The sequence below is a fragment of the Lytechinus pictus genome, chromosome 3 (assembly GCF_037042905.1).
Source record: "Lytechinus pictus isolate F3 Inbred chromosome 3, Lp3.0, whole genome shotgun sequence".
NCBI classification, from domain to species: Eukaryota; Metazoa; Echinodermata; class Echinoidea; order Temnopleuroida; family Toxopneustidae; genus Lytechinus; species Lytechinus pictus.
In genome coordinates this window covers 32,198,025-32,270,113 of record NC_087247.1, presented here as the reverse complement: position 1 = coordinate 32,270,113, position 72,089 = coordinate 32,198,025, and the positions used below count along the sequence as shown (strand labels likewise).

The window sequence follows — 72,089 nt, the reverse complement described above, 5'->3', positions numbered from 1 at the left end:
TTTATTTATTTTATGTTCAGAAAAATTGTTTATGAAAGAACAAACAGTTGCCATCAATTCAATCATGAATGGCAATTATAAAAAAAAGACTGCTGTTCATATTTTTGTAATATATTTCCGGTGGAAAAGCTCATTATCGACCCATCGTCCATTTTGTTTAATGTGTAATTAAGGATTGATTGTAGTGTATAGTGGCTTGTACTTGTGACGTGGCTGCGTAGGAAGGTTGTGATGAAATACGAAGCAAACAATCCAGACAGTCCATAAAACTTGATTAATTCATTGCATAATGTCCATAGCAGCAGAGTAGATCAAGGACATCCATTATCAGGGCCCGGTTACATAAAGCTTACCGATTGATCGTTGGGCTAATCTTTACGAGCGATCGTATGCAATAATCATTGCAATCAATCGTAGAAGACAGCCCCTCGATCAATCGCTAAGCTTTATGTTACGAGGCCTCAGATAGTCATATTTGAATATTTTTTAGACATATCAGTTGCAACCATATATATATATATATATATATATATATATATATTTCTCACACATACACATGTATATATATTCCAATATGCAACAAATAACTGGAAATTGAACAGCCAACAGTCAATATTTATATGTGTTAAAAAACAATAAAGGGCTATAATGTATAATTTATGGTCATTTTAGCCGTCTTGGGGCACTTTTCAACCTGTCATGTCAGTCAAAATTATCGGGTAAGGCAAATAATCCGAAATGACATAATACGAAATCTTCCTAAGCTAGAATGCTCAAAGGGTAGGTGTGCGATGACATTGCAGAATGTTAACACAAGTAAATTAATTCGCCATAAAAGTATGAGCTTCCGCTGAATCACATTATAATTCATGTACTGAAAAGCCAAGACAAATTGTTCTCCTCCATTGGTATTGCACTCGATCGTATAGATGCATTCCAGACTGTGCTTTATATGCATGAATTCACCCTCATACATTCGAATTATTACATTGGGCTGAAACATATAGAAATATACTTCTTCCACGAAGTTCATCAACCTTCGTTTCTCGTACCCCTTGCCATCTCTACTTATTCTACAACTTCACTTTTATGTCGGTGGGATAATATTGAATCGAATATGCATGTTGTTCCCAGGCCACTATCAAGAGAAACCTTTTGCTCAGGTATTTCAAATGGTCCCTCCAATCAATATTGACATCAATATGCTTGAGACCGCGCTGCTGCATGTATGCGATGCACGTAAGATGCCGAGAGATTTCAAATCATCTTTATGCTAAGAGAGAGGGGGTGGATAACTGAACCAGTGGAAATGAAATCAATACATTTGTTTCCATGCTTGATATTTTTTGTTATTAGCATGATGAGAGAAACGTGATCAGAATTTTTTTCTTGGAACGGGAACTCCCCTTTTTGTTTTTCATCGCATCTTATCTTTGCTTTTTACCGTTGATTGCGAATCATCAAGACGACCTTAATTTAGCGTTGATGATCATTAAAGTAAAAATTATATGAAAGGGGTACATTAAAGGCAGTTATTGACATTGTTCATTTTTCTGGCAATAGTGAAAGACAGGAGTGACAAGGATTTGTTAAGCCAAGTGGTCAATTATTCAACTAAGATTTTTTTTTAAGTTAATTGATTTCCTCTCGTCAAATAAGGTAGGGAAGAGACATTATATGCATCTGGCAAACTGTTCTACTTTCAGTTCAATCCTTTTGAAAACTATGTTGACAAAAATAGAAATACATTCTGCCTATGCATTCGTGGATGTAAAAACTCAACCAAAATGCCTTTAATTTCAGATTTACTTATGAATTCATTACTCGGATCGATTTATAATGTCTGTTTTTAAAAAAAAAAATTTCCCTAGTAACAGATGTTAAAAAAGGCTATAAAAATCATACAAATATTTCACTAACACCCTCTCTTAATAATGGATAATGAAACAAAACAAGATTAAATAGTTATATATTAGAAAATACAGATTATAGCTTCCTAAGTCTTAAGTATATAAAGATAGATGATTGCTTGAATTTGTTATATTGTAAATGGCAATTTGGCGATGATATAACAATGATAAAAAATAATAATAATAAATAATAATAATAAAAATAATCATAATAGCCAAATAATAAAGTTCGGATTTATGTCATTGTGTCAAGAACTGATATTAGAAAAGGTAAGGCTTAGTTTAGAACAAATTTATTAAAGCCAAATTATTTCAATGAAAAGACACTGCGGCAGAAATAGCCCGTTCACCATTATCTACTCGTGTTTTGGGGAGCTTAAAAAATGTTGGTGCGATGATCTCAGGGTACGAGCTGGTGTACACTATTATAGGCATGACGAGGTCTTGTACATATTTTGGCGCCAAACATCTAAAACTTTCCCTTTACGAAGAATAATTATTTTGAACCCCATTCGGTTGCAAAGCAGCAACTAATGTAACCTTTGGTTATATGCAAACTCGCTCGGGAATCATATTAAGTGATTTTTAAAGACGATGGCGATGTAGTTTCCCTAATAGGTTACGCTGGAGAGGGAAATAAAAACCCGGAGTATAACATCAAATCCAGACAAGTCCAACATAAGGAGAAATACGATAATGTACCCGCGTCTTTTAAAAGACACCTTAATGTTCATGGAAGTTAGAATTAATGCAAATGGCGGTGGAATGATGCTCTGGAATGTCAATTACGATTGGACCTTTGAAGCATTTCTTGAAACAAATAGTGAGTTTCACTGACTATTTTGCTCTGGGCCAATCAGATGGATGGATTTCAGTAGCTTATAACATCTGTCGGTGAAAATCTCTATTGATGAAAATGCTCACCAGGGCTTTCAAAATTCTTAAAACGAAATGTGCTTAAACTTTTTTTTTTCCCGTGGTAATTTTGTTGAATATTTTGTTGTTTTGAGAATTCATTTTTCACAATATATTTCTTAATACCTAAATGTATATTGAGGAAAATCTTCTTATCTCTCTGTATATTTGATATTTTGTCAAGTTATTCTTTAAATCCTTTTGTGAAAATTACTGTTCTTATATTTTTTGGTTTCATTGTGATGTGTCCATAAGTATGTCATAATTCACTTAGAATTTGTCAGCCATATTTTCGTCTAGAATTTTGGCCTTTAATTTTCATTTTGACCTCTCCAATATTTTGTAACAAAACTGCTTACTATATAACAGTTTATACACCTTATACTGGTAAGCGTCACTTTAATGAAATGGTCTGTGCGATAGGAAATTACTTCTTTTATCATTACCAAAGAAGGTCGTGTAATATTGGGGCAAGGATGTCGACATTAGTCTGCCGTGTTCTTTTAAGAGAGATGTGAGAATAAAAAGAATGTACGACAAACCAATATCAAGTATCAGTAAGAGCAGTATTGCAATGAGACCAGTCGTTGAGAGTGGACACAAAATGGCGGATGAGGCAAATTTGTCATTCAAAAAGTCATAAATGAGCGAAAATTTTTGACCTACCAATTCGTTTTTTATGCGACAATACAATCCATGACTCCAATATAGGGTTAATATGTCCCTATACGATACATTACATCAACAAACCATTACTAGTACTACGGAAAATAATTTATACTATTGAATGCGTACACAAACTGGATATGTTGCTTTCAAATTAAAGTCCCTCGTGTTTTAATGTGAGTCGATAACTTGTTTCATGTACAAGATTTCCCCCTGAACACGTTCCTGCAGGCATGCATACCGAGCGAGTCCTCACATTGTTTAAGCATTTATTGAATTTCGTGGAAGTCTCATCGGCAACAGGAATGATCGCCACGCCGGCGGTGGATATTAAAGCATGGCAGTGCGGCATATACTTCTGCCTCAGTCAACAATGTCATATAGATTCGTCGGCAAGATTACATTCAGGAATTATTTAGAAGCAATCAGGACAAGCAAATGCATGCAGCCGGTAGCAAAAAGATCATCAGGACATCGGAGATGACAAACATTATTGAACCTCTAGGCGATAGCAGATCTAAATATAATTGGAGGTGTAAAGCATGCATGGTCGTTCGCGTTGTGATGAATTGCGACGCATGATTGAATGACGATCGCGATGATTTTGAACGTGTAAAATCTTATCAATGTTCTTTAAAACAATATTTCAACAACTACTCCTGGTGTTGTGGTTGGGAAAGGGTAGGGGGCAGAGGGATCTTCAGGAGAAAAAGTCTGTCACTATGATTTTTTTTGTTTTGGTGATAGGCCTTTACCATTTTGTATTAAGATATCAAATAAAGGAATTTAACAGCCTATACCAAATAGCAAAATTAATAATTGTTTTTAAAGTGTCGATTGTGGGCTCACTCTTTTCCCTCGCTCGTAAATATCACGCAGTGTGTGCCGTATCAAAAACATGACCTCATCAAGCTCATTGCGCAATTATTGTCATACATCTAAATAAAAGGGGGAATAGTCATTGGCGTATACCTCTTCAGGAGGGAAAGAATATTTAGACACCCCCCCCCCCCGACATAAAAGGGGGAGGGGAAAGGAAAAAGGTCATCGCAGTTTCCTGGTGCATTTTTTCTGATAACAAAAGTACAAAGATGATCAAAATTCTATCGGAGGGGTACATTACCTCCCCCCTCTCAGGTACGCTTATTAAAATAGTTTAATCATGAAAGTACGTCCATGCTTTCATGCTTCAATGCCGTTCGGAAATAAAATCAAAAGTTTACCAACCAAGTGATTCAACCTTCTAAAAAGTTCAAGCTTCGGAAATACCACCATGATAGTAATTTCATCATTCTCTAAATCATTTTTCTCAAAGTCTACCTTGAGTTGTCATGGTTTTGGTAATGGGATCATTTCTAAATCACAGGTTTTTTCTTTCGCAATTCTGTTTGATAAGCCACAAATAAAGTGCTTAATAAGAAGATTCGAATGAATAATATTGTAATCCTGCTAATGGTGAATATATTACACTCTTAACAATTTGGGCAACATACTGTCCACACAACAATTGGTTTGAAAATTTATCCAACTCTGGGTAGTTTTCAACCAATACTGTGTAGTTTTCACTCAAAGCACACATTATTGGTTTAAAACTACCCAGAATTGGATAAAATGTTAACCAATTGTTGTGTGGACAGTATGTTGTCCAAAATTTGTAAGTGTACTCGAGGAGATTAGTGGTGAAAAAGAAATACTAAAAGTGACGCCATAATAGTACAAAAAGGTCAAATATATGTTAATGTATGCCAAGTTGACGTAAGAGAAAGGAAAATATGCAACAAAAACATTTTTAGTTCTTTAAGTTTTAGATTATTTTCAATTACATGTAACATTCAGAGGCTGTGTACAGGTTATTTGGTTCAACGGATTAACTCCACAAAAAAAGTTACACAATCAACCCGTCCTTTCTTCATATTCTTCTTTTCTTTCTCCCCTTCGTTCTACATTTTCCTCTTTTAACCTTTCCCTTTCATAACTTAAAAATTAATGGAGATTTGCTCCATCTTAACCCTGTAGCCCTTCTTCTATAATTTAGATTATTAAAACATGAAAAGTGTCTAATCTAATTTCATCAATCAATCAGTGACGTCAGTCTTTTGCTCCGTAATGACGTCACGTTTATGTATATTTTATGCAGTGAAAATTAGTTTAATGAATTAATATTATTTTGTTATTTTTTCCCCTCCACATGGATTTTATAAATTGTATCAATATTGATATATCAATAGTCATATGCGCTGTATGAGAACAGTTTATTTATTTTTTTATTTATTGTTATTATAAATTTATGTTATATAATTGTATGATTTTCGTGTTTTCCATGTTGACGATTTTTTTAACTAAATGTTCATACATGATTAATGAAGTTATTACATTGACGCATTAATTTCCTTCATTAACAGGCATTCACGATATTCTGTGGTCTGGGTATCAATAATACTATCATGTTCAACGAGGTGACCAAGGCAATGGCAAAGCAACAGGTTGCATTAGAGGTTCTCTCATATCACGCCTGTACCACGAAGCAAGAGGTCAGAGCTTTAAAGGTACGACCAAAATTGTAATAATTGTGTAAAGGGTTGTTAATGCGATACAGTCCCACCAACGAAACCAACTCCCAACTGACCGATAGTATATACCGTTGAAAGTAATGTAGTAGCTTTGATCGGTCTGGAGTCAGTTTCGTTGGTGTAACTGGGACAATAGGGAGTTTACGCTCCGCGACGTACGAATGGTTTAAGAACAAAGAAAACATATTGTCAAATGTCCTTAATGGCAGTGAACAACCAAGAAGTCTTTGTCGAATATTGGTGAATCAAAACAACAGTTTAGTCATGAACTCCAGACAAACGACGTGCTATTTTGCAATTTTTCGTCAGCTCCGAAACTTAGGACGAAATTCCTATTCCGGTTCACCAGTGTTCGACAAAGACCTCCCAGCTGTTCATTGTCATTTGACGGATATTTTCAATATATTTACTGTGTTCTTGAATAATGTTTGGATTACATATTCATTACCTCTCTCTCTCTATTTTTATTATTATTATTATCATTATTATTATTATTATTATTATTATCATCATTATTATTATTACTTTTATTACTTTTATTATTATTATTATCATTTATCATTGCTATTATTATTTTCATTATTCTGCCTTTTCTCAGAATTCTCCATCTTTCCTATCCTCTTGCTCCTCTAAATTCCATTCATCTTATATTATACATGTATTTCACAATTGATAAATTTTGATGGTTTAATGTCGTATCAGGAAAATGATGTAAAACGGCTGTTGCTCACCATGTTTTTATCCTGTATAAATGTGTTCAAAATATATTTAAATAAACAAAACATATCTCTTGCAGGATGCACGTCTTCCAGATATCAAGAAGCTTAAGCTGGTTCGGTTTGATTTCGATGACTTCTCATTAGAGGCAGACGAGATGTTAAAAGCATCTCTCAAGATGTACATCCAGACAGGCTTTCTCGATAAATTCAAGATTAGTCAAGATGTGAGTATCCTGAGAATGGCAATCCCTCTGACGCACCACGTCGGAGAGAATGAATGTTTCATATTACTTTTGTGACATAGTCATAGTTGAAACTTCACACTGTTAAAATGCTCAAATCTTCAGTGTGAATGATCACCGTGTGTTCACATAGTGGCGTGTGTTAGTACAGTGTGTGTACACATAATGGACTATGTGGAGATGTGATCCACATTGTGACCACCTCTACATTGCATATGTTCACAGTGTTTTCACATAGTTGACTATGTGAATATGCGACACACACTGTTAAATGTTCAAATTTAACAGTGCGAATACCTTTGTTCTTACTGTGAACAACTTGACAGTGTGAGTGTTCACAGTGTGTTCACATAGTGGACTATATGAACACACTGTGAACACACAATGTTAAATGTTCAAATTTAACATATGTTCAAATTTAATAGTGTGAATAACATTTTTCTTACTGTGGACAACTTGATGGTGTGAGTGTTCACAGTGTGTTCACACAGTGGACTATTTGAAATTGCGATTCACACTGTAAGAATGCTTGAATATAAAAGTGTGAAAGTGATTCCACGTTATAAACATGTAAAACACTCTGTGCTCTACACTTTGAACACACTGTGACACACACTGGGGCACTGTGTTCTCTCTAGCAGTATTTTAAATGCTTGAAAAGAAATACTCTTTTTGCTATCCTTTTTCATTATTAAAAAACATCAACATAATGGGACTTTTTAAGCATTCAGCGTATGCAAGCAACACAGGAAGCCAATGCATATAGACCTCACATGACATACCCGTGCAGTCATTTCATATCTAACGTAGACTATATGCCATTCATTTAATAACGTATCAAATTAACGTCGTATTTGATTAGCGTTTTATTGAGATTTTCATTAGATATGACCCTCACTGGCTGATACTATCATAATTTGACCTTTCATTTTACGCAGTCATCAATCTCCCGCGATTTAGCAGTTTAGGCGGTCGCAAATCCACCGCCCACTATATGTCACTGTCTCTCAATACATAATAATAATGCAGTTCTTATATAGCGCATTTCAGACCTGAAAGGACTCTCAATGCACTTTACAAAAATACAAATTATACAACATAAGGAATTACTTAGAATAACAATTAACAACATCAACATTAATAAGTTACATACATGTATGACATAAGTATTGGGAATGGCCAAGTTGAATGCTTCATTAAAGGGAAATGTTTAAAGTTGTGATTTGAAAAGTCCAGGATCCTTTCGCCCTCCCCTCGCCCTTTCTGATGCTGTTAAACTCTCTCTTCTGCGTATCATTTCCCACTCTTTTTAATCTTTTCGCTATCCGTCTTTGTTTACTCTCATACTATAAATCTTACAGTTCTCATTATTTCACTATTGTAATCAGGGGCGGCGCCATAGGGGGCATGGGTGACCGCCCTCCCTATGATTTTTCAAGTTGCAGAATAAAAGTGTGAAAAGGGAAGGAAATGGTAGGAGGGAGGAATAAGAGTAAATAATGAGATTTCTAGGCTATGTAGCTCTATAATACTCCTAATGTTAAATGAAGGGGGAAGATTGTCACCTTTGGGTCGTCTCCCCTGCCCCCCCCCCCCCCTCCTATCAAAACACTCTGGCATTGCTCTTGGTTTAGTTTTGCGTTCATGATTGCATAAGGAATAACTTTTGATAAGGTGATGACATAGAGGAATACAAAAGAATGGTGTATTAAAATGAAACAACACTTTCATCTGTTTAACTTTATTTAACTCCATTTTCTTGTAACTGAAGCTTTAACTTTGATTATCCTATACATTCAACTTCAGGTCTTAAGTCGGTGGTTGCTGACGGTGCGGAAGAACTACAGGCCTGTTGCATACCACAACTTCAGACATGCCTTCAACGTTCAACAGGTCATGTTCGCCATATTGCAGGTATGTAGACAAGGATTTCAATTTCCACTTTAATATAGATATAAGTGATAAGTTAAAGTATGCCTTGTATGCCTTGAATTTGTGATTTCATCAAGGATCCATCGTTGCTATATATTCGAATCTAACTCAAAGTGCGATTGATCTAAATTTGCGTACTTACGACATGTGACTTTAGATCAATTTCAATTAGAGTTTGATTTTAATCGCAATAACCCTTTGTAGTATTTTATCCTCATTCCGCTTTCACGTCAGTCATCCACAGTACTGCAAGATATTAGTATAAGTGACTGAACAAATTTGATTTCAAAGTGACATTTGCACAGCAATGTTTGAGCAGTACTCACTGTTTTTATCCCTAATCATCTACTGATTTCACGTGCTTCCTGCAGTGCCCCAGAAAATTTATTGACAATATGTCAACAAAGCTCGTCCACCCTCAAAAGATGACATTGTGTGTATTCAACTGCGCTGTTGTTCTAATTCCTCCCAATTAGGCTTTAAAAAATCGATGTATTTCTGGTGGTGTCAAGCGCGTAAAACATTCCCCAGACTTGTGTGTTAAATGGCACTTGTGACAAATTTATAAAAAATAAATGTGAAATTAGAGGGTCGAATGTTTATTACCATTTGATAGGATACATATCTGACATTCCATATCTGACCAGAAAAGGGTATCGTAGCCAGCTCATTTTATAAATAAATCGCCATTTATGAAGATAACTATGATGGGATCAAATTCATCACCTGAAACAGTAAAATAGTCCTAATTCTTCCGTCAGTCAAAAAATAGTTCCAAAGTCATTGATTATCTTTCCAATTTCGGGCAAAGGAAGTTCAGTAGTTACCATTTCTAGAATCAGTGTTAGATTTTAATCATATTCCTACACTTTTGTCAATCAGCAATATCAAATTGAAAAAAAAATTGAATGGGTTGGGTCGAACGAATATCTTTTGCCTTCCTGTTGTAATTAGGCTCATGGCACCTAGTCATGTTTGTCGTGAATTGCGATTACAGAATCGAACTAGGAAACAATATTCCTACGGAATATAAAATAAAAAATTCAATTTTTTTTCCTTGACTACATTCTTCAATCTTCAAGAATTGGCTTTCAGTTGTAATGAGAGCTGTTTTTTATATATTGATTTTTTTCCCCAGTAAAGTATGATTAATTTTTTTTTTTAAACTTGAATTATTTCATATCTAGCGCCCTCTCTTGGTGATGCCTTTATGTTCATTAAAAAAATGGAATTAGAGCAAAAATGGCCTTTTAGCACTTCCCTTAAAAATTTGAAAATTGACCTATAGCAAGCTAAAAAGAAAGATTATATCCTGAAATTTCAGGCCAATCAAGGCTCGGAAAGTGGTTTTATATGGAAAAAAGTAAAAATACGCAGATGTTTTATTTAGACTTAAAATTACAACATTTAATACACAAAACATATTTTACACTCTATATCCTTCAAATCATTACTGTTTTAGGGCAGTATACATATAACATAGAAACACATCGAAATTGTGACGTGCACATTGGTTTTGATTGTTAAACCAATCGACAATTTACCATTATGTGACTGCCACTTAAGCTGTTTGTTCATGTTACTATATTTAGACTATTTTTTCTTTGCATTTACAGAACACAGGAGTAGCGAAGTACCTGACTGATATCGAACAGTTAACACTCCTCGTGGGTTGTCTGTGCCACGACCTGGACCATAGAGGGACGAATAATGCTTACCAAGAAAAGTAAGAGATCCTCTTTTATGTAACGTATATAACTCAGTAAACATAGTTGCACCGGCAAAATCGTCTTCTGGGTCCCGTAACACAAAGGTTAGCGATTCATCGTATACTCAATTTTCACGATTGATTGTATAATTATTATAATCAATGGAATCAATCGTAGAAAAATGTTCTACGATCATTGCTAAGCTATGTGTTACAGGCACCAGGGCTCTGTCTTACAAAGGTTGGCGATCAATCGCTAATATGAGAGAGCAATTCTGATTGGTTCCAAGTAAGTCTACTGAGCAAAATGCGCATGAAACTATGAACTTGATAGGCCATTTCATTAATCGCTAATAACCTTTGTGTTACGGGGCCCGACCGACAAAAACTATTGCGTTAATTATTACAAATGACATATGATCAGTCGGTTTTAGGTTGATCTCGGTGGTGTGAGTGTAGTACATCATTGAACCCATTTGAAATTACCAAATAAGTGCACACAATAATTGGGAACTTACATATTCTATTCATTGTTTTTTGTTTTTTTGTAGTTTGGACTGTTATTATTGTAAACGCTGATAATTTTTAGGATTTATGATGTGTCATTGCTCTTTACCGTTAGCATTGTTCTTTGTATATTGCCGTCCGGATACACCTTTAAGCGCTCGCCAAGTTTTTTTTTATTAGTCCAAACCTGGGCCCCGTTTTACAAAGAGTTACGATTGATCCGATCAATCGCAACTATGGACGGCCAGCAACGTCAACATCTATTATGCATGTTTGTTCAAAGTATTTTATAGCTATGATGTATATTTATGCATTCATTGTTTTCGTAAGAATTTACTGTGCTTCTCGTTGCATACAAAGGACATTGTGCAAATTTTTCGTAGAAAAAATTATGACATAGATGGATTTCCATAGAGTTACGATTGATCAGATCAATCGTTACTGTTTGTAAGACGGGGCCCAGGATTCTGGGAAAGATTTTTTTCAGTAAGGGTGTAGTTTTCACTACAAAAAGAATGTGATGTTGGTTGTGTTCCTACTTTTGAGCATACCTACTTGATTTCCAGGGGTATTGCCTCTGGTGAAGAACACACGCAGCACCCCCACGCAAATCTTGGCGGTGCTGAAGCACCCCCGTTTCCCAGGGTCATTGTCGAAATATAAATATAATGATGTAAATTCTACTCTCCCTGTGGGGTTTTCCCGCGCGCTTGCAGATCATTAAATTCCGACGGAAATCAATAAAAAAATATTGATGAATCTTTCATCCTAGCGGATATAATTGTATTTGGGTGAAGAGTGGAAATATCTTGCCAAAGATAAACTGTATACTAATATACGGTGGCGGGATTAAACCTCATTATTTCTAATGCAGTTAGGGTATTTATCCATCGATATAAATCAAATCCAGGGCATGGCCCTGGGAAGCAGAAATGCTGGTCAATATTTTCTTCTTAACCAGCAACCTTATATTAGAAATCGTTCCTAGGGCCCTGATCCAGGGGGTGTGTCATGAAAGCTTTCATTACTGACTATAATGATTGTCAGCTCTGAACATTTCAGCGAAATCTTTGATTTTGCTGAGAAGCACCGGTTTTCATTGTTACTATGGTAACATGCTTTATGAAATCATGTCCAGAAGTGCATGTCTTAATATATATTTGTTCACGCCATATAAAATTGATTTATTTATTCGCTCTAAAATGCACGAAGATCACCCTTACAATATTACAATTCCATCGGTTATGACTTGTGTATCCCTTTGAATAAAGTTCTTTGGTACACGTCCTACTTCGATGATCAGAGCCCAGTAACATAGAGATTAACGATTGATCATAAGGCTGATTTCTACGATTGATTGCATTGACTTTCGTGTATGATCTATCATAAACATCCGCTCCGCGATCAATCTTTAGGTTTTATGCTACATGGTCCGATGAGGCTTGCCGCCATGCCTTCATCGAATTTCATTGAACGGAAAACAAAAGCGTTAGGTCTTCTAATTTTCAAGGCATTCACGAAGTATTTCGGAAATGTTAAGGTCACTGCTAAAGCGAGTCCCGCGGTTATACATGTAAGAAAAGAAGCTCTACAACTAGACCCGGCAACCAGATAGCTAAATATACTTTGGAAGCGGACATCTTTGGTTTTTCGATCAAAATGGAAACAGGCCTTTCTAGAGCATTGATGCAGTCACACCAATGTAACCGACTCCTAACCGATCAATGTTATGGCATTGGAAATGAGTCGGTTTGCCGACCTTATTGTATTTAATGCTACGTTCATCATATCTGTACAGAGGAGAAAGTATTAAATGTGGTAATATATATGTTTTAGATGAATCAAGGGTAATCAGTTTCATTGATAATGCCCCCCATCGAAAGAGGCTTCGTGAATGTGAAATGATTTGGAAGCTGCTTTTTCTTTTTACAAAGAGACAACGTTTTATTTTTTATTAGCGTTTTCATGACTAACAAGTGGAAAATGTGTTACATGTTGTTATCAATAATGCACAATGTACATTGATGCATACAATAACAGAGAGATGTAATCAAACGCCTTGTTCAAGGGCATAGTAGAGTACGTGCGGTGTCGGGAATCGAATCCCGAACTTTTCATTTTCAGATGCTATTAGTCGATAATTATCCTAAAGAATTAAGACGAGAATGGTACTCTTGCATTATTCCTATGCTTAAGAGTGTTTGTGCTATTCTTCTGTACTTTCTATTATCTGTACTGTTGACATGTTTGTTGTTGTTAGTGGTGGTAGTGGTTTTCTCTTAACTCAGTGGACAGTACTTCGATAACCAAATTTAGCCCAAACTCATATAGAATGGCACTGGTTTGATCTTGCTTTTCAGTATTCATGACAAAAATAATGTACCAAAACGATTAATTGAAAGTTATTTTCTGCTTATATTACCCTAATCATCTAACAGGATAAATTATTCACACTTTTTCACCGGATGAATAAAGTGATTTTTTTTTTCATGAATGAGTTGGCAATTAACGCCCCATTATTAAAGCGTGGTTTAAGTTTAACCGAGAGAGAGAGAGAGAATAGCATCATGCTATGAGCAGTAGAGTAATGAGCTAATATTTTGTGGTGGTCGGACAAGCCAAATGGGGCAAAATTTCTTAATAAGCCGCGAGCGAGCGAAGCGAGAAAGGAAAACAGTTACCTTTTTCATATAAAATCTATTTTTGTGATAAATTTTGACATGATTTATCACATTTCACAATTTTCCTTTCCCTTTCATGTATTGTTCTCTCCTTTTTGGTGAAAATTTTGGGGGTCCATGGACCCAGGCCAGGGCCTCGTTTCATAAACGACTTGCAACTGTTGTAACTTTGCCATTATGGCAACTACCATGGAAACCTTGATTATGATTGACTGCTGAGCCCTGTTACCATGATAGTTACCATTGTGGCAAAGTTACAACAGTTGAAAGTCCTTTATGAAACGGGCCCCAGGTCCCCCATCTGTACGCTAGTGGCGTAGAGAATACCACTTATTAGCGCGTTTTCGCCCAGCGTCGTACGACGCTATCTACGACGTAGAACGATCTCTTGGTTCGTGCGTCCGTCGCGCTCAACTCTCGCTTGTAAGCAGTTTCGCAAATCGCTGAACGCGGCCGGATCTTTATGTTACAGGCAATGCATGGCTGGCATGTAATGTTGACACGCCAACATATGCATTGTATATGTTCCTACTATGTGCACACAACTGGCAGTGCCATGTGTCTTGCAGTCGCGTCGTCGACCGAGCCATGCAACGGCTTTTCAATCATATTTCAATAATCATACTCGTTTAAACTTCTACTGTAACATTTTGAAATTATACTTAGCTTGATTTTAGTATAATTGAAATGGTACTCACCGAAAAACTCGCATTCGAGTCCATGTTTTGAAGCTTTCAGCTATCAGTGTAGTCAGAGTAGAGTACAACATGTGCATGCACGCGATGGGCGAATGTGTTTACATCGGCTCAGCTTGCTCGCTCTACAAGCGATCTGATTGGCTGTTGACGGCTGTTGACAAATCCTACGTTCTAATGCGGACGCCCGCTAATTTGCGGAAGAACCGTCCGTGATTTGAGCTCAAGAACGCTCGGGCCTCTGTTTCCATGGAAGTTGGCGATTTTTGCACACGACCCTTACGTTCTACGTCGTACGACGCTGGGCGAAAACGCGCTAATATCTCACTTGATACACACTTATCATTCACACGCTCTGGCTGTCTCATATTGCTTATAAGAATATTTTATCCATCATCCTTGCCATTAATTAATATCCATCCATTTAATGTGCTATTTTGCTTTCCTGACGAGAACATTAAAACATTACGGGTGCTACCTCTCTGCATGGCGATAAAAGCACAGACCTTCGTTCTCTATGTTAAGCGATATGAGATTGTCCTTGTCAAGCTTTTGACTGTCTGCGGAAGCTGCAACGAATTTTCGTCATTTTATTCCATTTCTTATAATGCCTGCATAATGGCAGGGCCGTCAACACAAGGGGACAGGGGTAACCGCCCCTATGAGTTTTCAAGTATTTGAAGAAAAAAAGAGGAGAAGAAAGAGGGGTAGATGGGAAGGAAGAAGCAGGGGCGGATCCAGGGTTTTCCAAAAGGAGGGGGCGCATTTTCCCTAGGAAAATTTGACAGGCAAAAACACATAAAAAAGGTCCTCACTTGTGTATGAACGACATATTCCCATTAAAAATATTTGCTGTGACTCTCAAAAGGGGGGCACACTTGTGCATGAATGACATATCTAAATTGAAATTATTGTCTATGACTCTCAAAAGGGGAGGGGGCACGGGCCGTGTGTGCCCACCCCCTCCCGATCCGCCACTAGTAGAAGGAAGAAGAGTATATAAGGTCTGAGCCGTTAACTATGTGATACCACTGGAATTGAACTGAAGAAAAATGTGACGTCATCCTTAGTTCATCGTGCCCCCCTCCCCCACCCCCATCAAAATATCCCGGCACTACCCCCCCCCCCTTCCCCGCATCATGGATTTATTAAATGAAGACAAGGTTACCCTGTCATCAGAGGAGTATCGTCAAGGACCTACTGGACTTTTCTTGTATAAGATACGTGGTAATGGAATCACGAGTGTTGTTATATATATGCAAGCCCCGGGCTCTCTTTTTATTTGGGCCGTGACAGTGAGCGACGGCTTGTTTCACGAGGAGGGAACGTTCAGTCAGCTTTGTGAGTAAACAAGAAAGACATGATGATAGGAAAGACATATATCTACACAGTAGCGTACGCAGGATTTTTGTAATGAATAGTTGACCAGCAAAAAAAGGGGGATCATCACCAAAAATTTGAGGTCGTTTCGTACCAAAAAAAAATATTAGGTGTGACCAACTCCCTGCGTACAGAATGGATTTTAAAAAAATTGAAGGGGTTTGAACCCCTGTAACCCCCCCCCCCCCCCTCCGTACGCCATTGTATCTGCAGGCATATTCAGCCACGGGCTTTTGCTTTTAGGGACTTACTCCTTCTTATGTACTTTATATTTTGTAATATATGTATAATCATATACATATTCTTAATGAAAAAAATTGGTTCTTGTATGAATTTATGCTTACAAAGATGAAAAAAATATTTATAGGAATGAGAATGGGCTACTTATTAGAAAAAAGGCGTAGAAATTAAGCTAAGCTGTGGAGGTAGGAATTGTATCATTATGGAAGTGATATGATGGTATCAATTCAATCCATTCCTGGATAAAATCAAGTTCGTAGCGATTTAAAAAAGAATGAGCAGATGCCAGAAAACACGGGGGTTGAGCAAGAGTAGAGAGAGAGGGGGGGGCAGAAATAATGGATGTGGAATGGTTTTGAAAGTGGGGACAGGGGCTGTACACACAAAAAACACACAATAAGGTTCTCATTTTTTCTGCTTTTGTATACGCTTACTTAAAAGAGTGGGTGGCGAAACACAAACATGACAAAGAAGAGAAGAGAACGAGAGACGAGATGAGAGACGGTGCAGTAGAGATAAGAGAGGAAGGTAGAGGGGGGGGGGTAATGGTGGCGGGAGTGGAGGCGCGCAGGGTACATCTTCAAGGCTGGTGTGGCGCCAGTATGCAGTGCAAACTGTATTTCGTTTTAAATATTTCGTAGCAGGTGTCATTAAAAGGGAAAGCAAACTTGCTTTTTCTCACTTCGACCGCATATTCCATCCAGCCTCCTAACCTTTCGGTAAGCAATGGTAAGGCGTTCCACCACCATTACCGCACATTAGTATCCATCTGGAGATGCCTTGCGTAATACGAGTCTTTGTCAACAAGTTGTCTTATCATCTCAGCCCGGAGACCTTTCTTGCGCCCATTAAAATATGTTTACCCAGGAAATCGAACGCCCTTTAATTGAAAACAGGAACGAGGAGAAGGCGATGCCACGTTCCTCAACCACTGGCGTATTGGTGGGTGTTTGGAGGGGGCAGGGGCGGGGGGCAGGGTCGCGGGATTTAGACATTTTATTGTATGAACGTTTGATCGGTTTAACTGTGTGACATTCCTGATCTAGGTCAGAAGCTTCGCGTCATTTTCTTGAATTTTTTTACGAAATAGTGCTTTCTATATCAAAATAAATCCTTAGCACCCTTACAGTGATTGCTTTGTTACGACATCATACATTCTTAGAAGAATAGGGTCCTTATAGGGGGTTCTATGCTTGTCTCATATTTGGAACCTTTAAAGGTTCGCTAAAAGATTAGAGATTACCTTAAACAGCCATTTTGTAACATTTTTTTTTTGTTCTTTATAAAACCATTTAAGGTTCTTTAGCACGTAAAGAACCTTTCGGAACTTTTTTTTCGTGGAGGGTTCCCAATTTGGGACAAAAATTTCCCAATTCGCACTTTGTTTTAAGAGTGTAGGTGTGTCATGCATGGCCACTGACTTGTCAATAGCATTACAGTTACTTTCCGTCATGCAGTTCCAATCAGAGATTTGCATATTCATTTCGTTGAATAGTTCCCTCCCCGAAATCAAAGGTGATTTGAAAATTGTAATTGAGTTAGGTGAGAAAAACTTGAAAAGTCTTATTGAAAGCAAAAAAATGTACCAAGTTAGAGAATTCATGCAGGGCTTTTGCCTAGATTTTACCTAGACTGTTGCCCATCAATGATAATAATATTATGTAATGAATGATCCGATGATATCACGTCCCCTTTCTCCTTTTGTTTGTTAACATTATTGTAATGACTAATACTTATTTTACTTTTTTTCATGAAGCGGTTGTCACGTGGTCTTTTATTTTGACTGAACATAAAACTTTAACCATGCTGGTAACAAACATAATATCGACAAAACAGTACAAAGAGCAGTAAGAAATGATGAATAAAAAACATGCTCTCATCCCATTTTGATTAAACTTTCAGCGTCTCGTTTCTTCGATTTTATAAATTCAATTTAGTTTTGAGGCCAGAGTACCATTTTAATGTATGAATGTGAGTTCATAGGCGTAATTAAAAAAATATATCAAACCCTACCAAAATAATAACAGCCATGATTTTCGTTTTCATTTCATTTATTTATTTCACCACGGTTAAAAGCCCATTCAGCATAGCTGTATTTCAAAGGGGCCGTGATACAATATACAATATTCAATACACAAAAATGATAATAGTTTTTTTAAGCAAACAAACTAATTCATAAAAAAAATATATTACACGGATACAAACAACTAAAGTGGATAAATTAACATTACAGAGTGCAAGTGGGATATAGATCAAATCAAATTCAGTTATCATGCACTTAGGTATACAACTAAAAATATACAAATCGTTATTCCTTATTCCCCCTTGTTTCCCCGCCCTTCCCAAGTGAAATCATTATATAAATCTCAATCAATATGTCTGATTAATGCTTAAATCAAAGCACATTCGTAATGGTAGCTTCATTTAAATGGAGTCTTAGTTGTGATCTGAAGCTGAAGGTGGACCTTATTCCTTTCAAGTCATTTGTAAGATTATTCCAGGCAATTGCACCTCTATATTCTAATCGCCTTTTCCCATATTTTTTTTAAACAAGCTGTGTGATCGATAAGGTAATTTGAGATTAGACATACCTAAGATGAGCAAAGTGTCAAAAGATTCGTTTGAAATGTTATAAGCCATAAAAGGAATAATGATATGCTGGTTAGATGAAGCAATCCATCTACGAAATTACCTTATCGATCACACAGCTTGTTTTTCAACACTTGAAAAGGATATGATATAATTTTCATTTTGCGTGCTTAATTGAGTTGTAAGACACATTACGAATGCATGGAGTGAATGAAATCGGTATACCGTGGCTACGAAATTGTTGCGGATCAGAAGTAATGTTCATATTGCCATATATTTCAAGAAAGGTTTTCTTTTTTGTTAAGTGGGTTGACCAAGCAGCTAGTGATCTTTTATTTTTAAAGAATGAGAAAATGAAACATCGAAAAAGAAGAATAAGAGGGGCAAAGAAGCAAGAAAAATGAAAGAAAGAACAGTGTGAAACTGAGAAGTAGAAGAAGACCAAGACGAAAAATAAAAAGGGGGAAAAGAAGATGCTAATACTCATAATGGTACTTATATAGATAAGAAAAAGAAGTGGAGAAAGAAATCGATTTTGTAAATAAATGTAGATGAGACATAAATTGCTCCGCTATTCATCGTATTTCTTTCTTTGGAATGTTAAAAACTAGCAATTGTGACTTTCATTTTAAATTACATGGTTTAAGGACAAGTCTACCGCAACAAAAAGTTGATTTGAATAAAAAGAGAAAAATCCAACAAGCATAACACTGAAAATTTCATCAAAATCGGATGTAAAATAAGAAAGTTATGACATTTCAAAGTTTCGCTTAATTTCACAAAACAGTTATATGCACATCCTGGCTGGTATGCAAATGAGGAGACTATGACGTCATCCACTCACTATTTCTTTTGTATTTTATTATATGAAATATGAAATATTCTAATTATGTCCTCATTGTCAAGTGAAAAACGATTAATTCCACCCTGAACATGTGGAATTAGCATTGTTTAACACTATATGGTTCAGTCAAGTCGGTACTTATTGTCAAATCTATAAAAAATGAAATATTGTATAATTCAAACAATAAAAAACAAAAGAAATAGTGAGTGATGGACATCATCAACTGACTCAACTAGTTGTGCATATCACTGTTTTGTGAAAAATAAGCGAAACTTTAAAATGTCATAACTTTCTAATTTTACATCCGATTTTGATGAAATTTTCAGCACTATGCTAGTTTGATTTTTCTCTTTTTATTCAAGTCAGCATTTTCCTGGGGTGGACTTGACCTTTAAATTATATATTGAGGAATGAAATATGGTCGTAGCCTCGTTACCGCACGTACATAAATGAAAAATATATTTTACATTTTGTGCAAATGCCAAGCATATAGAGTATGAGTGCTTTCTTTAATCATTTTCCATTTATTTTCTTTATTCGTTTATTATTCGTGTTTTCAAAATCATTGATTACTTTATTCATAATTTTTTTTTTTTATATCTTTCTGTGTTTTAGAAAAGGTCAGGTTTTTTAGAGCAAAACTATTGACGTAAAGCTAAAAGAATAAACAACAGGTTGGTATTTCAATACCAATCTCTTGTGTGTAGTATTAAGAGATTATTGGTTAAATTTGTTGACACTTCCGACCTGCATTTTGAATACTTTATTTTCTAGTGCGGGTATCCTTGTCAACTTCTGTATACAGGCCTATACTTCGCTAAGAACGCATCTTATAGTGTTTTTTTTTACCGACGGACGAACCTACTTAAATATTGCGCGCTCTAAATCACGATTAATCATTACGGAAACTCCGAGGAGTTTGCGGGAAGGAGAGTAGACCGTTTTCTCCCCCCCCCCCGTATTTTTTTTTCTTTTTCCTAAATCTGCAAAAACACTCTTGTGCACGAGCCCTGTGGTGGAAAGTGTATTGAAAGGGCGAATCTTGAAAGGGCGATCGTGTATGCGGGCGATACGTGCCCGGGCGGTCGGGATTCGTTCAAAATGAACGGATAGATGAGTGGATCAGATGGAGTCGGATTTCGCGCCGCCCGAGGGGCTGATATTCGGCAGGTAAATGTCACGCATTGCCGACTCGTCTACTGCTCCATAGTCGTCATTTGGTAACATGTTAAAGGAGAATCTCGGATATCCATCGCAAAACTCCCGTCGAAACGAAAGGTTTGATACGGGTTCAATTTGACACATATGCCATTTCATATTGACAAAAAGCAATAATAATAGCTAATTTTTATAAAGCGCTTTTCCCAGAATGGCTCAAAGCACGTTACAGCATATTATTACCCCGGTCATTGGATTCATTTCAATCCCGCACGAAAAATTCATTGCATTCATCGCAGCCTCATTATGGCGCTGGCAAAATCAAACATACAATATCTTTCGCATCCTACCGGGTATCCATTTGATATAAGGAAACATAACAAAATATAGGCCTACATTCACATCTAATGAAGAAAGCTGTATGTGTACATGGATGTCATGTGCTCATGAATTAAGTTAATTGCTCGGGTTGCTTTTTGTCTCCCCCCCCCCCCCGATTTCTATTCAGCATGTATGCTTGTAAATAACTTTTATTCGATTTTTGTCGACCACGGAACCCTGTTTTAACATCATATCCGAGGTACGCAGAGTAAATATTTACAAAGATTTCGAGCATGAATATATCATTATTTGGGTGTATTTCGATTTCATTTTTATTCATATCTCAATGAAAAAGGAAGATTAGAGAGTATGCGCGTCCACATCCCATCAAGTCTTTTTTTTTTAATACCATTCTTTATCATTTTGCGTTATTCTCCTTTTCCATTTTTTGGTTCCTTTCCATCGCATGAATGTACCGTAGGGGCATCCCTTCCCATTGACCACCGCCCCTTGATTTGGGAATCACGAATTCAATGTGGGGGAATATGATGATTGTATTTTACTTTAAATAAACAATGATTTTACACCATTCACTGCCTGGCATATAGGCTATATAGGGTTTATAGTGGACATGAAGTCACGGAACTCCCCCCCCCCTCCCGCGCCAAAAAAGTTCGACATCCAAGAAAATCAGAAAAGAAAGAGAAGGAGAAAAGGGAACAAAGAAAACCGTGGGAAAGGGTGAAATATATTATTTTTCTATAATCATGTCAATATCTTGAAACGCTCGCGTCTTGTTTTTAGAAAATTTGTGCCATACGCAATTTCGTGCCCTCTAATTATTAATTTTTTGTGCCTTATTTCACCACTGACAACAGTGAAGCCTTGGAACCAAATTTATGTCATATTATCCTATGAATAGGATGAGTTCGTTGGCTCCTAGCGAAAAGCCTAATATACTGCATAAATACACGTTACATGAGGCTCTTCTCGGCTTGGGTTACTCATTAACTGCAGCGTACGGGTGAGAAAAAGAAATACGAGTAGACATCAGTGTCAGGTGAAAATCGATGGTTTTCTTTGGACATGGTGAAAAGGGCGGGAAATGAAACAGGCGGGTAACAAAGTAGCCTAGTGTTGTAGGTGCATGGTTAGTCGTAGGGTGCTACATTTCATGAAGCTGTTTGTAAGTTACATACAACTGCCGACCCTTTCTTGATAAATGATGATGTGTAACATTACGATCAGATTTATGAAACACCTAATGTATATCAGAGGCACTTACTTGGGATGCAACTGACATAAAGGCGGGGGGGGGGGGAGGGGGGACTGCGAAGAACTAGAGAAAAAATGCCCGGGAGAGAAACAAAACACGTTGTTTACGATTTAGAAGTAGTATGTTGACATTTTTCTTTCAAGGACAGATCAGCGAAAGCACGAACAAATAAAATTCGTTGAAAGACATCACATTGCAGTGTTGCACTAGATTTTTATCATCTTAAAATTATGAATACATTGCAGGGATAAGCGCCTGCATTTTGTATAAGGGGCAAGTCTTTCATATAATTTATTTAACTTATATATATATTATTATCACGGTCCAAAATCTCTCCTTTATACACCCACCCTTCTTTCTTACATCTTTTTCTTTACCCCCCCCCCCCCCCATTTAATACTTTAATAAAAAAATCTTGTGGCGGTCTCCCCCTGCCCAAATGCCCCGTTGAGGTGCCACCTTGATACGGTTCACCATTCGAATTTTAAGAAAAAACAACAACTCATTATTGGCCAAGATTGAATAGATCAATGGTCAGACTTTTGGGGTCCAGTGTCCCCACGCCCCCATCTATAGGTCATCTATGTAGATTTTCATTTACCAGGCATTCCAATAGCAAAGACGACGGCAGTATACGCCACGGTTGTGATGGTGAAATCATTCACATTTTAACTGATTTTTCTCTTTTGGTTTGTAGGTCACAATCACCCCTAGCACAGTTGTATGGTTCAAAGGCTACCATGGAATATCATCACTTTAATCATGCAGTCATGATCCTTAGTAGCCAGGTAAAAATTCTTTCTATGTAATCATCAAGTGGTATATCACCTGAATTTGAGGTTTCATTTTAATCATGACCCCATAAAATGTTACTATCGGATTTGTATTTCATCCGAAACGGTTGGGGCGAGAATTTTTTATTTACGTAATGTTTATTTATTCATCATATATATTTGATTATATATTTATTTTTATATTTATTGATCTATCTGTTTATTCATTGTTTACTTATCCATTTTATGTGTTTTGCTTGGAAAGGTATTACCTAGATCAGTAGAATAATCATTGACGTAAACTGCAAACAGTAGCGGTCTTATTGTCATGAATGTTAAGCCTTGCGGAACTCTGTATAGTCATGGAGAATATTTCTATCCATGGAATCAACTGAAACGAAAAGGAAAAAAAAAAAAAAAGAGAAACACTGTAGATGCTTATTTAATGGATATGATCAGATGGGAAGGAATAACTTATAAAAAAATATGTCCTATTATGTTAAAGGTATGATCATCATAGCCGGATGCAGAATTTGATACGGGGGGGGGGGGTTGAACACACAAAGCGAGTGGATGAAGCGACCGAATTAACCAACAAGATCGTTTGTTGGGCTTTTGCATTTGAAAGTTTGAAAAGAAGGCCTTAGTGGACATTTTACGTGTACTTTTGTTACAATTTTCAGATAGATTTTTAAAATTTGAGAGAAGTGTCAGTACAGCGTCAATAGAAAATACTAACCCACATATTCACAACCGTGGTGTTAAATAATTGTATACATTGGTGCTTTGCAACCCAGTTGCACAAAAAGTTAATATTATGATAACTTTGCCATCCAATGGTATACTTCCATGAAAACCCTGGTTTCGATTGTCTATTGAGCATTGCTACCATGGCAGTTACCATTGGATTACAAAGTAACAATGCAATAGTAATTTTTATCCACCGGGATAAAATTGAAAACCCTATTAAAACTCAAAGGTTTCACGTTCCTCTTTCATCTTCAGGGTCATAACATCTTCGGGAACCTGTCATCTGAGCAATACAGCGAGGCAATGAATATTCTCAAGCATTCAATAATCTCAACTGACCTCGCTCTTCACTTCAAGTAAGTCTTTCTCTTATCTACTCCAACATGCTCAAGGGTCGCCAAATTAAAACAAAACAACCTCGTGTATCTTCTCTCATTTCGCCCATAGTGCCTTGTTTCTTGAAAGGGTATATAGGTTTGGAGGCGTGGTATATATAGGCGAAGTTGCGCCATGTAGTACATTAGGTTTTTCAGACCGACTCGATCACTAAAATATCCGTAAATTTATGAGAACTTGTACAGGGAACAAAATATAATCATTGATTATAAATAGTATATATATATACATTATATACATATATATATATAATTATTTTCTACATTCCTATCCACCTGTCCACTATCCGTTTGTTCTCATCCAACGTGCTCTAATAAATTAATCCTAAGTTTGTCTACTAACCATTTGATATTAGACATTTGACATTTAGCCAAATTACCAAATACATTTTGTCTAATTTATGGGTAGTATATACTCATTTTGCCTGTGTTCTTTTACCCCACTCAATCTATATGATTAAATGAACTTTTAATCTTACCAGTATTTGTATGACAAAATGCAACTGAAGGAAAAGTAGACGAAATGGTCATGAGACCATCGGGGCATTAGACTAAATGACAGTTCGACCAACTGAGTATTAGACCAAAATGATACTTGGACCAAACTGTTATCTGGTAATTATACCAAATTGATATCAGACCAAGAGGGTTTAGCGGCCATATATTAAAGGTGTTAGATGATCAGGGGCCCGTTGCATAAAACATTTGCCATAAAAAAAACTTTTTTGCCAGAGCTTTTTAATGTGTAATTTTTAATGGCATAATTTTGTTTGCCAGAGTTTTTTAATGGCAAAAGTTTATGGAACGGGACCCTGAATTTGACAATCTGCTACACTGTAAAAAATGAAGTGCTAATGTAGCACTTCCAGTGATTATATAGTGACTGCACTACCAGTGCTGATGTTCTAGTTCAAATTTAAACTAGAAAATCAGTACTCGAAGTGCAGACACTATACAAGCACTGTAAGTGCTAAATTAGCACTTCATTTTTTACAGTGTAGCAACCAAGTTTAGATACAAAGCAATTTTGAATCAGTCTGAAATAGACAGTGGACTCGTTCTTAAATCATGTGAGTGAGTGAAGAGAGCGAAAAACGGAATAGACCTTTTCACATGGATAATTGTGTATAAATTTGACCAAATAATTCATTTAGTGATACTTCAGTTGAAAGTGTGTGTTGAAAAATATTTATCTTTTCAATATTATATGTCTGAAAGTGTGATTAAATCTAACTTGCCATTCTGATTTAACTTATTTTCAGAGTTCGGGGTCAATTCTTTGAGATGATAAGAACTCAAAATCATAGCTGGACAGCATCACATAACAAAGAACTTCTCAGGTAACTTATTAACAGTCACACCAACAAGCCCGATACACTGAAAAAAAAACTCCGTTGTTGATTTAACACCAGCCCGGAATCTATATATGTCCACACCAGAGAAGTGTTAAACAACACCAGTTTGATTTTGGTCTAACACCAGATATGTGTTTATACAACACAAATTAGTTTTGAAACAGCATCGGTTTGATTCCAAACTGGTAAATACTTCTTTGGTGTGGACATATAGATTCTGGGCTGGTGTTAAATCAACACCGGAGTGTTTGCAGTGTACTAGACCGAACAACGCTATATCATTTGCTTGAATTACATAGACCTACTATTGATTGGTTTGGATCCGATTTTCATTGTCGTGACTGTGACATTTGTTGCAATAGATGGCTTTGATTAAAGCATAATTCTAAATCTATTTCTTTGTTTATTTTATTTGCATTTTTTTACACAGGGTAGCAATGTAAGTTACAAAACCGCTGTCTACAACTCCACTGTTCGCATGATAACATACAAATTATCACAATTAGATCAGAAGTATGAATATAATTAATAGCACAATTTGTTATATATATGTACACATATGAAATTACGTAAAATAATCTAAAAGACACATAACAAATATATCTTACAATCTAACCAGTAAAACATTGTAATTCCAAAGGAATAAAAAACCCTAACATCAGAATAAACCGAAAGCTAACTCCCACATATTTTTATTAAACTGGGCATTAAATTCATATCGCCTACAAGAAAAACTCTGTAAACAATAATATCATTTGAGATTATTCAAAATGTGAGGGCCGGGGGGAGGGAATTAAATGATTTGTAACTAAAATCCTGAAGAAAACATGAAGGGTATAAAATATAGGAGAGCCTACATTGTAAACAACCTAATTCATATCTAATTCTTTACCAAAATGCTTTACGACATAGAGTGGTAGTAATTGAAATTTCTTTTCTTCATATCCCTACAAAGGATTACGACTTGTTACGCATGCATTATAACCTCATATAATCATTCTACATGATTATGAACACATATATCATATTTTTCTTATCACGAAATTTTCTTAAGCATGATATTCTGAGGGTGCGTTTTGGGGTTTTAAAGCGCTTTTAGTGCAACTATATATAAGTAGATTGCCATAGGTGCATTAACATTCCTTTGGCAAGAATTTTGGTAGCCCATCCCCTTTCTTATTCAAAATAATTACAGATGTTGCAACCAAACAATACTGCTCTACAACTTAGTACAATTAAAATTCGAATCACATAGATCTAGAAATATACTGATCAGTACCATGGTTGAACTAGATTAGAGCCCCCTCAACCCCCCCCCCCCAAAAAAAAAGATCAAATTTAAAACGATAAGCCAAAAATAAAAACAAATGAATGAATGAATAAATAGATGATTAAATAAATAAGTTAATGAATGAATAAAAATATAATCCAATAAATGAATAGATAAATCAATAAATTAATGAAAATGAAATGTAAATACAATCAAACAAAAACAAGAAATTAAATAGTTAAAGAAGTCTAAGGAACGATTGATGATTGTGTCACTCGTTATGATGTTATGTTGGCTATGTTACTGCATAAATCATCATTTCGCATTCTCGTTCATCTAATTCATCGGAATTAGATTTTACTGATTACTAAAAAAAATTTCCTAGAACTCAAAATTTGATATCTCTGTCGAAATGCTTATTTTTAGGCTAATAATTATGTTGAAAACTCTTGTTTTGTTACATCGACACACAGGTCAATATTGATGACAGCAAGTGATGTCGCTGCGAGCACAAAACCATGGAGGATACAGCAGAAAGTGAGTCATAAAAAAAAGAAAATTACAATTTTAATTCCTTGAAAATAATGCTTTAAAGAGTGGAGTGAGTTATCTGCATTTATAATGTCAGCTAAAAATGAAACATAAAATAATATTTGTATCTCCACGCAACGAGTTACAACGAGTTTTTGATAATCCTTCTACATCTACTAAAGATCCACCACGTTTTTTTTTAATTTAGGGCCTTTTTTCATAAAGAGTTAAAACTATGGTAACCTTTATTGTGATTGGCTACCGAGTCCTGTTATGGCAGTTACCATGATAGTTGTCATAATGGTAATGTTACCATAGTTGTAATTCTTAATCAAACATGCCATAAAGGAATCATTCTTGAAATATTGAAATTCGGTCGAACAAAATGAACTCTCATTATAGGATCAGGGAGTACAGAAAAGCTCCAAAAGTGATCGTAAATTATATTTATTCGCCTTAGACCTTCATTTAGGCTCGATTCTATAATTATGTTACAGTTCTACGCTCCCGACTGCGATAAACAACCTGCATACTTACCCTTTTATATTTCACGAGATAATCTCTACACTTTCTTCTTATCACTTTACTTTAAGATTGCTGAACTAGTGACAAGTGAGTTCTTTGATCAGGGAGACATGGAGAGAAACGAACTCAAGATCGAACCAACGGTAAGGGTCTTAGCTGAGCAGGGCGTTCAGTGTTGGCAAGATTGGTGTTAGAAGTAAGGTGTTAATGTCTAGCCGACTTTAACACCAGCCACAGCACCACCGAACTTGAAATAAGGATCGTGTTTGAAATGACTTCACAACGTGTTGAGCTATCAATTGATCTCACTGTTGCCAGGTGATTTCAAGCTCAGTGTTGACACCTGGGACCCGTCTTACAAAGAGTTGTGATTGATCCGATCAATTGCAACTATATGGACGGCCAGCAACGTCAACATCTATTATGCATGTTTGGTCGAAATATTTTCTAGCTTTGATGTATATTCATGCATTCATTGTTTTCTCGAAAATTCACGATGCTTCTCTTTGTTTGCAAATGACATTGTGCAAATTTCCTAAAGAAAAAATTATGACACTGATGGATTTCAATAGAGTTACGATAAATTTGATCAATCACAACTCTTTGTAAGACGGGGCCCAGGTGTTGGTGTTTGGCTGTTTTTTTACACCAGCACCGAACTTGAAATAAGGCTGGAGAATAATTTCAATGCCAGATGTTAAGGTATTACTGATGTTTTTCATATCATTTTTTCTAAACCAACAATTTTGTCTTGTGGGTATTCTAGAAGCAAAAGACGGGATAACAATTATGTCGCGCGTCATTGAATAGGCAACTAGATAGATAATCGGCGCATTATTATTGTTCTATTATTTTTCGTTTTAATTTCAGTCTATGTTTGATCGAAGTAGGAAAGATGAGCTCCCAGAAATGCAGCTTGGTTTCATCGACGGAGTCTGTATACCACTCTATGAGGTAGGTTATGTTAAAGTTCTCTATGCCTAACGGGGCAAAATTCTGGGCTTATGACCCCACTGAAAAATGACTAGGAAAAAAAAGGATTTGGAGGAGACCCCTGGATCAGCGCCTGTCTATTCTTGAAATATCAAGAGAGAAAGGATAGAGGCCAAAGGCCGCCATTTCACAAAAATGGTTATGATACTGCACCATCATTTGTTATATCTACTAAAACTATTTCTTCAAGCCAAAGTAAGCTGGGACTAGGTGGGGCCCCGTTGCCATTTTGGTAACATTCATGGAAGGCCTGATTATTATTGGCTGCAGAGCCTTGTTATCATGATAGTTGGAACTTAAGTCATCCTGATGATAATAATATTCTATGAAACGGGCGCCTCGCCCTATTTCATAAATTATATAAATTTTACGATAGCTGTTCAAAAGTTGCTGAAATAGTGATATCTGATTGGTTGAGAGCAATAGCAAGTTCATGAGGCGGGTGCTCTATATACCCACGATTAAATCCACCATTTTACGTTTATAGCCCAATCAATGCATGTGATAATAAACATTAATTTACGCTATAAACACGTATGTTACATGAATACTTTCATTGATTTCTTTTTATTTTTAAGTAGTCTCTAACGATTATATTTGTATTTCTTTTTTTTATTTGATTTTTTTTTCATGCAGTCTCTCACCCATGTCTCAATCAAGTTCAGACCGATGTTGGACGGTGTACGAGCCAACAGACAGAAATGGTATGATCTGAATGAACAAAGGAAGAGAAGGAAAAAGAGCTCTTATCTCAACTCCAAGCAAGGGAGTGTTTAATCTCCAGGATCAAGGACTATAGAAATAAAATATGGTTTATTTGTTATAACGTTGCGTCTTGTTGACAAGGACTAATAAACATCGGAAGTGACTGAATGACCCTTGACCTCGCATACAAGAAAGAAACGCTTCTGACAAAAACGTTCTTCGAAAGTCGAATACCTGGATTACAATGGATTTAATACATGGAATTGGATTAATTCAATTACCGGAAATAATTGGATGACCCTCTATCCAAGAAAGAAGCGTTTCAAACCCCAATCTGTTCGAAAATTCGAATACATTGATTATTACTGGAAGTGGTAGCAATCCTTTATCCCGTCTAGTTGGAACGTTCATTTGAACAGTTTTCAGCGACAACAGAAATAATTTTTTTATTAATTCTACCTAATCTTGATTTGCATATTTTTATGAAGATTGTGGTAAATAAAGTTTCAATTTAATTCCAATTTCAAAATATTCATTTTCATTTTTGAGTAATAAATATAACAACAAACATAATTATAATTATATATGAATTTACAAAACAGATTAAAAGTCAAAGATATAAATCAGTAATAAATAATATTGTAATAAAATGTTCAATAAATAGATAAATCATTGTTTCAATATAACTTTGGTAATTAAACGAATTACAGATTATAATTAAAATTTCGTGAGATTTTGGTATGTATAGGGGGTGGAGGACGGGGGCAACCCACTCCCATAGACTGCTCTATGAAACACGAAAATCGTCAAGAGCGGCTCATATCAAAAGATGAAAGTTTCTGAAGAATTTTGCATATACAATGTTCAATACTTTTATAAATTGAAAAAAGGATGAACAATATTGTGCAGTTCTTTATCAGAAACTGGAAGTTTCACGAGAAAATGATTTTGTCACAAACTCGTGATCAAGAAACTACATCGTCATTTCAATCAACAGCTGTACACCACATTCATTGACCGCGGAACCCGGGGGCTGGGGGCTTCAGTCCCCACTTTTTTTCCAAAACCGTATGCAAAAACGTAAAAATGACCATCTGATTGTGATTTGTTTTGCATGGTCAGCTCCCCTTCCCCTTCAAACTGTTCCGTGGCTTCAGATTTACTTCAGCTTCAGAAGTAACACTTCCGTGTTCTTGGCTTCATCCAACAGATTTTTTTTTTGTATTCCCATGATAATAACAACAATAATAATCAGAATAATTTCAATTCGATTCATTTCATTCATAAAAAATGTACATATACATAGTAAAATAAATAATGATATGGGAATGCTGAGACAGCTTAAAAAGAAACACGTGATAAAATGATAATGATGATAATAATAGCATTTATTTATTCACATAAAAAAACATTCCTTGCAGCACGTACCTGAATCACAAATTATTTCAAACAAGATCGATGATGCACATAAAACATCTTTTTTTTTGTTCTGTCAAGAGGTTGAATGAAAAGAATATGAAGACTTTCTTGAGGAGAAATACGATCGAATAAATGATTTGATGTGAATATTGTAATAAACAATATGAATGTACATATTTGTTATATGAGAAATCAAACTTATAATAAATGTATAAAAACATTTTATTACCTACGAGTACTTTCATTTCTTATTCCCAATAATTATTATTATAACATTCAATAAATTATGGTTTTAAAATGATTTACATGTTTTTATTTCTGACCTATAATCAAATCTATCATAGCTTTCAATATGTGATATCATGTGCTATAAGTCGATTGGCATGGTTTGAAGAAAATTATCAATTTTCACACTTTATCATACCAAATATGCGAATTATGTGATTGATTAGATGTTGTACTTTTTATATAACATATTGCGTCATTTAAATCTCTCACTGATAAAATTGTATCAATGAATTAAAATTTAGAATCATTTTTGTGGGTGGGTGAAGGGACTTTCCTAAAATCATCTCAAATAATTAAAGTTTGCATTCCAAACTAAACGGAATCTGTTTGTATCGAAAGACAATATAACATGCGCCCAATAACTGTTCGCTTTCTGCGACCACGCCTCTCCTTCCGTCGGCACGTTTCCGACTTCCTCTTCAGTTCAGTTTTTGGCGCCAAGGCTGGGGGCCGTTTCATGAAGCTGTTCGTAAGTTAAGAGTGACTTTAAGAACGACTGGTGATCCTTTCATACGCGCTAATTGATCACCAATGAACATTCAATAGTGATTATCATTTAGCACAAGAACGGATCACCAGTCGTTCTTAAAGTCGCTCTTAACTTACGAACAGCTTTATGAAACGGCCCCCAGATCATCTACGTGGCTCCACTCCTATATATCATTTTACCTGGTGTACTGTCAGTCAGAGCCAGCTGAGCCCGGGACTCGTGTCGGGCAGGGTCGTCACACCCTGAAGTAGTAGACAAGTTCACTTGGCTGCTACCCACTACCCATAGTTTGTATAATAATTGTGGTGCATAAAGCATTGAAAAGAAATCGTCTTATTGTACCAAGTGAGTCAGAAGAAACTTCACTCTTCCAAAAATCGCCAATTTAATAAAAATAGTACTAATGATAATATCATCAAAGCATATGTCATGAACATGAAACTTACATATTATGTCTTGATAGAGTATAATCTCCCCAATAATATTTCACCAATTTTTATGTGGTATATGTCGAAGCTTTGTTAATCATTAGGTATTCTTTGTTGTGATATAGTTTGATGTTGTTGTTGCATGACTGACATAAACGTGATGATCCCGATGTCCATGACGTCACTATACTACGAGATACAGTCAACTTAAATGCAAAAATCTAAATTAATTTAATAGGACAATTGATACTAAAAAGTGCCGTTTTTGTCTCACCTGCATAGCAGAGTGAGACTATAGGCGCCGCTTTTCCGACGGCGGCGGCGACGGCGGCGGCGGCGGCGACGGCGACGGCGGCGGCGACGGCGGCGGCGGCGTCAACACCAAATCTTAACCTGAGGTTAAGTTATTGAAATGACAGCATAACTTAGAAAGTATATGTACCTAGTTCATGAAACTTGGCCATAAGGTTAATCAAGTATTACTGAACATCCTGCCTGAGTTTCATGTCACATGACCAAGGTCAAAGGTCATTTAGGGTCAATGAACTTAGACCATGTTGGGGGAATCAACATCAAAATCTTAACCTAAGGTTAAGTTTTTGAAATGTCATCATAACTTAGAAAATATATGGACCTAGTTCATGAAACTTATACATAAGGTTAATCAAGTATCACTGAACATCCTGCATGAGTTTCACGTCACATGACCAAGGTCAAAGGTCATTTAGGGTCAATGAACTTTGGCCAAATTGGGGGTATCTGTTGAATTACCATCATAACTTTGAAAGTTTATGGATCTGATTCATGAAACTTGGACATAATAGTAATCAAGTATTACTGAACATTCTGTGCAAGTTTCAGGTCACATGATCAAGGTCAAAGGTCATTTAGGGTCAATGAACTTTGGCCAAATTGGGGTATTTGTTGAATTACAGCCATAAATTTGAAAGTGTGTTGGTCTAGTTCATAAAACTTGGACATAATAGTAATCAAGTATCACTGAACATCCTGTGCGAGTTTCAGGTCACATGATCAAGGTCAAAGGTCATGTAAGGTCAAAGAACTTTGGCCACGTTGGGGGTATTTGTTGAATTGCCATCATATCTCTATAAGTGTATTGGTCTAGTTCATAAAACGTGGAAATACGAGTAACCAAGTATCACTGAACATCTTGCGCGAGTTATAGTAGTTTTCAAAATCAGCACTGCTGCTATATTGAATCGCGTGATGCAGGTGAGACGGCCAGAGGCATTCCACTTGTTTCTTAAACAATGTCCATTTAAATTATTGAAAATGTCTTTGCAATTAATTTCCTTGCTATTCTTGGATTATGACATCTTGGTTTACATCACAGCTTTGATGCTTTCTGATCACCAAAGCATACACAATATACCACATAAAAATTGTATCCAATTATTTGCAAGAAGATGCCATTTCAGGATATATAGGATTAGTCTTTTTCATGACGATCTTTGATCATGTTAATATCAAATTTAGCAATTTTGAGTGTTTTTTACGCACAAGTATAAAGTAAATTTAAACAAAGTCTTGACCGCATTGGTGCGAATGAAAAATATTCCATTCAATCAACTACCTCGAGCATATGATTATAGAGTTATTGAACCATTCAACAAAGTAAGAAACCATGAGCATAAAGGCGAAATTGGAAACTAACAGGTCTATGAGATGTTAACCAAACTTTGAAAAAGGTCGATCTTTTCGCCTAATGAACAATTAGATAATCTGATTTTGGACAATAATCGTATACTCATTCATCACCTGAAAAACATCGTTGAAATATAATCTCCTTGATCAATACTTTCCCCCTTCCTTTATCTAAAGAGAAATCATCATTGTCGTGTTATATTTGATTATCGAAGTATATAGTAAAAACATCTGAGGCTTTAATGATGTTTGCTTGAGACTTGGATTTTGGAAGAGATTTGAATAAAAATCAAAGTGGCTTACCTTCATCGCTCGTGTATGTGAGGGCTTTTGTTTATCTGAAAAGATGTGTTCGTTGTTTTGCGTTTTATTGAGCAGATGAAGAGGTCATAGCTGATGATGATGATGGTGACGGTGAAGATGGAGATGATAGCCGGTGATGATGGTGGTGATGATGATGTCGATGATGGTGATGATTGATGATGTCGATGATGGTGATGATGATGATGATGATGATTGATAATGCCAGTGGCATAACTGTGCCCCCCACCATCGGCTGGCAAAAAACGGAGGAAAGGAGAAAAAGAGGGAGAAAGGAAGAGAAACGTAGTGGGAAAGAAGAAATTATTGTTCATCATAATGTTTTATTATATTATAATTGTTATATTACATAAGAAATATTTGTTGATAACTTGATGAAACAATTTGTTCATTGCCTATTTCTTCATTGTTCCTGATGCTCGCATTGTCTGTTTAACGAGATATATAATCCTGTTGTACTAAAACCTCCCGTTTTTAAGTCAATATACACCAAATATATATCCTCGCACTTCGAGTTATAATTGTTTTATGTAGTGACATATGCTTCTTTTTCATGACTACTTAAAGTGATAGCCCCATTTTAAGGACTAAATATAAAACATTTCCTGTCCGTGCTTACGTTGGCATTAGTGGATTGGTGAGATATGTCTGCTCTTCATGAATTCCTCAAATCAGTCCTTAAAATGTCCCTTTTTCTGATCTGAATAGAAAAAAAAAATCAGCTCGCGCTTCGCGCTCGCATCGTTTTGTTAGTGAAATACGTATGGTCTTAGTGTATTCCTACAAATAAGCCTTAAAATACCCCTCTTCAGGTGAGATGCGTATGATAATCATAACAATGACTACAAAAAGTGCTTCATGAGCTTAGATGTAATTCTAACAAAATCAGAAAGCGCTTGCCACTCGCATTATATGACTACGGTGAGATATGTTTACTCTTAATGGATTCCCAAAATATAGTCCTTAAAATGTTCCTGTTTGGGGTCAATATAAACAAAAATTTCAGCTCGCGCTTCGCGCTTGCATTGTTTGTTTAGCGAGACAGGTCCGTATCATGATTACAAAATTTGCTTATGTCCCTTTTTAGGTCTGAATATCAAAAAGTTTCAGCTCGCGCTTTGCGCTCGCATTATTTGATCAGTGAGATACATATTCGTGTAATGGCACTGTCCGGTAAGATATCTATTAAATCAGTATACCTGGCAACAGCGCGCTTCGCGCGCTAATTAATTGACTCAAAATTTTTGCTGGTGCCCCCCAATGCCGTGACCTACGGTACGCCACTGAATAATGCCGATGATGATTTTGATGACAATGATGATTGATGATGCCGATGATGGATATGATGATGATTGATGCTGCCGACGGATGGTGTTATATATAAGCAGAATTGTAATAGCAATTACATTCATTTATTCAGTTTTCTCTTTAAGGATATTCAGCATAGCATAGAATGATTAAGAATATTCCAGAATGTCTCAATAAAGCTTTGTTAAACATGAGTAATCTTTGAATAATCTTTGTTATTTCTGGAATGTCCAAAGAGAGACAATACAGACTGCTAAACAATAGATTGCAACACAATAGACTAGTGGCATGAAAAGAACAATAGGATTAGCTATGTTGTTTACTTGTTAATTTCACTGAGGTCATTCAAGAGTCTTCTAAAATTAGACTGCTCTAGAAATTGGCAGAATGGTCTTTTTGTAGACAATACTTGAAGCTTCCAGAATAGTGAATAATTTGTATATAAGCTGGCAGTTTCTTCAAGGACATCACATCATATCAGATCAGAACTCAGAGTTTCACGCCAGACTTCATGTCAGAGTATAGTTTATTTCCAACTGGAATATAACATTTATCTTCTGAAGAATTATTTGCACGCCATCAATGAACTGTTTGCAGTTACTTTGAGAGAGGAATTCTCAGTTCTCATCGAGATCATCAACCCGTTTCAATGAACCTTTTCAACCCATGGATTGCTGAAATTGACCGTTATTCATCATCAACATCGTCTTCACAGACATTTCAACTTGTTACAGTGATTCTTGTTATTCATCGCGCTTCAACATCAGTTTCATCATCGCCATCATTGTGAACTTTAATTTAAGGAATTTTCGCCAGCCAACTTGGATCTTATCTGGATTAAATACTGGACTATCATAACTTTGGACTATAATCAACACTTCAAGAGATGTAAGACAATTATTATTTTTATATTTGTTTGTGTATAGTAAATTATTTCCTGTAATAAAAAAAGGAAATCAAATTTAATACTAAATTTTCATTGTTATTTGTTGCAGTATCGTAACAATGGAGATGATGATTGATGATGGTGATGATGGTGATAATGATGATGGAAATGATGATGATGACGGTGAAGATGATTGATAATGCTGATGATGGTGATGATGGAGATGAGGATGATGGCGGGGAAGATGATGATGGTGGGGAAAATGATGATGATAATGGTGGGGAAGATGATGATAATAATGATTAATAATGCCGATGGTAATGAAGATGATGATGGCGGGGAAGATGATCATGATGATGGGTAAAATGATGATGGCAATGGTGGTGGTGATGATGTCATGATTATGTAGATGATGTTAAAGATGATTAACATAATATGGTGATGGTGACAATGATGATTGAAATTATGATGGTGATGGTGTTGATGATGATGATGATGTAGATGATTAAAGGGATGATGATAATCATGATGATTGAAATGATGACGGCGATGATGAAAATGATATACTCTAATAATTCATTTTAAATCAAACATTATACCACACTCTTCAGAATACAGACTAAATACTAATACAATAAATGATAAACAGACATTTAAACAAATGTTTTGTTTTATCAAGTCTGTACAAAAATGCACAGCACTGTTTAGAGCAAATTTATTCCTTTCCTTAACTTCACTCGGGCATCATACCAAATTTGCTTGAGTAGAATCAAATATCTAGATATATTTTTCATAGAACAATCCAAGTTGGTATATTTATACAACAGTGTTAAAAAGTCAAACCACATATTTTGAAGGCTAGACACATACAGAGCCAGAGTATACAGTTTGGCTTAACTGGTTAAACTGCAGACAATCTGTATTTCATCATTTGTTCTATGCATGCCTAGTAAACCAGTATTAACTACAGTGTGCTCAATACAATTGGCAAACTTCTCCACATCATTGGACCTGGACATAGATTGTGTTAAAATAATCAAAACAAGTAAAAATAAAAGCCACTAAGGATTGAAATTAACACAATTGGGGACAAGGTTAAGAAATTAATTATACATGCATCATCTGATAGTGTTTCAACGCTAACTAGGCAGGGCTATTTGGTAGATCATACAGCTGCTCAGACAACGGTCGTGCATTTTGATTGTGCATGCATGTCGCCTGTGACATAATCAGTAAACTTCAAAACTGTGAACTAAGACAACAAAATTGGTTCTCAATAGTTACTTAAAAGAAAACATCCTGAAATGTTGCAGCGAAATCTTTCAAGATTTTGATGTATTGTGTCAGGGGTGGGAGTACCCTCCCCCTCCTCCTCCTCCCCCGGCCTAGTTAAGGTTAAGGGTAAGGAAATAATGACCAATGCACACAAAGTATTAAAAATGTTTGTGCATCTATTCTAGCTTCCCTCATTGGCAAGTAGTTTTAGGTTTTAGGAACCTCATCATATTAGCACAGGCATTTCAAAGGGAAGCGTTTCGATTTGGAGCCCTTGTTTGTATGGAAACTCAACCCTGTGGTGATGTTCATTACAAACAGGACGTAAGCAAGCTAATATCACATATCAAAATGACCATTTCAAAGGCTTTGACTATAACAATGACACCAGCTGATCAAGGAATACATGCTGTATGGAAGCTCAAGTCTTTTCCTAACACTCTGAATAGCACATCTTCATGGATGACCCCCCCCCCCCTGCATAATTCCCAAGATTGTGGAGGTCTCCCCCCCCCCCCCCCACTTTCCATTCGCAAACTCAACTCAACAAGCCATCAAACTAACTTGTGACAGATCCAGTCAGAAAAAGCACACTTTAACATATTACTATAGACAGAACAGCCTCTCTACAGATTAACTTTCATTGAGGCAACCTTCCAAAAGTCAAATATTCCCCAAAGTCAAAGTAAGTTTTAGATCAGATTGTGGAAAACATGCATACGACGTTGATTTTTGCCTATGATTAAAAGAGCTTTCTGAGGTTCCAAAAGAGTTGACTTTAATAGGCAAAATTATTTAAATAAATAATTGTTGGAATGCAATGTTCATTCATTGTGTCTCTTCAGTATATCACATGGATATAAATTGGAGAACTGAACATCAGAAGTGTACTAGAAGAATTCTTAGTAATATCACATTCCAATAATTTGTGTCCAGCAAAAGGGAAGGAACATATGTGTCCAGTTTGTAAACTTAACTTTAAAATAAGCAACCAAAAAGAAGAAGAAAACGAAGTAGAACACTGAACTCTGATGTCATACTAATAATATTCTCACAGTTGCTTAATCACACATTTGAATAGAACAATGGCGCGATGATCACATCAGAACCTGTTAATACAGACTCTATGAGACTATTGGAAGCAGTAAGACGTAGCTCAGGCATGAGGTTATTGTTTATTACCAGTAACCACAACAGCAGACATGACAATGTCAGCACTTCATTACTTGCAATGAATTGAACATCAATTTTGGGTCCCAAATCAATCATAAGTCAAACAATCTTCTTGCAAATGAAAGATTGAACTGACTGGTTACAGCTGATATTAATTGCAAATTGTAAAATTTCAGTGGCAAATTTGTAATCTATTGCAAATAAACTATTTGCAACGCATCAATAAAAACAACCTTATTTCATATTTGTTTGAATGCTAACTTCATCCAAGTCAAAAATCATTTTCATGTCTTATGAAGACAAAAGTTAGAACTAGTAGAAGTGGGAACTCACTTTGCAATAGTGCTAGCCTTGCAACAGTTCTCATTAATACATGTTACATAACTGTTTATTAGATAGAAGAGTAAGTAATACCTATAACCACATACGTTATAATCAAAATCAATTAGACACTATAACAGGATCAAGTTAGGAGGCTTCCCGCTAACAAATTAATTTCAATGGCACAAATAGAGAATCAAGGTGTTTTGCATACTACGAATCAATATGCAATGAATGCAGGATGCATGCAGAAATATAACATTTATAACTCAGTTACATCAATATGCAACTAATATAATTTTCAATATTTCTGTACAAGAGGGGCAACTATTCCATCCCAGATTGATTATTATTATTATAGCGATGATAATTTTCAAGTATTCAAGATGCTATTAGAAAACAAAATAAAAGGAAACATGAATATCTGAAATTGAGGAATATTAGTGAGATTTACTTGAATACAACATTGATGGAAAATGAAATTCAAAGCAATGACACAACATTTTCTCCTGCAACATTTGCTCTGGTCCTCATATCTCAGAGGGCATAGCTTTAAAGTTACGACTGAGTTTTTTTTTTGTTCAGAATAATGTAAAGGTAAGGATCAGGGTTTACTTATGGAGGTTAAATTTTATGTTTGGCTTATTGTGCAGATTTTCCTTCGTAGCAATTGTCGCCGGAGCAAGTGTCATGGAACCTTGAAAACAAGCACTGGGTAACATGTTTGTCATGTATTCCTTAGTCTACCTCCACCATTGTTCATTAGATATAATTTATAAGCATTTGTACAATAGTGCTGACCAATGAAAATTGTTCAAATGCATTAACACCAAATAAGCCCAAATTTGATAAATATATCATAACAAAAATAAGGAAAAACAGCTAATTTGTGACCTTAGTTTTTAATAAAATATAGAATTTCATATATATCTACACGCAAGCACTTTATGCCTTAATTCAATACAATTAATCAAATCAAGCCCCAAGCTCATATCAATATCACCATATTAAACACATCCCCGGGATCGTTTCACAATTACTTTTTGATCAATTAGATTTCAACATGATTTACAAGATGGCACTTTCGAAGAAAGGATCAACCATGACTTAAAAATCAAAATTCAATGCAAATTTCATATATTATTTTTTGATAAAATGATGATTTTTTTTCCATTTAGCTACAAATTGATCCCTACTTTATGGATAAAATATTTGCCATCAAATATGAGGACCTTATTCTAACTTCCAAGAAAAATGAAAAAAGTTGCTGAATATTCAAATTCTACAGATACCCTTACCTCTAATAATTGTAATAAGAATAAGAATATAAAAAATAAGATAAAAATGAAATTAATTGAATAATATCAAAAATATACTGAGTTACAGAAATAGAGGAGACATATGAAAATTATTTAAGCTGCAAATGTGCCTTCAATCTCACTATATTGTCAGTTAAGTGAAATATGGCCAATATGACAATGAAAAGCTCTGTAAGCCCTTTCTAAGCAGAACAGAAATTATCTGTGTATATGTACTCAAACTAAATCATTTTGTCAAATAGGAAATTATACTACAGTAACGCCCAAACCATTCACAAAAAAATGATTGACAAATTGCTCTGTGTCAATGTGAGCAAATTGATCTAATTCAGACAATAACATGGCAAGACTACACCACATAACCCTCATTACAGCTGCATAGATTGGCAAACATCAAATTAATCAAAAGTACGTACTGACTTCCCACCTGGAATATATATGCATTACCATTGAAAAATAAGTGAAAATTGCTTTATCAAGTCGAGAATTTAATCCTACTGACTTCACAGAGGGAGATATATCTCAACTCAATGAAGACATATATAGAACATAGGGAGTGGAGGTTGTAGGAGGTGAAAAACAATCTGTTTGGCCAATATTTTCTAGTCTCTGAGCAGACTGGAAGGGAAAAACCAAAGAATAGGACCAGCCTTGCAGGACTCTCAAAGTCATGTTCTTAAGGGGGTAAAATAGTTGGGAAACTTTGTAGCTCAAATTTTCAGACTATCCTTGCTGCTCTGTGACTAATGCTGAAAAAGTGATGAATACAAGCCTATTCTAAACTCAATTTTGAATTAAACACTGCAGTTTTAGGGAAGTTTATATAACCTTAAACGATTCTTGACATGAATGACTTAAAAGGTAAATCAAACTCTAATATTTCATGGACTTTATCCTAAATACAATCGGACAAGTCTCAATTGGTAGCCTTCAAATCAAACTTTCAATCGTTTAAAACACAGACATTTGAAATGTTTCTCAAAAATGAAATAACTGCATACATTCACAATGTCAGTTTGACATTCTTATTCATACTATCCACAAACTCATCACCATGAATAACTTCAATCACATGCAATATGCCCTGTATTGTCCAAGAGTCCTGGTATGGTAGTATGGATCTACTGGCCACGCTCAGGTGTGGTTTAGCTGCAGATAATGCATGGTAACCTTACTTCTGTTTTTTTTTTTTTTTTACACCAGTGTGGTCACATTATCTATGTGCATAGTGCCGACTTCTTTCGTGGACCAAGGGACTGTGTCATGGTAGTTGTCTGCACTGAAAGGTTGTCATCCTCCAACAGTTACCATAGTAACAATCAGAGGTCAGTGCTTCTCAGCCAATCAACACCCAAGGATTTTACTGAAATCGTCAGCACTGTCAATTTAATAAGTCAACTTTCATGAAATGCCCCCCCATATTTGGGTAGGCCGTACTAAGGCTCTACCAAGAACAGTGCAATATCCTTACGGTCTTCTCCACATGACAACTATGAAAAAATCTTTAAATATCCAAATTTCCTACAAATTTTGTGCAGAAGTCAAACAATGGCCTTGTTATCTCCGTACGATAACAGTAAGAACATCGCAACCAGACCTTCCTTAAAGTGCCCCTTCGGTGATCATGTGATGCCATCTATTCTTGGTCTATTTGCCTATGGGTTTACAAATTTTGAAAATTTTCAACACATCTGACATTTCCCCACTTAACAAAATTTGAAGGGTGAGGATGCTGGTAGGGAATCAAAGAAATCATATAATAAGGGGCGGGCTGCACCAGCACAGAAGAAGAAGTCGGAGATTGTATCTCAAGAGAGATCGTGAAATATGGAAGATGTGATGTGTCAACAGGCTCTGCAAGGTCACCCTAGGCCAACTGAGACCTGGGGCCCATAACACAAAGGTTAGCAATGATCGTAGAACATTTTTCTACGATCGATTGCATAGACTACAATACACAATCAATCGTGAATATCAAGCATATGATAAATCGCTGACCTTTGTGTTGCGGGGCCCAGGTGGTCATTTCTATAAGCTATCCATGAGTTACATATATGAATGACTTTACGAACAACTCATGACCCTTCCTTGTGCACAATGACATATCCCCTAAATAGCTGTCTAAGCAGAGAAAAACATGTTTAAGTAGTGCGTAAAAATGTTTGTAACTCTACAAGCAGCTTTATGAAATATCCTCCTGGCATTAATGTAGAGCAATGGCATATAATTTTTATGATTAACTTGCCTTGCTATATATTCAATTCAATTTCTGCATGGATGATAACGAGAGAAGATGTTTCTTCTTTCATTGGCGTCATTTTCATTTTTCATGAACTTCATCAAAGACTGCTTTAACACCATGTATTCTATGACTAGAATGAATTCATTATGATCTTTTTTCATAACACTTGACTATAAAAGCATTTATCTTGACTGTTCTCCGGTATAACCCCTTTTTAAGGTGTACTTTGTATATAAAAGATCAATATATAGTATATACTCTATTCTTATACAACACGCACGTGAACGGCCAACCTTCATGCCTTTTTACCGAAAGGAAACAAACTTGCATCATATCATATTCATTTCATACTTTTTTGAAAAGTATTATATAACCAGCTCTATGCTGGGTTTAAGTTAAGATAAAAAGCTTATTCCTATAGTTCTCCTAGGTTGCTTGCGATTGGAGGTTTCTGAATTTCGGTAGGAAGAGACCAAACTTTGTCTCGACACCAGAGAAGGTTGCTACAGCTAGTTGCATACCACCGATATGTTCAGGATTGACTGGGGGTAGATCAGCAGGATGATGCGATTCCTTCACCTGGGATCCCTCCGGTCGGCTACAAAGCAATAAACAAACAGTAATGCAAATTAGTTAAGAAATTGCACAATATATTCAATGGCAGATCCAGGATGTCAAAATAGAGATGGCCCAGATGACAATTTTCTTGGATTCAACTTCATTTGTTTGTATGTTAAATGAGTGATTCTCAAATAAAGAAGCACGGCCCTTCCCACCCCCCCCCCCTGGCCGGATGTGTCACTGATATTGAATAGACTTTCTATAACTGGACATAATAATTCATGAAAATGTGAATATATATGTTTTTAATATTGGTTTGACTCAATGGTAAGTTTACCTTTCAGTTGCATATGCCTGAATGATCAAACGGTGACGCAAAACAAAATGGAAAAAAACCTTTTTGTGTTGCTCCGGTTTAAATACATACATCACACGCTGAAGAGGACTTTGTGTGATCGGGCTGCCAAAACTTCGCATTTTTCCAGTAATGGTTGCCCAATTTTAATTTCTGGTGGCCCAAGACAGAGCCTTGCACACACACACACACTGACCATACCCATGTATTTCGTATACACATACACAGTGCTTTTCTCATTGAAAATTCATATCACGCTATACACATTCATTCACATCAGTCAGCAAATGTTACGAACGAAAGACACCACCAAAAGAAAAAGGTTGAAACATCTCCATTTATTCACTTTGTCCATAATTTGATATTCCATGACTTTTCATGTTTTCAACAAAAAGAAAACCATGACTATTCAGGATATAAAAAGCAATAAATTAAAATTCCATGACTTCCCTGAACCCTTTGAAATGTATGTATATATATTACCATTTTGGTTAAAAATATACCATTAAAGCAGAGATACTTTTGGAGGGGAGCACATTTTAAAATTCCAGGACTTTTGAGGTTTTCAAGGACCAGTAAACACCCAGAATAAGTGCTTACCTTCCTCCAAAGTCCAATGGTAGAGCTCTCTGTAGAAGTTCATATGTTAGCAGGGTGACACCAAACTGAGGGGATGAACGGAAGATACGAGCTGAAAAGCAACGAGGAAAAACCACATTGGAAAGTTTAAAAGTGAGAAACCGGATAGAAGCATTCTATTTGAGTTCAACCCTGAAAACAAATGGAGAGTGTTACATCAATATTTCTCATCTGACAAGTCAGATCTCACAATTTTCCTTGATTTTGATTGGCTGAGAATCAGCTGAGAATCCAGGACTAACTATAACCCCTAAATGAATACCCAATTCAAAGTCTGAGCCACTTTTCCTCTTCCAATCTGTACATGGACAAACCAAAATTGGGAGGGAACTGGAAAAGCACTGTGAATTTTGTCAAGGGACCTTACAAAGCTTATTATTTTGTGAAACATATGTAATAATAATGCTCAACTTTTGTATAGCCCTGAATACATCACAACATCATCTCAAAGCACTTCATAGATGTTATCACACGGGTCATCAGATCATGACTTTTTCCTCTCCCTGGGGAGCATTCCAAAAAGGGTTTCCAAACCCAATTGCTAGGCAGACTACATACTCCAGCATCCACATCCTACCAGATACTCGTTCATCACCTGGGTGGGGAGGGGCAAACTGTGGATTGACATCTTGCTTAAGGACGCTAGACCTCGATGGGGTTCAAACGATTACAAGCCGCAAGACTGAAATGCAATACCACAATGCTTCTCACCTGGTCCTCCTTTCCAGAATGCCCTGAAACCCTCTTGATTGTAGATCTTCCTAGCACAATCTATCACTCCTGAATAGGTGGTCTGCCCTCCTCTGGCTACCACTTGCAGTCTCGTCTTGATTACGTCGGCTGGCGTCACAGAGTAGGCAGCAGGGGCACCTGAAAAATCAAATTCAAATGATTACGGGTGACATGCTGCATATCAAGAAAACAAAAGAGCATATATGGGACTGAACTGACCTTTTAGTGCAGTCCCATGTTTTTGTTATGTTTTTTTTTTACTGAACAAAACATCATGGATCTGCACACAAGAGATCTAATGCAGCACTTGGACTATTTTTTTCATATTTTCCTCAATAATTGCCTATTTCTATTATACTGGTAGGCCTATTACCTTAAGAAAGGGAACTCTAAGAGCCCTATTTACTCATGGACTTAAAATTTAATGTAAAAGTATTGGTAGCTTACCAGCAATTGTAGCAGCAACAAGGAGTGAACCTGGCGAGTTGTGACCGTCTTTGTCAGCAAAGTATTTTTTTAGATGAGCATAACATGGGAAGTAGATCGCAGAGAATGGGATATCACGTAAGAAGCAGGCTTTTGATCCCTGACAGGAAAGAAAGAAATACATACATAAAAATCTAAGCTGCATATTCATAAGTATTATCATGAGGCACTCGATTTCATTTTACATGTTCTTCTATTCCTTTCATTTTTAAGTAGGTGAAGTAAATGGGTACCTGGCAGGACTTATTCCTAGAACGCTGTAGTGTCTGTAATGGTGGCTCAGCTCCAGCCGGGGCAACAATATGCATTGTATACAAAGTTTGGTAGAGTACATAAGGCCTGTGAATAGACTCATACATACTGCGCTATTTAGATCAACAAATTGCAAAAAAAATGTGCTCAAAACATATAATCCTTAAAAAAAGATAACCGAACGATCATTTTCAAGACTTTTTCACTTACGCATCTCTGACAACTCTAAGGGAGGGTGATTATGACGTCACATAAGGGAGGGAGGGTGATTATGACGTCACATAAGGGAGGGTGATTATGACGTCACATAAGGGAGGGAGGGTGATTATGACGTCACATAAGGGAGGGTGATTATGACGTCACATAAGGGAGGGAGGGTGATTATGACGTCACATAAGGGAGGGAGGGTGATTATGACGTCACATAAGGTCAATAACATTGTAATTATTCTCATTGAAGTTTGATGGTAAAACTATCATACCTTATAGAGTCCCAAAAGACCAAGGTCTTTCAGAACAGTGATGGCCGATACCCTGGGACCTGTCTGAATCTCACCAGCTACTTGAAGCCTAATCTTGACAATCTCCAAGGGATTGGTGAACATAACCTGTGACCCACCAGCCTGTCAAAGATTCAAGGTCAAATGTCAGAGGTCAGGGTGTAAAAAGTCAGCATAGATGTAAGTTAACAAATAATACACTCTGGAACTGATAATTATCTTGCATTGAAGTCTACTCACATTGGAAAAAATTCTTCCTTTTTTAAAGAGTAGTGGAGAAATACTGTGACCCACTAGACAACGAAATGTCAAAGGTCAAAGTGTATGGAAGTAAAGAAACAATACATTATGGAACAAGGAATGACCTTATATGGAAGCCTCAGATTGGTGAATAAAAACCCACTGTGACACACAAGTCCATTAAAATATAATGTTATAATATTCCATCTTTAGTGAATATACACAGCACTGATATAATGCTTTATATAAGGTAATACATACGCATCCTCCTGCGAGCATTTCTCCCCAGAATGGAAATGTGCCGTCCTTTCTCCTGACTTTGTCTCTCATAAAGTCATTCATAGTTAGCTTGATAGCTTTCTCTGGTGCTACTCCTATCAGCTGAGGAGGAAGACCTGAAATTAAGCAGCAATGATTTCTTTTAAATTCATGGTGACCCACTGTTTTAAACCACTTAATCAGACCTCCAAACATACTTGATTGCCCAAGAAAGATACATGGTGTACTGTGAAACCTACTACACTATTCTTCTTCGCCATGGAAACCTTCAGAAGTTACACAATATACAGGGCAATGCATAAAGGCTATAGATCAGGGGTTCTCAAACTTTTTCTTTGAAGGGCCAGATGAGACTCCAAGTATACCTGAAAGGGCCAGGGTGAAGTGGATACTTAGGGGGGGGGGGGGGGCTTAACCCCCCCACACTTTTTTTTCCAAAACCATGTATACAAAAACGTAAAAATTACCATATGATTGGGATTTTTTGCATGGCCAGCCCCCCCCCCCCCCCCTCTTTGAAAACCGTTCCGCGGCCCCTGTCAAGGTACTTTGGTATGAATTAGTTCTTTAAAATGTTCATTGTGGAAAATGCACTTTCGCACCTGTATGTAGATCCAAACATGGTGAGAACAGCGCTAGTCATCTAATAAGAAAGTAGATCGAACAGACAGAAAAGCCTCCACTAAACTTTGTTTAAAAGTCAAATTAATTTGACTGCCATTACTTTTATTACGGTTAGGTCTACATGAATACACAATGTAATCATATTGAGCTATGTTTCATATTGTGACTTAAAAGTGATTTTTAAAAAAACCAGCAGGGCCATAGTTTGAGAACCCCTGCTATAGATCATAAAAATCTCAATGGTATCAAATATACGTAAATTGCATAATGTTACTCACTGGGGTGTTCAAACCTTGCATTTCAAAAAAAAAAGATCTTAGGGCAGCTCAAAAAAGGTCAGTTTTTTAGTTATGACTCAAGTGGCAATCTTCTTTTGCTTAGAAGGGGGTTTTCCCCAGGAAATAGGAGACTATTTTCAGATAATATGAAGTTGCCATCATTTCTAAATTTTCTTCCATGCTGCCCTCATTTTCTTTTATTTCAAGATACAAGGTTTTAACAGCTGTTACTTGGAAAATGCTTGGTAAATGTTAAATTTACAATTCAAATAGAGGCTATAGTCTTACATATAAATCTAAGTAATATCTCTAACAACAGAATTGTATGAAATTGTGATTTGAGAAAGTTATAAACAGAGGTGGACCGTGACCCGGAGGAGACAAAGCATTGGAGGGGCACAGCAATGTTCACAAACAATACAGTGCCCCTCCAATCATTGTCTCCTCCGGGTTACGGTCCGCCACTGGTTATGAACATGATCAATGAATTCCTGATATCAGGGGAGCGTTTCATCAACATTTCGTCCGACAAGGTGTCAGATCTGACAACATTCCTTGATTCTGATTTACTGAGAAGCACTGTTACCATGGTAATTGTGGGATAAAACAGGACTTGTTGGATAAAACGCTAACAAGTCCTTTCATGAAATGTTCCCTATACAATCAAAGTTAGCAACCCTTGACCCCTGACCTTTTGAACTGTGACCTTTGACCCTCACCTCTGTAGAGACCAAAGAGGCCTTCATGCCTAATGACCTTCTTGAAGCAATCAAAGCTGTTCTTGTACATGAGTTCACCGACCATCTGACCACTCCTCTGGTTCTGCATTCTAGTCTTGACCAGATCAATGGGATATACTGCCGTCGCTCCGGTAGCTGGTGGACAAAGACAAAATACCAACATTTCGTTTTAATAATGGTCTTTATTCATACTTCTTTATTTCTTTCTCTCTCTCTCTCTATCTTCTCTGTTCATGGCACCTGGAGTACTCTGCAGAGTGGATTTGGTGCGTTATAAATCATATGATTGTCATACATTATTTCTTTCAGCCTGAGGCTAAATTACAAATGATTGCAAAAAGTAAATGTAAATGTAAAAAAATATTTAGAATTTTAAACAACTATGACCTTAAAAAGAAGATTAAAAGTTGAGTCGATACAAATTAAAGAATGTGATAAAGTACCAGTAAAGTTAGGTGATAAAAATACAATCAAGAGTGTATCAAATCTATAATACAATGGTATAGTAAAATTACAAAAACATGTGTATACAAATTAAATGTGAAAGATTATATTCTCTCCCTATTTTTTTCTTCTCTCTGGGGTTTGTATCGCAGTTTAAAAATTAATATTCATGTCAATGGTTTGAGAATTCCATATTTAATTTGGTTTTACTATGTGTAGATATTATCAACTACCTCCCTTCCCCTCTTCCTGCCTACACCCTCCACCCCCACCCCCTGCTCAGTTAGATCAATATTAAAGTTGATTTACGCCCAACTAAAAATGGGTAGTTCAAAGTTCTTTCAAAATATATATAGTTTGAAAGTAAAGTTGGTCTAGAAAAGGCCTAATCGTATCCTACCTCCTGCTATAGCACCCAAAGTGAATCTGTACATGGACTCAAATACAGATAGAAGAGCTGTACGTTCCACCTTCTCCTTGGGCTGTGACACCTGTAGTTTGCTGATGACGTCAGTCGGCGGCGTGATCTTCACCAGATCTTCAAACGTGACTCGACTGTGGTTAACACACAAAGAAGAACATGAAAATATCTGTTAGCATTATTTTATCAGGAGACAGGCTCTTCATCCCATCTTCATGCAGTTCAAGATTTTTAAAACAATTTCATCCTTGATCATTCGATCCCCAACCAAGTCATACCAAAGACTTAAAAAATTGGATCTTCTGCCTTCTTATCAGATGCTCGGCATATTGGAATGGAGAAGGGTAACAATAGCATGTTATGTTATGAAGGGCTCGCTGGGAGAACATTCCATAATGGCTGAAGTGGCTACTCTGAGTAAATAAGAATTATTATTAGAATATATGTCATAAACAAAGTTTTGACATTTTGGTATTCCCATATTAGCACAGACTTAGAGCATGGTTCAATTTGAATCTGAGTTTAAAAAGGGCCAATTGGTCTAAGGTTTGAACCATGCAGGCAGTACTCATAATCATTACCATGCACGCAATGGAATCACTGCATGAAAAGTCAGTAAATCATCTTAGTTTGAAAAAAAGTAAATTCCGACTTAATAGTCGCACTTAAATTTATTGTAAGTTGTAGTACATACCACAGCATCATGATGGTCACATTATTCTCTATGAGCTTTACTACAGGTATGTAATCATCAATAAGTTTACATGTTGAATATATGGGGATATTGGTGCTTTGCAGCTTATTAGTGAATTCAAATCACACATAAGTCTTTGTGAAAGATCCCTTTACCTGATTGAATATCATCATAAAACTTTTGATACAGAGTTGTGTGTTTACAGGAGATGTGACACCCTTAGGTTTTGAAAGTAATCTTGCTTTTGTAGAAAGTAATGTACAACATAAACTGGACATTAGTTTAACTTGTGCAGATATATATCAACATGTTTTTGCATGAAGTTAGATCACACATCACAGTAAATGATATAGTCTGGATTATTTTGTCTTGTTAGACCAACAGTATGACTGGGTGCAAGTTTAGAAGAAAAAAAAAATTAATAAGGAGTTATATCAACATATTGAATACTGTAGAAAAGATAAACAAAATTTCTAAATATACATTAGAAATAAATGATAAGTCAGCATATATTTGTCACCAGGATATAAGTTGGGGAATTTAAGACAAAGAAGTTCAAGACAAATGCTGAGATTTCTCTCATACCAGATATATCTTTTGACGCCAGATGTTGATATGAATAGGCATCTCCAATTTCGATCTCCAAACAATAATGATTTGTTATAAACTAACCATTTAATATTAATGAGAAGGGATTTTAACCAAATTCTTAATTAAAATGACTGGGACAAAACAGGAGCAAACTGTCTGTTAAATCTAAAAATTAAACGTTCTGCAAAACAATAAATAACTGACCATAAATTTGCCAAAATTGTTATTAAGTTTTCAATTTCAAGAAAATGCTCCCCCCCTATCAAATAGGGAAAAACATCAACTGTTAAATGTACCTGTATATTGTATACTATAGCTTAATCATGTGAAAATTCTGTGTTATCATTTACAATGTACTGCACCCTCCACTTAGGAAAAAGAGTATACATTAATTTTATTCACATTATCTACATATTTCATTTCTTAAAAGGGGAAATTAAAAAATTACATGTTAGTTATAAAATCATCACCACCTGTATTCATTTGTACACAATAAATGACACTTACCTTTCTCGACTAAATATTCTTTGAAGACTTTAATTAAAATAATACAAAATGACAGCATTATTACCTCTGGAAAATAGGGAAGCATTCCATGATTTAGAGTTTAAAGTATGAGTAAAATTAATCTTTATCATACACCACTGTCAACAAGCTAGGTTTTACAACCTAAATCTAAATCAGACTTAATATTTTTTTTTAAATCCATGCATCTACCGACATGTTATCTACGGACTTTAGTTTATTGGACAGAAAATCGCACATCAAAAAATAGTTAAAAAGCATACATTTGCTAACCCAAGTGTGATAATTTCTGGATCCTCTCTGCTAAAAATAAAAAAATAAATAAAAATAAATATCATTATATATTTAACAATAATAGTTTACTATTTCTTAACAAATTCTCCACCATTTTTTTAAATCCTGTAATAACTCTATGGACTACTTCTGTTAGTCTCAAAGTATAGCATGTTCTTGTTATCATCATCTATTTCAAGATATTTTAAGAAGTTGGATTGAAGATGAAATATAACATCAAAATCTGAACCAAACCTGTACTATATGTGGCAAAAAGCAAAATCAATTTTGAAATGTCCATCATGATGTAAATGTGATCTATGGAATTAAAAGTAATATCAATTTTGAAATGTCCATCATGATGTAAATGTGATCTATGGAATTAAAAGTAATATCAATTTTGAAATGTCCATCATGATGTAAATGTGATCTATGGAATTAAAAGTAATATCAATTTTGAAATGTTCATCTTGATGTAAATGTGATCTATGGAATTAAAAGTAATATCAATTTTGAAATGTCCATCATGATGTAAATGTGATCTATGGAATTAAAAGTAATATCAATTTTGAAATGTCCATCATGATGTAAATGTGATCTATGGAATTAAAAGTAATATAAATTTTGAAATGTTCATCTTGATGTAAGTATGCTCTATGGAATTATTACCAAGTCATTCTTTTGTTATTGTTCACTCGAAGGGTATTCAATAATATCAGGGTAGTAAATTACAATCTTTTTTTCAGGGGCTATCTTTTTTTTCTACATTGGGGCGATTGTGGTATTTTGGGGGCTATTTCTCTCATTTTAAGGGTGACTTTTTAGGGGTAACAAGCAATTATGCAGTTACAGCAAATATTATTCTGCCAAAGTTAGAATATTGATTTTCTAAATAATCTTTAATGTTGTTTGTGACAGATCTTGGGGTGACTCTAAATAGAATGGTCACCCCAAAGCATAAATTTGGGGGAATTTTAGGGGGCGATTTGGGCTATCATGAGGCCAAAATTGCCCATCAGCCACATGAATTTCATATACTGCACGATACCTAGGATTAAGTTCCCCCCCCCCCAGGGAAATAAAAGGTATTCATGAAAAAAAACCTCTCATTATAGGGATTAATTATTCTACGTGCACACAGATGAAGCTCTCCATGTTTTAAACATCTATGGATATTGAAATTATTGAAGCCAAGAGTTGACCACGGAATGGCTCATACAGTGAACTGAAGGGAGGTGATAAGAGCAAATTTCCAAGAATGCGAGGATCATCACGCCATCCTACAGTAAGGGACTTGAGTTGATCTTAAACATAGATACATCTAACGGGGCATTGCAAGAAATTTTTGTACCATTCCAAATCAAGCATAAGTTATCCAATTAAAAACAAATTTGTGATGATTTGCTTTAAATTGTTTTTTAGAGAGTACATGTTCTGCTACGATTTCTTCTGACCTATTTTCTAGTCTTGGGGACTCCGTGAGCATATTTTTTATGATTTTGATATTGTCATAACTCACGGAGTCTTGACAAGGCATCCTATCTTAGTGTGGAGAAGATACTAGTAGAGAAGGGAATTCCCTTCATATTTAACATTAGAAGTAGTGGTCCATTTATAGACCAAAATTTTATTAAATTGCATACCCTTATACTCCTAATGCGTGTAAAGGGATCATAGTTTCCCCCAAAAAAATATGAAAAATTTGAGTTTTCTTACCAGACCGATGTCATGTATCCATATTGTAAACATGGTGAACACTGCGATACAATAGCCTGACCCTTGAACCCGCTGTGATATGACGTACACGTACGTACCACATACGTAGCGGCACTAGGAAGTGCAGTTTTGAAAAAAAATTCATAGATTAAAAATGTTTTTTATTGAATCATAAAATGTAGATATTGATTGTAAATAATTATTTTCATAATAAAAAATATTTACAATCAATATTTACATTTTATCGCAGTGTTTACAATATGGATACATGACATCGGTCTGGTAAGAAGTATCTTCTCCACACTGAGATAGGATGCCTTGTCAAGACTCCGTGAGTTATGACAATATCAAAATCATAAAAAATATGCTCACGGAGTCCTCAAGACTACCTATTTTCCAGCTTGAATATGCAATCATATTTACTGGTTGGAAGCCAGGAATTTTTGTACCTTCCAAGTAAACTACTTGGTAAAAATGTTGCGTAGTTGATTTAAATACCGACAGTGATCAACAACTCACCCTACTGATTCCTCCAGGCAACATATGTGAAAGAGAATAGCTACCTCCATAGGGGTGATCTGAGAATATTGCTGGGCAGCATGAAGAAACTCCTCTGAAAAAAATAATAAAGCAAGAAAATAATCGTCATCATCATCATAATAGTAATGATTAGCTACTTTCATAGAGCGCTCTGGGCTATATTTCGTGTAAGATGTATGGTTACGGCTAGAGTTGAAATATGGTTTTATGATATGGTTAGGTTTAGGGTAGGGTAAAGTGTTAAATCAAGATTTGAATTTAGTCATTCGATTAGTGTATGGAATTTCTTTATTTTTTTTAAGCCGAACAATTTTTGCCAGATCAAATGTCATGGAACCATCTCAAAGATCCTTACAAATATATAATTTTCCCGGTCATTGGATCCCGGCCTGCCTGCACTCAATGTATGCTTTCTCTCCAGTCCTTGAGAGGCATTCCAACAAGAAATCATTGTAATGAATCAGGAATGGTGGTCTCGTGGTTCTGATGCTTGCCTTTCAAACAAAGGCTCATGTGTGCAAATCCCAGCTAGAAGACTTATTTCCTTCAAAAAGACTTTCATCCACACTATGATGCACTCGAGGTAGGTGAGGTTAATTGGTACTCTTACTCTTACATATACTAATCTTTTTTTCTGTGCCTGCCACTCTAGTTCCTAAAATGTAGAATGTCCATAATGAAATAAATGCATAAATAAGTATATCATGATAATTTAATTTGTGACCTGCTTCCTTTAAAGGTATTGTTTAACTTTGTGAGCAGCCGATTAAAAAAATTCTCAAACCAAGATGAAACATGTGTACAAGTGCATGTATTAGAACTAATAAACCCTGAAAACAATCATTATTGAGAATGAAAAGCTAAAACTACAAGGCAAACCCCGATTTTGTAAATAAACGTCTTATAGACGCCTATATACACATAAGTGTATGGGATGAAATTTAAGATGGTGTTTTCGGTCACTTTATATTTCAATTTTTGAAGCACTAAATAATTATTTTCGAACGCAATTTTTTCTGGGCTTCATTTTTGTAACACATCACAGACACAGGTAACAAGTGTGACCTTCTAGCTCAGATTTTTTTAAAGTCAAACCAATGTTAACCAATCACTTTAATCATAACTAGACCACCAGGGGGGGGGCACTTAAATCATTGTGAAACACCTACCATCCCCCTTTTGAATTCAAGAATATGGGCCTATGTCTACTTACCCTTTGTAACAGGTTGTGTGTGTGAGCCATTGGTGATGTGTTCATAGATTTTCTGCATTAGTTCCATGTCCTTGAGTAGACTGATGAAAGCATTGAAGTAAGGGAAGCTGACAAGATGTTTGGTCTCTCCTCCTGCAACCTGGAAAAAAATGACCACAAGAAGAAATACATTTCTCTATGTTTATTGATAAGATTATCCTATAGAAATCCTGTCTTTTGCCATTATGCCAAGATGTATGATAACCAGGCCAAAAACTATTAGTTTTTTTTTTTAATTATTTCAGCGGACTTCTTTTCACAACTTACTGCCTAAATCTGTAATATTGGATAATTTTTAATTTTTATTGATAAGATTATCCTGTAGAAATTCTGTCTTTTGCCATTGTGCCAAGATGTATGATAACCAGGCCAAAAACTATTAGTTTTATTTTTTTTCATTTTAGCGGACTTCTTTTCACAACTTACTGCCTAAATCTGCAATATTGGATAAGTTTTTACATTGCGATGAATGGAGATTTCCAGGGCTCCTTGTTTAGTTTCCAGGGATATTTTAAAGTCGTATTTCAGACCAGATCATACAAAACACGTGATATATACTAGTACCTCTTCTAAGTCGAATATCTACGAAGTCAAACATAGTTCTGTGGTCCCAGGAGGTTTGACTGAGACAAAGTTACTTGTATGTTATATTTAAGAAAAATTGTTTGTATACTTACTGTGACAAGGTTATCTTGGACGTAATCGGTGAGCATGTGACCCAAGATGGTGGTCATGAGTTTGTTGAAGTCCAATGCAGAAATCATGCCTACATTGTTCTTATCCATTTTGACAAAGGCTTGCATCGCATGCTCCTCTTGCAAGTTCTGTTTTAACAAAAATACAACGACAAACATTGTTGATCAGATGTCACTGGTGCTGGAACATTTTGGCCAAACAAAATTTAGGAGCTATTTTATGTGAACAATGGTTCGACCCACAATGAGAAAAGAAAATTGGAAATCATTTCGGAAGCAAAATGGATGTGATCTTTTTCAATCTTGTACTGTAAAGAACTTAATAAAGAATTTAATATTGGGAATGTAATTTGTAATAATTAGAAAATTTGTAAGGTGATTAGAATACTGTTGGTTCTTAGCACACCTTTTTTTTATGATAAATTACTTCATGGAACCTTAAAATAAAAATGTAATCAATAAATACAAATAAATAGATCTCTTATTGTCAACATTGGCAAAGAAAACGAACAAACAAAGAAGTGCTTCTGAATGATGACCGACTCGAGTTGATAAACATAATGGGGAAATTTCTCTTCATTAAAAAGGTGTCTTTATTCAGGTTTCAAATTGATCAAGGGAGTTGGCATTAAGGATGTATGTTGGTAATTCATTCCATTGGATTGGGACAAATACAGAGTAGGATTGATCACCATAACATATATTTGTTCCTAGGCCCTGGATTAGCTTCAAATTTGATGATGAATAAAGAGGTCTGAGACAGCTAGAAGGGCAAAAGGAGATGTGGTTGAAGAGGTCTTCAGAAGCTTGGACATTGATGATTTTAGAACTCTTCATAAAATCTCAATAAAGATATGAAGGTACTTGAAACTGAATGAAAACTGAATACAGTGTACAATCATTCCTTGCAAATGTCCACCCCCAAAATCCAAACCCCCTCCCTATCGATCCCTCTATTAAACTTTTTTAATGATCCTTACATGAAGAAACTGTGTGAATTCCACAAAGCTCAGCTCTTTCTTCTTCTCTGTTCCAAAATGAAGTTTGACAAAACTGGACTCAAAGTTGAATGGGATTCTCTGGAACACCTCTGTGAGACTAAAAACTTGCTTGAATTCATCTGAAACAGAATACAATTATCAAATTAGCAATTTCCCATGAAGGAAACAATTTGAAGACATCACGGAGAGTAAATGACAATTTGTTCAAAATATCCCAGATACAATGTATAATGATAAAGATTAACTCATATATGGCTTTGCAGTAGATAGGTCGTGGGACAGCCCAGTTTTTTTTCCAGTTTCATGTGGTCAGGGGAAGTAATTCAATTTACACTTTCATACAACATAAATTGCAGCTTGCAGTACACTTTTATTAAGTTATCAATATATAACAGCCTTTTTCCTACAATTCCTTACCTTTGAACTAGAAGTACTTACTGAATGAGACAAATCCTGATCCATTGGTATCAAACAGCTGAAAGGCTACCATATGAGTAGCATCAGCAGAGCAGAGCATTGCTTCAAAGGCCTGGAACTCTATGAATGATATCAACCTGTAGCATCAATAACAGAAAAGTGTAATTTCAACACTTGGGCTCTGTAACCCACAGGTTTTCAATCAATTGCTAAATGGCAATGGCTTGGGCTATGGTTCCTTGCGCATTTCACTCAAAACACCAAGGCGAAATATAAACAACTTTGTTTGCTGTAAGCTGACCGAGCCCAAGAAAACCCATTCACCTTTGTTTTCATAAATTGATTTCGGGGGGGGGGGGGGATAAAGTGCTATATAACTAAGTAGGATCATGAAGAGACATCAAATGCTTCCATTTGACATGGTGAACTGACATTCTATTTTTGCCCTATTACAATTTCTCTTTCTACTTTTTGTTTATAGATAAAGTATATTTTGCATGAAACAATAGTGTTTATATAACTACTTTTTGTGTGAACTCCAACACAGATACCTAGAACAGATAGTGGCATAGTGAGAACTTTTAAAACCAAGCAACCATCTGCCAACTCCATTCCATGATAATTTGAAAACAACAAAAACAGGTGCAAAAGATTTTTGTTGTTATCATAACAATTACAATTACAGTTACAATTGGGTGAAGAGTCAACTATAATAGGAAATTTGAAAAAATAATTGGTTGCAATTAATTTCTTCCATGTATGAACTTAAATTAAAAAGAAAGTATCTTGGTATCGAGAGTGGCCTTAAATATTCTTTTGAATCTGTACTTCAACAGAGTCTACTGTTGTAAATTAAAATCAAAATTTCTTTCCCATTTAGTTAATTGATTGAAATTATCCAATGTTAGGCATACTCTATTTACAAACACTGGACAACAAAATTTTGTTGGCTTCCTTTTTTTTATACAAATGATGTAACCTTTTGGTCTTCAGCATGATCAAAACCATGATGTTGAAAACATGAATCCATGACTTACCCATCTTTTGTTTGATCCGCTACACCAGCTAGTAGTTTCAGGGTATCTGGATTGTAATTCCTCTCAGGCTGCATGTTGAGGTAGCCTCTGATGAAATCCTCGGGCGTCATGAAACGCTCCCCTCCCCGCTCAATGCTCGCATGCTGAAAGAAAATATATCAAGAAATGCAATGTTGTAACTTGGTAAAACTTTAAGAAGATGATAGAGAGGTTTGGGGTTTCTTTTATAGGTAAGTATCACCTAATTAGCTCATGCCCCCAACCCATATGGCCCATATTTAGAACTTAGGTTTAATTTATACTCTGGTCATTATTTTAACTATGAATAGCCAACTGTCACATATATATCATATAATTTGCCACTCAACTCATTCACAACTGGCAGGGAATAATTACTGAAATAGTTTTCTTCATATAAAAGCAGGAAGAGCACAGTGAAGAAATATCATAACAATGTAAGATCTAGACAAAATTTTGACATAATTGGCTTTCTATAATTTTAGTAGAGAGTTAGACAATGGTCTTAAATAAACTGGACTTCAGGGTTTATGAAATTCTGACACTTTTAATTGTTTTTATTATTCATTTAGTTTAAAGCATCCGAATCCCCACTGCATTATCTGCAGTTTGAAGTAAAGACTTTAACTTTACAGGTAGGGGAAGGCAGTGTAAGTTGAGCATAGGGGCAAGTTGAGCCACCACCCCCAGGCCAATAATGAATGAGTCAGACATTGTGGGGTGTCATGCATCGATGACCCACTACATAACCCTTAACCCCACCACATTGTTTTCAACTTTGAAACAAAAAGTATTTTTAGAGGGAAATATACAAATTTCAGCCAAAAAAGAAAAAGGGTGTGAAATAGCTAAGTGTTTTTTACCCACACATGTCTTTAAATATAATAAAGAAATAAGAACAATATTGTTAGTCCAGATATGGATTCTCATTCTTGTCATAATCTTTTACATGATGGATGCATAAGAAATGTATGGATGTAAAAAAATCGCATTAAGGACGTTCCACAGTTATGTTTGTGGGCATTATGATCTGCGCATAGTTTACACTCTGCGCGCTGACGTCACAATGGATGAACGGGTGATTAATTAGCTGCGGGTATGTGCTGATTTTTCTCATCTTCTGCACTTTGACTGCAGATCCGATGCGTTATTTCATGAAGCTAAAAAATTGAATTATTCCATGGACCATTCAAAAAAGATTCTCTACAATTTCAAAATACTTTACTCTGCAGTGCTGCCAAGAATCACAAATATTACCCCGAGTTTGAATAAATGGTAGAGTGGTTTTGATTTTTTCTTCACATAGATACAAAGCATTTGGCGCATTTTTGGTGTTTTAAAAAGCACATTTGCTCTAATAAAAATACTGATAGTTTAAAAACAAGCACATGAACCCCTATATTTTAATGTTTGTTCCTCTTAGGTATACCTTCCTCTACAACTCTACAAATTTTTGTGAAAATGACATGGATTTTGAATAAAGTGCAGCATTTATTGTACTTTTGTAGTTTGTTACTGAAATTTCACATTTTTTAGATTGGGGTTTTGTTATCTTTTACGCCATTTTTAAGAACTGACAGTGCTGTTAAACTTGAAATTGCAAACAAATAGCACTATAAATATATTCTCCATTCTAACGATACAATTATTAACTCTCTTGCGAAATTTGATGACCTTTTCATGTATTTTGACTGAGTAATAGAGGTTTAAACTCATTGTAGTAATCTTGGGCGGTCTAAAAATGCCAAATTCTTTTGAATGCGCAATTCTTAAGAACATCAGTTTGGGTGAACTTTGAAGTTCTATAGCAAAAAAATCAAGCACATGGACCTATGTTAATTTTTGCATATTTCGAATATTAAGGTTCTAAAGTATCTATGTGCAAAGTTTGGTGAAAATGACATGGATTTCACTTTAACTGTGGAACGTCCTTAAGTTCGGACTGGGGTAATTTGTGCCAGCCAACATGGGGCAAATTGAGCCATGGTAATTCTTATGATAATGAATAAAAAACCCATAAAAAGCCATTGATATGCAGGCAGAATTGAGCAAATTCACATGACAGTTCTTTTACTTTTAGAGGATGTTAGTATTTATAGAGAAATTAGCAAGTGAAAAGACTTTAAATAAAAAATTGACATGCCAGTTCTTCCCGCAAGCATTTTGTACATAGTTTTTTTGTGGCTCAACTTACCCCAGAAGGTGGCACAACTTTACCCCACAGATGGAGCAAGTTGAGCCATTTGACATCGTTTTTTTCAAAGGTCACAATGACTTTCAGTGTGGTGGTAGAAAGTTATATAGAGGTGAAAAATATTTCCCAAGAATCAAATTTAAAGGCAAGGTACTTATTACTACAATATTGTAAGTCATATCAATTCTAACATACAAATTGTAAAAAGTGTCACAACTTACTCCGCCTTCCCCTATTAATCTTTTTTTCTAGGTAGCTTTAGGAAATGAAGCAGGAAAAACCCTTTTTTATTATTATTTCTATCATACACTATAAAGTAACTTCTGTTTAATGTTTGAAATACCAAATAAATGAATAATAATAATGATAAATATCTACCAATTCTAATTTGTTCTAATGGAATATTTTCTAAAGAACAAATTAGGATGACATGAACTTACTTTACTGAAGACATTGCGGAGCTGGACTGGATCTGCTCGCTTCACAAGGTGAAGTGCCTACATACAAGTATACATATTAAAATGGATTATTGCTCGTAGTACATGATTATTAATTGCTATACATGTATGTTGCATATTAATGCATCATGAATATCTAATTTGTAGTTTGATTAAAACTCACACAGCTCTCAGAGTTAACTTATTTCAATCATCTATACTTTTTTTTTTTTTACATTTATGGCCAAGGCCACTTTCTTCATTGGTGGGACCTAAGGAAACAGAAGTCAGCAGGCACTGATTGCTCTACCTGGTTGTTTTAGCTCACACTCACACTACTCTTTTTGTGGGGGGGGGGGGGGTTACAACAAATAGAGCATATAATCACCATTCAGCCTGGAGTTCTGTACTCTTCCACACATTATCACTACAACGCATCAACAAATATGATTCACCTTTTTCTGATGTATAAAGTTTACAATCAACCCTATCTCTAGATCTTGACCTACAAAGTGAACACAGTATAAAATGGTAACTGATGTCTGTTTTTAAGGAGGATCTGCCATCTTACCCGGCGTGTAGCAGACGACCTTGATTCGCAAGAGGCTGTCTTGAAGAACATCTTGTTTTTTCAGATGCTGCACCTATTAGTATATCAAACAGAGCAAAAAAGTAGTTATACATACATCTAGTAGTAAATCTCATTCTGTAATTTAACGTCCATTATACATGTAAGTGTCATAATAAGCGCAGTACAGTGTGCGCATCTAAAATTTATGTTGTGTGGCCTAGTGGTTAGAGCACTAGACTCATGATTGTGAGGTTGTTTAGCAATGTCCAAATAATTACCGGTAATCAAATCCCAGTTTAGGGTAGATTTCTACAGAATATAGGGACAGTGATTTTCTGCCATCGCAGAAAATGGACAGAATTCACGGAAACAACCTTTTGAAAGTAACAAATGTTTATACATTCAGTCTTTCACAAGAAGAATTGCACTGGATTGTTCACAAAATTTCTCAGCTTCACCTGTTTCAAATACACAACCGGATTGATTAGAACTTGATAGATAGGGCATACAAAATAAGTAGTCACCCCTATCTCTTTGATGCTAGTATCGAGAATTTGAAAAAGATGTTGAATAGAAATATGTACCCTACTTGGTTGATTCAAAGGTCGTTGAACCAATACCTTCAAAAAGCCAAAAACACAACAATACTTGTGAAGAGAAGAAAATTAGAAGGTATTTCAGGTTGCCTTGTATCGATAAAGCATCAAAAGAACTTGAAAACCGACTCAACCACATGGTTAAACAATATTGCAAGGATCTCCACATTACTCTTTCTTTTTCATATTTCAAGCTAAGTTCTTTATTTTCTGTCAAGGATCCCATTCCCCAGGAGCTCCGTGCTCGTGTCATATACCAGTTTACATGTGCAAGATGTAATGCTCACTAAATTGGTCAAACCAAACGTCACTTTAAGACATGAGTACATTAGGACAACAACTCCCATGTTTGGAAACACTTACATTCATCACCCCAATGCCTGTCAGATTCCAATACTCATTGCTTCAAAATTCTCAATACTGCCCAAACAGACTTTCAGCTCAAAATAAAAGGAGAGCTCTTCAACAAATGGAGAAAGCCCCAACTCAATCAACAGGTGTACAATTTACCAAGACCGAGTACCGTTTAAGACCTTAACAGACGATATCTTACACACTCTCTATAGAACCAGCAAAAAATCCTGAAAAAAACTGAAAATTTACTATCCATCTGTTAGGGTAACGTTTCTGTGCGGCCGGCATAGGTAGATAACGTCACTAACAAGCTCATCAACAACATGTTCTCATGCTTTAAAAATGAAAACAAAGAGCTACTTGAGTCTATAAATCGTAATCATTCATGAGGCAGTGAAGGAGGAATTTTAAAAACTTCTTGATCGCTTGAATGATCAGGAGAATAGAATGATAGACATTGAAGTAGAGAGCAAAGAACGAGCTAAAGAGATTAGTCGCCTCTCCGACATAATAGAAGATCAACGAATAAAAAAAATAATAATCTTTGCTTATCAACAGAGGATTTAGAGCAATTTTCACGCAGAAACTGTCTGCATTTCTTTGGCGTCAAAGAGCAGAGTAATGAAGACACGGATGACCTCATCTGCAAGATAGCAAGTGATCTTCAAACAAGATATTGATTGCTCGCATCGGTTGGGTAACCCCACCAAAGTGCAAACAGAGAACGGTAGAGGGAAACCAGCACAGAAGCGCCCTTGACCGATAGTTATCATATAGATAGTATTTTAAGACCTGCGATACCAACAGCCACGGGGGGGGGGGGGGGGGGTAAAATAACACTCAAAGTCTCATCCAGTTTCTGGATGAACATTAGTCAGAGCTCCTTGGAATTGAAAACAAGCAGTGAATAGTGCTCTCACTTGAAATCATGTAAATAGCGCCATCTATATCTCTTTGGTCGATACTAGCGTTGGCTGGGTGGAATCTAGTGGACATAATGACCTGCGCATAATTTGATCTCTAGCATCTATCGGCACAAAAAAGTTCAAGCGAGTTCTGGTATCAGGAAGCCCAATATTTCCTCTTCAAAGTATGAAAGGATAGTGAGAACTTTATAGGTAAATTCAATTTTCTTGAATTTTCGAGCAAGTTTCCAAAATTGGGTGGATACTACTAGTTAACGTCGTCACACGGTACGGGTAATTGGTTCCAAATACGCAAGATTGGCTATTCTTTTCATGGCTAACGCAGCTTTGGGTTTGAACTTAAAGGACAAGTTCATCCCAACAAAAAGTTTACTTGAATAAAAAGAGAAAAATCTAACAAGGATAACACTGAAAATTTGATCAAAATTTGATGTAAAATAAGAAGGTTATAGCATTTTTAAGAACAGTTATATATGCACCTCCTGGTCAGTATGCAAATGAGGCAACTGATGACATCATCAACTAACTATTTCTCTTGTTTTTCATTACATGAAATATTAAATATTCTAATTTTCTCCTCATTCATTATGTGAAACAAAGTTTCATTCCTCCCTGAACATGTGGAATTACAATTAGAATTGTTTTAATATTTTATGGTTCAGTCAAGTTGTCATTGTTGTCAAACCTATATCAATCAGCTGTAGAAATCGAAAGAGTAACAAGTGGAGGCAGTCTCACCTGCATCACTTGAAACTTGATTAAAAATAATTGTTATAATAACAATAATTATTTATAATCACGTATTAGATTTTATTTTTGTTAAATAATAATTTTTATCTGTAAATTGTTCTTCAAAACGGCATTTTGTAACATCGTTAATCGAAGGTACGTCATACATAAGCGGTTCAATGGTCAAGCCTATTGTATTTGCGTTGTGTACAAATGGATCGAGGGACCTACACGAGATCGGTCTGGAAAGAAACCTCAAATTTTTTACCTTTTTATTAACAAATTTTTGGAATCTTCATACGCATTAGGCGTATGAAGGTGTACAGATAAGTAAAATCACAAACATTTACGTGATTTCTATCTTCAAAGATAGATTTCCTAGGGAAATCCATCTTTGTTTACATGTGTCTCTTATATGTATATGGGAGCCGGTTCAAGGCTTCGTGATCAAATGACAATATCAAAATCATAAAAAATATGATCACGGAGTCCTCAAGGCTAGTTCTCGTTAATGTATGGCAGTGAGTCCAAACTTCGCGCGTGTCCATACTTTGCGCATGGTCATTATCTCAAAAACAATTCAATATAACGGTATTTCAAATCTGACATCATCAACATAAAAAGCGACCTAAAATTACCCTAAAACATAAATTTCTTTAGGATGAGATCAGTATTCATGAAAATATTGACAAAATATCGGCAAATTTGTCACCGTAAGCGCCCATTCCGATAAAAATCCGAACTTCTCAATAAGCATCAGGAAATCATCAGTTTGCAAGCAGATATCATCTAAAATGTGAGTAAAATGCGGTACTGACCGATTCTATATAGCATTTTGCCCTCCATCTGATATAAATATCTAACCTTATGTTATGAGCTTGAATTTGTCTCATTATTGCTGGTGCTTGTTGGTTCTTCTTTCACCTCATGGAAAGGTATATACATGGAAAATATAGACACATTTTACGTCTTCCCTCGAAGGGTTAATGTCTGTAATATTGCCTAAAATACTTTGCTTATTTTGTTCCTGTTATATAGTCAGCTCTGAATATTCTCCCTCTTTTTATAATTTGAAGGTTCCTAGGATTTAAGTGCTACTGTATATTTGTTTTCTTTTTGTTTTTGTGTTTGTCGTTATTTGTCTGTATTCGTATCTGCAATTCTCGTAATATCATGTCTTGTGTTATTTCGTTTAGCTGATCTGCATACTCCTCCCTATCTCTGGAGATCCCCTAGACATCCTTTGTGATGGCTGTAAACACAAATTTCCCATTTTCTGATATAGATAATGATGAATTACACGATACTTTCCAGGCTGCCTTTAATTCGAAGTTTGATGAATGTAAAAATTCTGTTTTTCATGACTCCGTAGCTCAAACTCTCAATGCACAAGCTAATCTTGATTCTCTTTCTGATCCTAATGATAATACGTATCAACATACCCCCTCGCTCTATTGTACTGATAAACAGATAGCGTCGAAACAACTTGACAACAGTAACTTTCTAATGCTACATTGCAACATTCGCAGTGCCAACAAAAATTTTGAATCACTTCGTTCCCTTTTATTGAATTCTAAGCTCTCTTGTTCTGTGATAGGTTTGTCAGAAACGTGGTTTTCCCACTGTACTCAACTATCCTTTTATACGCTGCCAGGTTATAATTTGGTCACAAATAATAGAATAGGGAAATCAGGTGGAGGCGTTGCTCTTTTTGTATCCCAACAATTCGATTACAGGTTAAGGCCTGATCTTACTTTAATGAATGATGCTATTGAAACACTTTTTGTTGAAATTCTTATGCCCAACGACAAAAATATTCTGGTTGGAACGATTTACAGGCCGCCTAACTCCTCCCACGATGACTTTTTAAATACATTCCATGGGTTATTGGCACTCCATGAGATGGTCAATAAAACGTGTTTTTTACTCGGCGATTTCAATATTGACTTACTAAAATACGATACTGATACTTTTGTTCAAACTTTTTCGGATGTAATAATGACAGCAGGTTTCCTTCCTTTGATAACCAAGCCAACTCGAATCACAGGTACATCGGCTACTCTCATCGACAATATATTTACAAATACCAGAAGTACTCTCTCTACGGGAATAATTCTTTCTGATTTGTTGGACCATTTTCCCATATTTTCGCATTTTAAACTAGATACCAACGCCACTGAACACAAAGTTGATCATAATACTCGACGTGATTTTTCTGAAAATAATATGAATCTGTTCAATGAAGAGTTAGGAAATGTTGACTGGTCAGGAATTTACAGTATTCAAAATGCCGAGGATGCATTTGACGCTTTTATGAATAAATTGAATCCATTAATGAATAGCTCTTTTCCCGTAGTGCGATTCAAACGCTCTAATTACAAAAAGGTTCCAAGGTCCCCATGGATTACACCTAGCATTTTGCGCTCAATAAACAGAAAGAATAACCTTTACTTAAAATCTATTTCAAAGCCTTGCGACAGTAATAGAAAAAAGTACACTGACTACAAAAATATTCTGACAGGTATACTGAGAAAATGTAAAAAGAATTATTTTCATAATCAATTTGACCTCTATAGAAACGATGTTAAAAATACATGGAAAGTTATAAAAAACGTTATACAAGGTAGCTTCAGAATGTCTACGCCCACGAAAATAAATGTTGATGGTGAATTGGTAGAGGATCCCCTTGCCTTGGCAAATGTTTTTAATGACTATTTTGCATCCGTAGGCCAAAATCTTGCCAGCACAATCCCTGCCTCTTCTAAACACTTCACATCTTTTCTTAATGTCCCTAATCCAAATTCGATATATTTCACACCAACAGACGTAAAAGAACTAGCTGATATAATTTCTGGACTAAAGAATAAAATGAGTTCAGGATGTGACGATATAAGTAACATTCTCCTGAAAAGAAACCTGATACACATTATTAAACCTTTGACTTATATCTTTAATTTGTCTCTTTCTACAGGAGTTGTACCTTCTTCATTAAAGCAAGCCCGAGTAATCCCTATTTTTAAAAAAGGCGACAACACCGTGTTGGGAAATTATCGCCCCATATCATTATTGACATGCCTTTCGAAGGTTTTGGAAAAAGTAATTTTTGTACGCACGACAAAGTTTCTTAATATACATAAATTGTTTTATCCCCTGCAGTTTGGTTTTCGCGAAAAACATAGTACTACTCATGCCCTGTTGGCAACGATTAATAAGATTGCCAATGGAATTGACAAGTATGAGCATACTGTTGGGGTGTTCCTGGACTTCTCCAAGGCTTTCGACACAATCAACCATGATATCCTTTTATACAAGCTTAATTATTATGGAATCAGAGGGATAGCCTTGGAGTGGTTCAGGAACTACCTCAGCAGTAGGCAGCAATATGTTTCCATAGCAAATGTAAATTCCCCTCCCAAATCTATCTCATGTGGAGTCCCTCAAGGCTCAATCTTGGGTCCGCTTCTTTTTTTGGTCTACATTAATGATTTTTATAAATCATCAAGTACTTTATCATTCATTCTTTTTGCCGACGACTCAAAATATAAGGACCCCAAACATTTACTTGACACACTCAATAAAGAATTAAAACTAGTCTCAGAGTGGATCAAAGCCAACAAATTATCGCTTAATCTCACTAAAACAAATTACATGCTCTTCAGCAATATCATTGATGAACTCCAAGGTAACATTATTTTTGATAATATTAATATTCAAAGAGTATTAAGTACGAAATTTCTAGGAGTAACTATCGACGACAGACTGTCATGGAAAGAACATATAGATAACACATGCAAAATAATTTCACGGAATATTGGAATTATAAATAAAGTTAAATTCTATTTTCCGACTCGTATATTATTAAACTTATACTCAACGCTGATACTCCCGCATTTGAACTTTTGTATTATTGCATGGGGGAGTTGTGCTGATTTTCATTTGAATAGACTTTTACTACTTCAGAAAAAAGCTTTGCGCGTTATTTGCCATTCTTATTATTTTTAAAACTCATGGAATTCTTAAGATACATGATCTTTACCATTATAATCTTGGATCTTTTATGTTCAACCTTAGTAAAGATGAACTACCAGACGTATTTTATTCTATGTTCACACGAAATATCAATGTACATCACTACCCTACAAGATCTGCTGGACTTTTCCATTTACCTAGAACGAGGACATTATTAACAAACAAACTGTTTATATCTTCTGGTATCAAACTTTGGAATTCACTACCGCAAACTTTACGAAATAAGCCAACTATTCATAGCTTCAATAGAGCACTTAAAAAAAATCTAACCAATAACTATAACACTCACATCATTCATCCTACTTAGGATATCTTGTGGATCTTCTGTTCTTCCGGATTCCCCCCCTCCCCCACCCTGCCTTTATTTCGCTTCTTTTCCCGTCTCCTTTCTTTCGCTCTACCTGTTTTTTTTTTTTTTTTTTTTTTTTCTTTCCTTCTTCTTTCTTTCTTTTACTCGTTTTTGTCCTTTGTTTTGTTGTTGTTGTTGTCTTTTTTTTCAATTTGTCTGTTCTTGTAATATTTCGTCTGTCTTGTTTTGGTATAACTTTTTGTCATGTCTTGATCTTGTACCGTTCTGTCACGTCCTGGTTTCGTAACGTTTTGTCTTGTGTGTCCTTTTCACTTTTTCTTCATATCTTGTAAGATAATCCAGCCTTGTTTATTTTTTACTTGGGAGAATATGTAAAAAAAAAAAATATATATTTAACAAGGATTTACATATAATTTTTACATATAATTTTTACAAGAAAGATATGATGACTTGTTTATTGTATCTATTTTGAACTTCAACAAGAACGATATGATTAGTATATTATATATATATATTGTTTTTTGCATTAAGTCTTATTTATTGAAGGAAACCTTCAATAACAAGCTTTGCTTTCCAGAAGGTTCCTACATGTATTTCATTTCAAAATGTTATATTATATTTTGCTTTACTTTGTAACTTTGTTGAAATTTTGGAATGAATAAATTCGTTGTCAATAAATCAATCAATTTTTGTTTAAATATCCACACAACTTTTGTGCGCGAAGTTAGATCACACTTTTTCAGAACAGTTTTCCAGCACAGCGTGCATTCGTCGATCGGGATAGAATTTTGAGATCGCGATACCGGCAAAACCCATTGACCTACTTCACATTTTCGACAAGAATCTGTTAGTTTATGATCTTGCCGTCACTTTGGAAGCTATTATTTGAATTGGTGTTGTATAAAATGTGAATATTTTGTGAATGAATTTTAGCCTGATGAATATTTTTGAAATGTGCGTGAAGTTTGGACATCCCATCAATTTTTATCATATATGGTAGTGGTTCGTGTTACCGAACACTTTTCATGAATTCAATCATATCAAACACATTATTCTCATAAAATTCACCAAACTTTCACCATAAATACACAAATACCTACAAAATATAAATATGTAAACATTTTTCCGGAATAGTTTTTTTCCTTTTTACGATAATAGCTTCCAATTGGACCCCTCTTCGCATGTGAAATATTTTGGTCACTTGAAAAAGGTATCGTATTACAGGGTGCTACATAACTTTTTTGAAGCACTTGCCCAGTCGGGCAAGTAAATTTTCAAATAGTTGGAAAATACTTGCCCGAATATAGATTTCACTTGCCCGAAAAAATCCTTCAAAACAAAGTTTTATTGCTTCAAAACAAGTTATAGCCTTATAGTTTTACATACCATACCATTGACGGCTTTAAAAATACATTTTTCAACATGACTACTGATGTACCTTGTAGTTGTATTTCTTTTTTTTAAAGGTCAAGTCCACCCCAGTACAATATTGATTTGAATAAATAGAGAAAAATCAAACTAGCATAACACTGAAAATTTCATCAAAATTGGATGTAAAATAAGAAAGTTATGGCATTTTAAAGTTTTGCTTATTTTTCACAAAACAGTGATATGCACAACTCTGTGACATGCAAATGAGTCAGTCGATGATGTCCATCACTCACTATTTCTTTTGTTCTTTGTTTGAATTATACAATATTTCATTTTTTAGAGATTTGACCATAGGGACCGACTTGACTGAATCATATAGTATTAAACAATGCTAATTCCACATGTTCAGGGAGGAATTGATCACCATTTCATTTGACAATGAGAAAATTAGAATATTTCATATAATAAAATACAAAAGAAATAGTGAGTGGGTGACATCATCAGTCTCCTCATTTGCATACTAACCAGGATGTGCATATAACTGTTTTGTGAAATTAAGCGAAACTTGAAAATGCCATAACTTTCTTATTTTACATCCGATTTAGATGAAATTTTCAATGTTATGCTTGTTGGATTTTTCTCTTTTTATTCAAATCAATTTTTTGTTGGGGTGGACTTGTCCTTTAAATGATTTTTATCTTGAACATCATGACAAAATATATGGTAAATATGCTCTTTAATTAATTTCCTAATCTCATATATTTTCCATATATTTTGGAAGGGACTAGGACACACAATAAAAAAAGGGGAAATCACTGAAAATAACCAGAGAAAAAAAATAAGAGAGGGGGAGAGAATGAAAGAAAAAAAAGTAAGAAGAAAGACGGAAAGGACAAAGAAATATAGGAAGGAAGAAAAAAAGGAATAAAGAAAGAAAGAGAGAGAGAGAATGGCTGCGGGGAAGAGAAAGATGGAAAGAAAGAAAGAAAGGAAGAAAGAAGGGAGAGGATAAAAAAAATAGGGAAAAAATGAGAGGAAGAGAAAGGAAGGAACAAATAAAAGGAAAAAAAGAAAGAAAAAAGCTAAACAGAAAGGAAGGAAAAGGGAAAGAAAGAAAACGAGAAAAAGGAAAGAAAGGAAGAAAGAAAAGGTATAAGGATAGATGGAAGGAAGGAAAAAAAAGAAAAGATAGATACAACGAAAGAAATGAAGGAATGAAGGAGAGATGAAGGAAGGCAGAAAGAAAAAATAAGGAAGAAAAGAAAGGATGGATGAAAAAAAAGAAAGATCAAAAGAACAAAAGACAAAAAAAGAAAATCAAAAAGAAAGAAGGAAAGAAAGAAAGGAAGAAAGAAGGAAAGAAAGAAAGGAAGGAAGAAAGAAAGAAAAAAAATAGAAAAAAACTGAGGGGAAGAGAAAGGAAGGGAGGAAAGGAACAAATAAAAAAAAGAAAAAAAGGTATAAAGAAAGGAAGAAAGAAGAGAAAAAGAAAGGTAAAGGATGGATGGAAGGAAATGAGAAAGAAAGAAAACGAAAGGAAAGAAGATAGGAAGAAAGAAAAGGTATAAGGATAGATGGAAGGAAGGAAAAAAAAGATAGAACGATAGACAGAAAGAAATGAAGGAAGGAATAAAGGAAAGAGATGAAGGAAGGAGAAAGAAAGAATGAAAGACAAAAAGAAAGGAAGGAATGAAGGAAAGAAATAAAGAAATTAAAAGAAAGGGATGAAGAAAGTAAGGAATAAAAAAAAGACAGGAAGAAAAGGTAAAGAATGGATGGACGGAAGGAAGACAGTAAGAAAGAATGAAAGGAAGGGGAAAAAGAAGGAAGGGTTAAAGAAATAGGTAAACAAAGGTTGGATGGAAGGAAGAAAGATAAAAAGATAGAAAGAAAAGAATGACAAAAAGAAAGACAGCTATAGTAACAGAAAAAATGAACAAAAGAAGGAAGGAAATTTAAAGAAATAAAGAGAGATTCAAAAGAAGGAAAGATAGGCAGAAAGAAAGAAAATAGAGAGGAAGAAAGCTCAAACTATCCAGTCATAAATAAAGAAGAAAATAGTTACGAAAGAAACCCCGTTTATCAACATACACACAAATGCATATTATGTGGGACTGTCAAACAATGTACTTCAGTGTGTGCGATACAGACGATCATTCGAAACCCGATCTTTTTTAAGCATAACAGAAGTGAAAATTTCTCCTTTTACTGCTTACAAATGACAGAGCTACCCCCAATTTTAAGGAAATATGGACACTTCAAGAATTTTCATTGGTAAGAAATGTGAATTTTGACAGTTCTGTGGGAGTTTTCTTCCAGAGCAAACTTCGTTCGTGCAGCACCGTACTCCGTAGAAACTTAACTACATGCATCAGCTGCGTGGACTAGGCGCTAGCTAGCTAGGTATGCTAGACTGCCATTGATTCTGTGTGTGTGTGTGTACGTCTCTGAGCTGTGTGTTTATTGCAGAAAATGGCG

At 35.6% G+C, this 72,089-nt stretch overlaps 3 protein-coding genes across 4 annotated transcripts in view; 2 read left to right on the top strand and 1 right to left on the bottom strand.

Annotated features, from left to right (window-relative positions):
- LOC129256365 (dual 3',5'-cyclic-AMP and -GMP phosphodiesterase 11A-like) overlaps positions 1 to 10,748 on the top strand; it is a 21,065-nt gene extending 10,317 nt beyond the window's left edge. Inside the window, exons 5-8 of the mRNA XM_054894596.2 lie at positions 5,894 to 6,037; positions 6,858 to 7,004; positions 8,829 to 8,936; positions 10,571 to 10,748. Coding sequence (XP_054750571.2) covers positions 5,894 to 6,037; positions 6,858 to 7,004; positions 8,829 to 8,936; positions 10,571 to 10,684 — 513 coding nt within the window. The 3' untranslated portion in view covers positions 10,685 to 10,748. The remainder of the gene's footprint in view (positions 1 to 5,893; positions 6,038 to 6,857; positions 7,005 to 8,828; positions 8,937 to 10,570) is intronic.
- Positions 10,749 to 22,000: 11,252 nt separating this feature from the next.
- Positions 22,001 to 31,294, top strand: LOC129256366 (dual 3',5'-cyclic-AMP and -GMP phosphodiesterase 11A-like). Its single transcript, XM_054894597.2, has 8 exons — positions 22,001 to 22,101; positions 23,051 to 23,141; positions 24,132 to 24,232; positions 25,534 to 25,611; positions 27,370 to 27,433; positions 28,021 to 28,095; positions 28,823 to 28,906; positions 29,582 to 31,294. Exons 1-8 carry the CDS (start codon positions 22,001 to 22,003, stop codon positions 29,720 to 29,722), a joined length of 735 nt encoding a protein of 244 aa, XP_054750572.2. The 3' UTR covers positions 29,723 to 31,294.
- Positions 31,295 to 38,886: 7,592 nt separating this feature from the next.
- On the bottom strand, positions 38,887 to 61,371 carry LOC129257433 (electrogenic aspartate/glutamate antiporter SLC25A13, mitochondrial-like). 2 transcript variants are annotated; one of them, XM_064096832.1, is made up of 17 exons: positions 61,297 to 61,371; positions 60,729 to 60,785; positions 58,077 to 58,219; positions 57,061 to 57,176; positions 56,602 to 56,741; positions 55,604 to 55,750; positions 54,888 to 55,026; positions 53,654 to 53,747; positions 51,128 to 51,154; positions 49,315 to 49,469; positions 48,450 to 48,605; positions 46,811 to 46,944; positions 46,292 to 46,432; positions 45,520 to 45,658; positions 45,052 to 45,210; positions 44,302 to 44,392; positions 38,887 to 43,383 (listed from the first exon to the last, which is right to left on the bottom strand). In XM_064096832.1, the coding sequence occupies exons 1-17, from the start codon at positions 61,345 to 61,347 to the stop codon at positions 43,212 to 43,214; spliced, it is 2,061 nt and encodes a 686-aa protein (XP_063952902.1). In that variant the 5' UTR covers positions 61,348 to 61,371; the 3' UTR covers positions 38,887 to 43,211. The 2 variants fall into 2 exon arrangements, with proteins under 2 accessions (XP_063952902.1, XP_063952903.1); XM_064096833.1 differs by lacking the exon at positions 51,128 to 51,154.
- Positions 61,372 to 72,089: the final 10,718 nt, after the last annotated feature.

What these genes read in the sequence shown, in the direction of transcription:
- LOC129256366 (XM_054894597.2), top strand. Translation starts at nt 22,001, where the DNA reads ATGAGTTCGTTGGCTCCTAGCGAAAAGCCTAATATACTGCATAAATAC. An exon ending in CATAACAAAGAACTTCTCAG is followed by an intron (nt 25,612 to 27,369) that starts GTAACTTATTAA and finishes ATCGACACACAG; the next exon opens with GTCAATATTGATGACAGCAA. An exon ending in CATGGAGGATACAGCAGAAA is followed by an intron (nt 27,434 to 28,020) that starts GTGAGTCATAAA and finishes CTTTACTTTAAG; the next exon opens with ATTGCTGAACTAGTGACAAG.
- LOC129257433 (XM_064096832.1), bottom strand. Translation starts at nt 61,347, where the DNA reads ATGTTCTTCAAGACAGCCTCTTGCGAATCAAGGTCGTCTGCTACACGC. An exon ending in GCGGATCAAACAAAAGATGG is followed by an intron (nt 57,177 to 58,076) that starts GTAAGTCATGGA and finishes TTGATGCTACAG; the next exon opens with GTTGATATCATTCATAGAGT. An exon ending in CCATTGGACTTTGGAGGAAG is followed by an intron (nt 43,384 to 44,301) that starts GTAAGCACTTAT and finishes ATTGCTTTGTAG; the next exon opens with CCGACCGGAGGGATCCCAGG.